Genomic DNA, 58,579 nt, shown 5'->3' with positions numbered 1-58,579 from the left:
ACTCTCCATTTGGATAACTGAGTGTAGGTCGGCCCTGCAACCGATGGGGGACTGCAGTTCGGGTAGGCCCACCAGGGCTAGATTTAATATAGTTGAGTGGCTAACGGTAGCAGCAAAGACCTGGCCAGCATGGAGCCTGGTGCAGGCCAGCAATGTGAGTACGTACCCAGGCATATCTTCGCAGCAGACACACAGGGAAGTTAGATAAAATACATAATTCCTCTCGCTGGAAGGTTGCAACTTAACACAACTTTCTTGCGTAGAATTCAGAACGAGAACACACACAACCCCCCAAAAACAGACGCAAACGCAGGCCTGAATTGACTGCGGCTAGACTCAGATTGCACATTTCCCGATGGAGTCCCGTAACCTGCCCATAGCAGCTGGAAAAACCTTGAAATCTCAAGTGACAGCCTACAATTTTTGACACAGTTTTAATACACTGTCCTAATACACTGTCTTTAGCTGCCGCTGCATCTTCGCTGCTATCTTTAGCCATGCTTGCAGGGATGAAAACTAGGTGGAGATGCCAACCCAGGCTGCAATCATACCTCCTATAACACCTTGGAACACTAAATCAAGGAGGGGCCCCATCCAAATCCCAGTGAAGTCCAAGGAAAAAAAAGGAGTTGGATTGGGCTCTAAAGGCCAAGCACAAATCCAGGGCAGAGTTAAGGTTATTTGGATGCTGATCACTGCAAAAAACGGTCTGTGTGCCAGAGCTGTTGATTAGAACACTAAATTGATGGATTTCCAGTTTTTAATGCTTTGGTGGGGAGGGGGAAGGATGTGTTTCATCCAGAGTGTCTTTTTGAACTGCACTTAATAACTGCATCTCAACCAAATCTTTGTTGTTGGGGGCGTTACAATCACAAGGCCAGGATATGGGAGCAGAGGAGTAAAGCCCCTGCAGTATGGGAACGTGCTCACTAGCAGACAAAGGGTTCCTCTCCCTGCTTGTAGCAGTGGCTCAGGGCAGAGGACGGCATTCAGCAGACCAGAAAGGTTGACTCCTGCTCTCTGAGTAAAGGTGCTTTCTGGCCTGATGCACACGCAGGGTCAGCAGTTCATGAAGCAGCTCTTCCCTTGGCAAGGCATGGAGGAAAGCAGGTGACTTGCAACAAGGAAGCAGCCTTGGCTATTAACAGACAAAAAAAACAGGCAGGGAGAAAGAGTCGAAAAGGGCTGCCTCCTGCAGCCCACCAGGGGATGCTGTGCTTGGCACGACTGATCAAAGGAGAAAGCAAGTGGCTTTTTACCCCAGGTCTGTCTCCTGTCTCTCCCCTTCCATGCCTGCAATCAGAGCCCAGTTCTTACACACCAGGTCATTGCAGGTTCTGCCTAACAAGCATCCCCATCAACCCTGTTCAGATTCGCTCCCTTCTTGTCCAGCACAATACAATGATCCAGGGACCGATTCTGCTGGTCCCTCAAAAGCCGGGGTGGGGTAGAGAATAACCACACAAATTTGGTTTCATTCTTATTTATTCCTAGTGCAGCTAGTGCTCAAAAGGCCTCAATTAACACACAGGGAGATCTGGGACCCTGCCCCAAAGGACTTATATTGTAAAAACAGAGCAGGGACATAGTTCCAGGTGACCGGGGCATGTTTTGGAGACAAGCCAACCAGAGCCCTGCATTAGCCATTCCCATTAACATAGGGCCTGCTGGGACTCTTCACAAGAACATGCTAGGAAGCAGGTATTTTGGTTTAAATCCCCACCGTCAGTTTTCATCTCCCTGCCCTGAGATACATAACTTCAGTCCCTCTCAACAGGAGGCATTGTTTAAAGGAACACAACCACGCACACAAGCAAACAAGCTTCCGCACAGCTTACGTTCCAACTTTATCTCTCTGGTTTGCCAGGGACCTACAACTTGCCTGGAGCTCTGTGACATCTAGTGGCTAAACAGCATATTACAAGTAAACATAATGCACAGCTCCCTCCATTGGATTCGCCTCTCTGCCCCGGACATTTCCCTACACCACTACCCTGCCGCATTTCCCCAACAACCTCTCCAGTTTTGTGAGCTAGTTAAATGCAGTGTTGCGAATTTAGCGATTGTTTGGACATTTGAATTGAAATTGAAACATTAATACACGCTTTAAAAGCATATAAAGTGTATGATAAAATATGTGTATCTGAAAAAGTATAATAGATTTGAGAAGTATGAACATAGACTAGCTTCCTTATACAGCTGTTTTTTATGACACAGTGTCAGTGCATTCATTTAGGTGATGTTGGCCAACCTAATAATTTCGAATTATGATTTGTAAGCAAAGTCTAAATGAGCTCTCCCTGACAGCTAGTGATGAGCTGCGGGGAAAGACTTCAGGACCAGATTGTATTTACATTCACACCTAATCTACCTAGGTATCCAGCAAACAGAGCTGTGTGCCCAAGTGATAGATTTTGGCTGGGGTTGGGTTACAAATCACTTGAACGGGGTGGGGGAGGGAATGAAATGTTGTTGTTCTTATTGTATGAGTAAAGGGCAGTAGAACTGTATTTAGCCTGTGCTGATTGAGGGCATCAGGAGAGAGGGTGGGGACAGGTGTTTTGCTTGATGGTCTGCCTGAGTCACAAGTACTATCTGACCTGCCGCTCTCCACTGTTTTTAAGGACAGAGCTGATTAGGTTCCATAGAGAGTCTTTTGTTTTGTTAAGTGACCACTACACTGAAATCACTGAGAATCAGGTCTAAGTGCTTAGACCTGCTGTGGGACAATGTTTCTGTGGAAGACACGGCCCAGTCTGCACTAGCACCGAGCTTCCAGCTGAAATCACTGAGAGCCGGGTAGAACCTCAAGAGTCCAACTCACAGAGGTCACAGTGGCAGGTGGCAGCAGAAGGTGACAGCACAGGGCCATTGGCAACAGAGCGATGGAGAGAATGGTGGCACAACAAACAAAAGTGGCCAGAGCAAACAGTGAGCAGCTGGAGGAAAGAGCAAGATGCCGTCTTGCCCCCCACCTGGGAGTTGAACTCATGTGAAAGCACCTCTGAACTCTGAGTCTCCACTGACCAAGGACAACATCACTGAGTGTTAATGAGGCTGTTCAGAATGCTGGAGACAATACAGTTCACGCTAACAATCACGGCTGTGGCATCACACTTTCTATTTAAGCAAGAGAGATACCACACACTACAATGTTAAGTGCATTGTCACTTGTTCATCCTGAATTTGAACACAGTTCTGAACGAGACCAGCAAATGCTCTGCAAGAAACTCAGGCTGGCTAGAAGCATGTGGTCCAACAGTGGAAGACTCAACAGTTGAAAAAGTGAAGAACTTTCTCACCATATTTGCATACATGGCTGATGAATGCACCGATGCAGATGGGGGCATCAAGTCATTGTGTACGTTATCTTGATGTCAGTGGTAGGCCAGTAGATGCATTTCTAGATGTTCAAGTTACAGAAGACACATCGGCTGCATCTGTGACAACCCACATCTTAGGAGAGTTAAATGCTTGTCAGCTGGACCCCAAACAGGTGGCTGCTTGTGCATTTGATGGAGCTGCAAACTTCTCTGGAAGACATGGTGGAGTACAAGCTTTGCTCAGAGAAAAGTGTAACCCTAATCTCTCCTATACACGCTGCAGAGGTCATCTACTCCAACTAGCACTAGTACAAGCTGCAGACTCTTCAAAAGACATTTGAAAAAGCTACAAATTTAATGTCTTCATTATATTTTTTTTTTCAGCAAGAGTCCAAAAAGGCTGAATATCTTGGAAAACATGGAAGATACACTGGGACTGAATTTCAAATTAGTCCAACCTGGGAAAACCCTCTGGCTTTCTCATGAGCGATCCTTGGCTGTTTTTAAAATTACTTCAGCTGTTTTTACTGGCTTTGGAAAGTATCTACCAAGATGGGACGGATCTAAGTAGTGAGGCTGGTAGACTACTTTTGCTTCTACATTCAGAGAAGACCATTCCCATTCTCTGTCTTGTCAATCTACCATTGAAACCACTTGGGTCATTAAACAATACCATCCAGGCATCTGTTACAACAGTAGCAGATCTCTGTCCAGCAATAGAAGCTACATTTGGATCAATCAGAGCACTATCCATTGAAAAAGTACTGGGAGAAGCAAAGACGTCAGTCAAAAGTTGACTAATAAATGCACCGCATTGCATTAGGTAATGCAGCCACACGGTCGCCCTCTAAAGCAAGCCCCATCCTCCCCACCTTAGAGGGAGAATCTGAGGCATGGAGAAGGGGCCCATCCAAGTCATTAGCCAAGTCTCCATTGACCACAATACCCATCGGTGTCTGAACGAGGCCTCCAGAGCTTCTGCTCCCAGCCCAGCCCAACTGAGGAAGCGACGGAGTCTTGTCTCACGACGCCTATCCTGGATTTGGCCAGCCCTCTAGCAATATTACTCAAATCAATAGTCGAACGCTGCTGGCTTTTTCTGGGAATTGCAGGCCAGGGCATCCAGAGATTTGTATGGGTGATCTAAAAGCCAAACACTTTCATAAGGCACAGTTACGTTATTCAGTATGTATTCAGGATCAAGTTAATAGTCAGACAATTCTGGCTTGCCAGCTGGGGAGCCTTCCTTGGAGTACTAAACAGGGTACCCAAATTTCTGAGCACCTGTCTTCTTTTTGGCACTTCTTTTGTGTACGTGTGTGGGGCAAAAGCTTTTCCACTCCAAGGGCAGTCCACATTTTACTATACCACAGTCCCACACAGTGGGGAAGGCACGTTTTCCCCAGTAACGCGCACGACAAAAAGTCCTGCTGCTACCACTGAACAGGAAAGGTGAACTTTGAAAGTAGCATTGAAATCAAAACAAATAAAGGTAAATGAAACCAACAGCCTGGCTCACAGCGGGAAACCTGTGTCCTGAGGTTGGGGCTCGGCGGGGCATGGCCTTGCCTGCTCCTTTCATCTCTAGGGCAGCCTTGGGGTGGGCCTCCGGATGCCTGGGTTCAATTCCCAGCTCTGACCCAGGCTCCCTCGCTTCCTAATATGGGCATTTTAGAAAGTGTAAAGAGAGAGTGGCCCTCATGCCCAAGGAGGGTAACGAACATCCCCCCCTGCTCGTTTAACTAGGGACAGCTGATTGTGCCACCCCCTCAGGGATACAAACCCGGGACAGACCTTAGTCTTGTTCCCCAGACTAAGTGGCTCTGGGATCACGTCTCGTCCCTCTCTCGCAAACTCATCTGGCCAGCGGTGCGGGGACATTCATCGGTGCAGGACAGAGCCCTTCTCCAGCAGACGGGCTTGCTTTGATATGGGGCCTGCGTAGAAAGACGTTAAAATGAAAATATATATATCTAGGAGGCGGGAGACAAGTGATGTCCCCTCTCTGGCTCTCAGAGCCCCATCAGAGTGATGGTTTCATCACACACAAATTAGCCGGCGCATTATAGGGGAAACGGGGGAGAATTCTCCAACTGGGATTATACAGGCGATCAGAGGAGGTGATCTAATAGCCCCCCCTCTGGCCTTGGTGACGATGTGTCTAAAATGGGGAGGCTAATCCAGTGTCCGCCTGGTCTTTTCACCCGGGGAGCTCCTTGGGGCAGGGCCTGTCTCTTGCTGCATCTGGGCAGCTCCCGGCCCTGAGCTCAGCTTTAGCTGTGTGTGTTATTAAGCCTGTGTGGGAAGGAGGAGGAGGAGGAGGATCACTTTCTCTGATCTCCAGCTAGTAGGTCACAGCTATTCCGTGGAGAGCAGAGACTCGTGATGGCAGATCCCGTGACCGGCTTTCCCCTCCTGTCGTCGCTGGATGGGGCTGTTTGCTTCTAGCTGCCAGGAGGAACATTCCTGGCGCTCGTGCACACTGGCTAGGAAGAGCTGCATGGAAGCAGCATGAATCAGCCAGAGCAGAGGAGCCACCACAAACGTGGAGTCATCTCTGCCAAGGGCTGCAGCCCCGACGCGCACGACTCCCCAGGGAGCCGTCGTGGGTGAGCAAGCAGCTTGTGACCAGTCATGGGGGCCTGACTCCTTCGGGAGCAGGAGCTGTTTATCCAGCTCCGGGACAGACCACAGACGGCCCGCTGAAGCCAAGAGCAGAACGGAGGGTGCTGCTGCCCCACCTATTATACCAACCCCCCAGGGTGGCACCGTGGCATGGCCTGAGCCCTGACACTCAGCACCATCTGGCCTTTGCCAGCAAAATGGGGCACGGCGTCAGCTTGCAGGATCTTTGACTGCCGGAGCAGGCGGGAAGATTTGGGGGGCTGTTTTAGGCTTTACTATGCTGGGGGCTCCTGTCGAGGGTGGAGATGCAGCAGGCAAACTGCAGGCAACGGGCCGATAAGCCACAATTCGCACCAACACCGCTTAAACCCGGTTTAAAACCAGGCTGGGTTGCACAGGTGCAAATAGCAGATCTGGGCCTCTGCAGTGCAGCTGATGGGCCAATGGCAGGGATTGGGGTCAAGCCCTTAGCCCCTTTGGAAATCCCAGCCTAAGGCAGCTGGACACTTAACTCCTGGAAGTTGGAGTCTTTACTTCTATAGGCCCTAGCTCTAGCCTCTTGTGACTGGACCCAGGGCCCTCAGAGGCTGCTCGCTCTGGTGCCCACCTTACAGATGGGGAAACTGAGGCATGGAAGGAACCTGAAGCCACCCAAGGAGCCAGGGTTGTTCCGGGAGCTCCTGCCCACCCTCCCTCCATAATGCGCCCCGACAGAGGCTCACTGCAGTGCAAGAGACGCAGCTGAATAGCTGCATTCCTGGGGCCAGGCATTTGAGCTGGCTCAGCGCCAGGCCAGCAGTCACGAGGCTCGGCTTCATTCACGCCTCTTCAGAGCCTAGCTTTTGGCTGCTGCTTCCCCTGCTGCCCCCCCCAAGGGGGTCCTCTCGTTCACCCCACAAGCCCCTTCCCCATCAGTAACATTGGATGGGCAAGAGGCCGGCAGATTCCCTCCTCTTGGCTCTGCCTCCCACTTTCCACAGTCTGGGCACAGGAGCCGGCTCCCACACCACACTGTGCCACAGCTTCTCCCTCCTACCAACGCCGGGCCTGATCCTGGGAGCTCTGCGCCCCTCCCTCCCCCACCTCTGGCACAGACACCTAGCTCGTGGCAAGCCAGTGCCCCCTTCAGTCTGCAGCAGGAACAGGAAACGGAGGGGAGCTGGCTGGGCCCCGGGGCCACGAGGGAGCGTGACCCATTCCATCAATGCATGTGGGGAGACAGCAGATGGGGAGGGCACAGCAGAGAGGCAGAGCTCTGAAAACCCCCCGGCCAGAGGCTTGGGACTGAAGGAATCAAAACAATCGTGATGAGCAAGGTGAGCTGCTTAGCAAGGGACCTGCTCCAAGCTGCAGGCTGATTTCCTCCACTACCCATTCCCCGTCTCTCCTCCTTCCTAAATAACCACTTCCTACTTCTCCAACTGAACTGAATCCCACACTGACACCACCAGCCACCTCTGACTCATTCCTCAAAGCCTTCCTCCCCCCCCCCCGGCCCCCGCAGCCTTGCTTGCTTCCATTTCCACCTCTGCAACCATCTTACAAGAGAAAAAAACAAAACACCAGGTGCCCTCCCCCCCCGACTCTTGCCTCCTTCTCCAGTCTTAGCTACAGAAGTTCTTCTCTGCTCACCTTCTCTAACCCGTGTTGCCCCAGTGACCCCATCCCACCTCCTGATCTCCCCTCACACCCCCTAGAGGTCATTTCCGAGCCACCTAGGATTGCAGGACGCACTGCAGCATCCTAGCGTGTGATACGGAACATGCCAAAAAACCACTGCTTCTCCGCCTGGGCCAGTCACACCATCGACCGTGCGCTCATCTTCTGGAAATCTCCCTTCCCTCGGCTTCGGCAACTCTGTTCTCTCCTGGCTTACTTCTTATTTCTCTAATCGCTCCTTTCTCACGTCCCGTGGAGCATCCTCTCCTGCCCTAGCTTTCTGCAGGGGTTCCCTGGGGCTCTGCCTTCTGGCATCTTCTCGTCTCTGCTGGGCACGCTCAGATCTCGCTCTCTGCCCCCCAAAAAGTGGGTCAGTCCCTCTGACGTCTCCTCGGGGATGTCTAACCTGAGCTCCAGTTCAACATGGCTAAAACGGAGATCTTAATCCCTTCCCCACCCCCCAACCCTGCCTGCTACCTCCTGTCTCCTTCACTGTGGAGAACACTGGCATTCTGCTGGCCAGTCAGGTCACCAACCTGGGGGACCTCTCTCTGGGTCGTCAGATCCTGGCTGCCTTTAAATCTTGCTGCTTCTCTCCAAGCTACAGCCATTCCTAGTCACCCTCGCAGCTAAAACTCTTATCCAGGCTGGCATGTTGCTTCTCGATTGCAGCAACATCTGTCGCTCTGGCCTGGACAGCTGCAGTCTGGCCCCGCACAGATCCTGTCCAAACGCTGCCACAAAGATGGTTTTTCCTAGCCCGTCGCTCTGACCGCATCGCATCCGACCGCTGGCTCCCCCTTCTCTAAACATCCACAAAACAGCCTCATGCTCCTCTTTCCAATGCCTCTTCAAAACAATCCTTGGCCATGCCCCAGACCAAAACGTCTCAACATGGGTTACGCGGCCCCTCAGGTTGAGCAATATTGCCTCAGTGGTTTTATCCATCCATATCCATCCATCATCTCTTGTTCTGTACTTCGGTCACAAGCTCTTTGGGGCAGGGACCGAGTTTTTATGCTGTTCGTACAGCACCTTGCACCGGGGGGGGGCGGGTTCTCGTCTGTGACTGAGGCTCTGAAGTTCTGTAGCATTACAAATAATTAACAAAGGCACAGATGCTGAAAATGACAAAGCTGCAGTATGTACTGGGGGTCACTAGAGGTCAGTTCAGAGCCAGGCAGGCTCGCAGGATGTGTCTACTCTGCAGCATTCATTCCAGAAGGTGCTAAAAACTCTGGGCATCTCTCCTTCGAAGCAGAGCCTCCAATGTGGTAAGGACAAGCCCCATGATGAACAAAGCAAAAGGTCCAGGCAGCGTCCTATCGGGAACAAGCTAGGCAGAGAGAAGCGCAGACACCGAAGATACGGGGCGAAGTGGAAATATGTCAAAATTAAGAATTCTCCAACCAGGGATCAGCCTCTGAGGTCATCCTACGTGCTCCTGAATTCAGGATCAGCAGCATTGCCAAGTCACAATTTTATCACAAGCCCTGCAATATTTGGCTTTTTTTTTTTTAAAGCCCCATTTCCTGGAGTCCTGGCATTCTGTGGGAATCTCAGAGTTTTTATTATTATTTTTAAAGCAGGTTTCCAGCCCGTGTGGTTGTGGCAGAAAGTGTGACCCCTAAAGGCAAAAGGGCAACTTAAAGAACTCAATTTTTATTATTTTTAACATCTTTACAAATCTTAAGCCAATTTCATGATATTTGAGGGGCCTGACTCCTGAATGATTGGGGGTGGGAACATTCCCTAACTCTTGTACAGCACTTGTCATCCCTAGATTTCAAAGCGCTTTCTAAAATATCATTATCCCCCCCCTTTTAGAGATGGGAAAACTGAGGCACAGAGTGGTGCCATGACTTGCCCAAGGTCACTCAGTAGGTCAGGGACAGAGCCAGGAATAGAACCCAGGTCTCCTGAGTGCCAGTCCAGTGCTCTATTCGCTACACGGTTTCACATTTTGACACACAGGTAAAATCCCATTTTCCTTTTCTCATGCTGAAACCAGGGGAGTATTTCATACCAAGGAGGGGAAATTTCCCCCTAACGTTTTTCATAGGAATGTGACTTAGTGGTTAGAGTAGAAAAAAAACCAGGAGCCAGGACTCCTGGGTTCCATTCCCAGCTCTGGGAGTGAGGACTGAGGTCTAGTGGACAGAGCAGGGGACCGGGAGTCAGGACTCCTGTATTTTATTGGCAGGGCTGTGACTGACGAACGCGCCCCCTGAAATGGCGATGGATTTTAAACCTAGATTCTCTGAAGCTGAGGACGGGTGTGTCTGCCTGCGTCACCCCTTCCCCTCCTTCCCCCTCCCCCCCCCCCCCCGCCTGTGGAGTTCTTACCACATCAGGGGGAGGACGTGATATTTTAGAAAGGACAAACAGAATCCAGAAATATCTCATGATCACAAGAGTTCCCAGCGTAATCACATCCAGACCCAGCTCTAAGGGTTCTGCAAACAATTAAAGGAGCAGGAGGGGAGGGAGCAGCCAGCCAGGGAGAAATCCTGACTTACGGGAATCCTGACAACGGGGCTGCAGAAAGACACTGCTGACAAACCCCCCCCCCCCCCCACACACACACACAGTGATGCTCAGTTCTGGAGCAAGGCATGGATGTCAGCCGACCACAGAGGATTCCTGCCAGCAGCTCTACCCCGAGAGAGGAAAAGGCTTGCGATCAGAGCTTTGGAGGTCTGGATTCAGTCCTGGCTCTGCTGGGTGACCCTGGTCACGTCACTTCATCTCTGAGCCTCTGTCTTATGGGGAGAACAATCCTTCCTTTCCCCAACTCTGTCTATTCAGCCTGGGAGCTCTTTGGGGCAGGGACTGTGTCGGGGCAGCACCTGGACGTGGCTGACACCGCCTGTCAATAAATAATATCCCAGTTCCAGCCGCCTGCACTGCTCTGTTTGCTCAGGTGCTGACGCAACCCCCTCAACACAGCAGGGCCTGGGGAGCATCAGGCTCTGATTGATGCACTGAGGAGAGGGGGTGAAATAACGTGCCAGGAACCAGCGGCTTAGGATGTGAGCTCACTCCTGTTACCAACGGGCTGCCCAGCGGTTAATGCTGCTGGTGAAACTATTTCTGCACCATTCTGGGCTGGGCTACACAGAGCTCCCTCTGCAGCTGTCACTCCTCTCCCACACAGGGACAGCGCTGGAAGCTGAGAGGCCAACTCTGTATCACTCCTGCAGGGGACGACACAGCTGACAGAGCGCGAGCTGGGGGGCGTTCTGGCTCACGCAGCAGGCAGAATCCAGCAGCTGGGTTCCAGGCATACGATTTTTAGCTGGGAGCAACGCGTACGCTGGAGGAGGAATTGCCTGGCTGGATCAGGCCCGAGGCCCATCTAGCCCAGCGCTGCGTCTCTGGAGGTGGCCAGCCCTAGATGCTGCAGAGGAAGGAGTTAGAGAACCCCACCGTGGACAGACGGGGGATAATCTGCTCCTGGCATTAGGTCTCTGCTAGCTAGAAATTGGCTTAAACCCTGAAGTAGGTGGTTTTGCATGAGATCACTTGGACACTGCCTGTCTGCTCACGCTGACGCCGCAGCAGAACAATGGTTATGCGGTGAATGAGCCAGGGTACTCGGAGCATCACCCTCTGGGGAGTGGAGCAGAATGAAGGAATTCGCTTTGATCAGTGGCCAAAGCTGGAAAGAGCTGAGAGTTGGTAGATTTGGTTTCTGAAGCTGGGTGGCAAGAGGGAGAGTTTGAGCCCTTTGAGGTCTGTTGGTTTATTCATCTCCTGCACCACTGAAGAGGAAGCATGGCCTAGTGGCTACAGGCATCAAGTCAGGACTCCTGGATTCTATTCTCAAGCTGGGGAGGGAATATGGTTGAGTGGGAGGCTGAGCTGCAGGAGGCCTGCACTGCGTCACAGGCACTGCTGCCTCACTGGATGACTGTAGCCAAGTCTTGGCCCCGTGTGACTCAGTTTCCCCAACTGCAAACAGCCCGAGAGGCCTGTGCCTTTACCAAGCCATCCAAGATCTGCAGCAGGAAAGAGCTCACCATTCTTCAAAGAATTTCACACTTTGCCTTCTCCCATCGTCCATGGGAAAGCTGGTCACTTCATACCCCCAGGGGGCTGGCTCAGGCAGCTCCTTAAAGAGTCAATTGTCGTAGCTTGTGACTTAACTCAGCAAACTGCTGCAACCGCGTGGTCCATTTCTTCCACCCATCGCAGCCGCTGGATCCTCAGGTGACAGGCCCTTTAAAAACGCTTGCGAAGATCGCAGGCTGGATGTTGGCTGCGTCGGTGGCTGGGAGAGGTGCCACCTACAATGGGTAACATCTGGCAGTGACATCAGGGCCTGGGAATTGTTTTGATTGGTTGGTGGATACACAACAGCTGACCCAGATGAAAGGACAGTGATCATTTGGTATTGCAGTAGGGTATCAGCGCCCTATTGCTGTAGGCCCTGGACAAAACAGTGAGAAACTCTCCCTGCCCCACAGTTTACAATCTGAGAGGGGAAACTGAGGCACAGAGGGGCAGTGACTTTCCCAAGGTCAGCCAGCAGCTCAGAGGAATAGAAACCAGGTTTCCTGAGTGCCAGCCTAGCACCACACCCACTGGGCCACAGCACCGCTCAAGAATTGAGCAGGGTTTAAACCTTGGAGACAGCGGAGCAGGCAGTTAAGGGGGAAGGATGATGCAGGAGACACATGATGGTGGTGTCTTCTCCAGGCTGCAGCAGAATGAAGCTGCCACCTCACATCAGAGCAAGAGGAGACTTCAAAGGGAAAGAATGAGCCCAGGCTCCAGATCCCTTCTGCTCCCCTTTTAATTCTGACTCTGGCTTTCAAACCACTTCAAACACTGCTAAGAACAGGAGATGAAAGGGGCTGGGGAACCATTAGCTCACCAGACACATGCTTGCCAGCTTTCCCTCTCTCCTCTTATGAAAGGCATCTTTCTTCAGGGCACTCCGCCTCCAGCCACGCTGGACGGGATTAATGGCATGGCCAGATGCATCTGCTTTGCTGCATCGATCAGGCCTGCTGCTTGCGAGAGCAAGAAGGGAAGGATGGGCTGGCCCCTACCCCCTTCTCTTTTATAAAACAGAGTCACAAGCACTGGCCAGAAATGGCACTTTGCAGCCCTCAATCCCCGAGCCCTTTACCGCAGATGGGGAAACGCAGACTGTGCCAGGTGGTACAGGAAGGTGGGGCTCATGATTAACGCTCTGCAGTGGGGTTTTATTCCCGGCTCTGCTACAGCTTCATGGTGTGACCTTGAGTGTGTCTCTGGGCTTCAGTTCCCCACCTGTGCAAGGGGGAGACCGACCCTTCCTTTGTCTATTGTAGACCCTGGGGTAGGAACCAACCATGGAGTACCATGTCTGTACAGGGCCTAGCGCAGTCCCTGAGCAACAAACATTCACAGATTTTTACCCTCACAACCAGCCCTGGAAGGTAGAGGAATACCAACCCCTTTTACAGCTAGGGAATGAAGGTACAGAACAGATTAAGTGATCCACCGCAGGTCCCATAAGGAAGCTGTGGCCAAGGTTAGGGGCTGAACATAACCACTCCTGCTGCTAATAGCCCACCTTAATTGATTAGCCTCATTAGAGTTGGTATGGCAACACCCGTCTTTTCATGTTCTCTGTAGATATCTATCTTCCTGCTGTAATTTCCACTGCATGCATCTGATGAAGTGGGCTTTGGCCCACGAAAGCTTATGTCCAAATAAATGCATTAGTCTCTAAGGTGCCACAAGGACTCCTCGTTTTTTTTGCTGATACAGACTAACAAAGCTACTCCTCTGTAACAGGTTTCTAAGGTTATTTCCTCAGGGTGCCCTGTGCTTACCCCAATTCGGAGCATTCAGGAAGCACCTCCTCAGTAGATTTCTGTTGAAGGGGCGTTTCAGGAAGATGCTCAGAGCAGTGCAGCAAGTTTCAAGATGAGATGGGTTCCAGAAATTGTGTACAAGGAGGCTTTGCAAGCGTCCCTCGCCCAAGGCATGCACCGGAAGGGCTCCCTGCACCCTCCACAGGTCAGCATGGAGTTCAGTCTCCATGGCTTCTCTGAGTAAGCTGTGGAGAGGAGGCACCATTTGTGATGGACAGCTGGCCACCAGAGCACAGGCCAAGAGCCGCAGACGGAGGCTAAACAGGTGTTGGATCCAGCTTGCCTGGAGGTGAAAGGCTCCTGTTTCATGCTCAGCAGCAAACCCCTGAGCTGTCCAGTCACCATAATTTCAGTTGCTAGGAACAGTGAAAAACTGGAGCAGCTCCTGAAAAGTTCTGTAAAACATGTTAATACAGCACAGCTGCGTGAGCTTCTGAAAGCAACATGCCCGCCCACTTCCCAAGCATAGTGAGAGCTATGCTGCAGGCTGAGCAGCTTTTCCCAGGCAGGTCTCTCCTGGCACCTGGGCCCTTTTTCCTGCACGTTGCAGAGGACGCAACTACTTCCATCCAATCCACACAAGGAATGGGGCGCAGCATAGATGGCGGGTTTGACTCCCGAGCAGCCATTTCCCTGTTCCTGCCCACGCTCGACTCCTCTTCCCAGGTCTAGGCGGGCCACATATGCTCATGGCTTTGACACTAGAACAACCTTCCCCCCTGCCACTCTTTGGCTGGCTGGAAAGGCAGGGCTCAGACCTTGGGCATGACCCCTTCTTCCTTACTATGCTGCTAGAATAGCCTAAAGGAACCTTCCAACTCCTACTCCAAGAAACTGAGATAATATTAGCAACACAGGGAGCGCAATCCAGCTGCTGAGCACAGGAGGGTCGTACTGGCTTGCAACTAACTACAATCAGATTTTTTTTTTTTTTAATAAAGGAAACCCTTCAACACCCCAAATCATCTTTCTTGATTGTACTGGATGGGGCCAAGTTGCTCAAGCAGAGCAACGTTACACCATCTGTTATGCAGAAAACTTCCTCTTGTGAAAGCTGGCTGACCCCCCTTAATAGATTACAAGCAGCCAGTAGGTGGGAAGGGTGAGTACTGCTCATGGACACAGTAGCCTGAACTTTTTCACTCTCTCTTTTCCTCTGCCTCAGAGCAGGAAGATCCTGCTCCAAAACAGTCAGTACTACTCAGATAAGGGGAACATGAGATTTTACACTTACCAATCAAGTATTAACATGCAAGGGTCTTTGTCTGAATGTGTATAAAAGGTTTGTGAAATTTGTGTAAGACAGAGTCTTTTGTACCAAGGTACAGGCTCTCCTTTTTCTGCAGAATAAAGCGTTTTTCCTTATCCCTGTCAGGCTGTTAATTGGCTCTCAGCTAGGCAGACCTAATATTTCGGTAACACTCTTCTACCCATGAAGTTGTTCTTCGCTTCCACGGCATTACCAGGGAGGTCAGGAGATGCTGGTGGGGTGGATCAAGATGGCAGGAGAGAGTTCAGCTCTGTGTTGGTTATGGCTCAACGATTGGTTACCTGCAACAGCCCTGCCGACGCTTGGAGTAATGGGTCCGCTCTGCTTCTTAATCAGCCCCAGCAGGAAGGACGGCGCTGGCTATGAGGGACCGGAGATTGGCATGAACTTGTTGGTCATTGATAAAAAGCCTGGCTTTGATTCAAGCGATGAGGGCGGGGAGAAGATGAGGGGGGGATGCACATTTGAAAAACAACTGAGATGGTCGGTGCTTGATTGAGGCCAGAGATTATGGAATATTAAGTTTCTGGGCAGTGGGGAACACAGCGCTACTACTTATCTCCTCAGACCACGCACACTGGTCAGAACATTTCTGAACATCTCCAGAACAGGGCACACCCCCAAGGTGCCCGATGAGTTGTCTAGAAACATACTCTGAGACTGGCACACGCAAAAGCAGCACTTATTGACATAGCCACAGTTTGGGTGGGGGGAAGCTACTCTGCTCCCCAAACCAATGCAGGACAGCAGACAGCTAGTCACCACTGGGATCTGCAGGGCTTTACCACATTGGGGAGTTGAATCTTCTGAGCAAGAACACAGCGGTAGGGATTTAGGGTGAATTTTTCAAGAGTATCTAAATGACTTAGGAGCCTGAAGTCCCTTTTTTCTAAATTGACTTAGGCACTCAGGAGCCTGAGGCACTTTTGAAAATTTTTCCCTTTAAGTCTCTCCAATGATTCCAACTTGGAGGAATCTGGCACCAGCTCCCGTTCACTTTCAACAGGAGCTGGGCATGAAACCGCCCCATTTGAGCCTTTCAAAATCTGTTAGGCGACTCAAGAGAACCGTGCTGCTAGTCGTGTGGGGAGATCTCCTGACACAGAGTTAGGGAGAAGGATTGGGAAGGAAAAAAAAAAAAGTCAGGTTGAAGCCTCGTCAGGGACTGCAGGGCACGTTTAGACCCAGGGCCGTTAGCACGCCCAATGGAGGCACTGCAAGCCAAATAGGTTTAGTCAGGCCAGTAGAACGCTTGTAAAAAGACACCTAGCAGAAAAGAGAGAGACTGCACTTTTAAAAAGGAAAAAAATATCTTCTTGTAAAATCTCTGCTACATATAATTATATGCAACCTCTGTCACAACACAAAGCCTTCAGTACAGAACATTTTAAAAAAGAACAAACATTTAGCATCTCCCGTCCCCCACCCCTCCCCAACCAAACTGTACAATAAAATACTCACATTTAAAAATATCTGATTATCAAAAACAGGACTCGAGTGAAAGTCAACCTTTTTTCATTTAGCCTATTGGATTTTTTGTTTGAATAAGACTTTGTACCTCCTTTGCATCCAGAACAGGGAAGGAAATTTCACACAAGCTCTTTTCACCTGCATGGCAAAAACAGAGCTATTTTTTGGTTTCTAAGCTGGGCTGCCAGGTGATAATTCAGTTAGGTCGCGGTGTAATCTGCACGCACACGGGGTATACTACATGTGTAGGGTCAGGGTGTCATTCCACAGGAGGGTGAGCACAACTGGCCACTCCCATCGGATGTCAGATTTCATAGGATCAGGCTCTTAAAGCCTCATCCCTGCACTGATTTAATTCCAAGGAATGCAAGGTCAAACCCCGTGAAGTCTGAGCTCTAAGAGGAGAGGGGCTTCCCACCAGTTATGACTGGCTGGCTGCCCGCCCCACCAGAGCTGCTGAATCCTCCCTATTGGGTGCTTAAAATCAGGTTTACAGACTATAAAGTAGTCATATGGACCCCAACAGTATTAGAACACCAAACTAAGCCCACCACCACCAGGGGTTCCCCAAGTGCGTTACACATACCCCTGGGAGTACGCAAGACGTCTCTGGGGGGTACGTGATAGAAATTGTGTAACAGTAGATTTTATTTATTGCATTTTCATACCAGGCTACTCAAATGAAGCTTTAAAACTCTGTGGGAATTTGTTATATAAAATACAGTAGTTAATTTAACTTCAAGATATACCAATGAGAACACAAGAGTTGCTGATGTACAGAGCCTTCACCTCCAATCACGGTACAGCGTGGGTTCAGTTGCTTAGTAACTGTCCAATCTAACTGAGCTCAGAACTTAGGGTGGGTTTTTTTGGTTATATATATCGCACTGTAACTGTACATAACAGTGAAATATGGACCGATGGCTCAAGACAGGTAGTGTTAAGAACAAAGTATCAGTGCTGAGAAGGGTAGGAGTTTATGGGCAGTTGGCAGATCTGGAAGAGGGTAGCTAATAAGAAAAGTTTGGAAACCTCTGGTCTTGTGGATGGCAAGGGAGCTGTCTGAATCCCACCGCATTAAGGTGTTGTGAGCTAGGAGCCTGATGTAGGCTCTGGGACTCTTGTCCCACACAATAGCGCTGAGTCAGTGACGTGCGTCCTTTTTTTCCCTGCGGACAACACACCGCACAAAAGGGCCCACGAGTGAGCAACACGAGTGGGGGCAACGCTACCTCCTGGGGAAAATGGTATCCCCAGGTCAAGCCATTATTGTGGCAAGTCTCCCTTGGCAAGGGCCATCATCTCAGCTTAAGAGCCAAGTTCTCCCCCTTGCTGGTAGCAGCCCAGCTAAGAAACAAACAAACCTAGTCACCCAGGAGTTATGAATGCGATGGTGGAGAAGGTCGTTACCCAGCTAGCAGGAGCTCATCTGGCCACGCATGTGCCCTGCTCTCTGCCCTAGAGATGGGAAATTCAGAGCACCACTGGAGAGAACTGACCCCAGAAAATGATGCAAACACAAAGCCAAGCAACTGACCTTATTAAGTGATCTCCCCACCCCCGGCAAGCCCCAGGAAAGATTCTAGTGGTAGAATGAAAAAAGGTTTGAGTTTCTCTTCAATATCGTGTTACAATAGCGTGCATACAGTACATGATTTCTGTAGAAACAGGTTCTTTTTCCTTATGGCCATATAGTTTCAGAGCATTTGTCAACAGATTCATTCTGATTTTCAAGGTCAGAGCTGCCTTTCACCTTTATGAGACTGGTAAAATGACTACAGCTTTACCATTCGGGAGATGTCACAGTCATTTTCACACGCATGCTTCTGCCATCCTGTTAATACAAGTTAACTCACAAGCCCCGCAAATTAACTCACAGGCAGACACTGCCCTACTGAGTAGAAATACCTGGGAGAGTTAACACATTACAACTTTACCAAACAGATCTGCTCTAAGCCTGAGAAAACCCCCAGGCTGCACAGCCAAAGAGGTTGTGATAAAGTTATTGGGAACATGGTGAACTGCCAGAGCTGAAGAGAAGAGCCAAATGCAGTTATTGCTGTTAGCTCAGCTCCACACCCTTATAATCCACCCAGCAGAGAGCAGATTAAGTATATGGGTAAAATTTTCAAAAGCTCATAAGTGATTTTTTAAAAGCGATTGTTTGAATCACTTTTGAAACGGGACTTCGGAATTTCTGAAGATTTGACCAAGGTCACTAGTGTCTGAACACTGTTTTACCAACGAAAGCGTGAGAATACAGTATAGGTTTAGTTCTTCTAATCCTAGTGTCAATATCATCTCTGGCAGGATACAGAAAATATTAAACGTCTCATCGCACTTTACAACAGTTATTCACACAAATTTGTTTTGCTCCAATACTTCCACAGAGAGAGGTTACCTGCCTTACAAGTCTCGGAAATCTGCTCTTCGGAGGGTACATGTGAGCTGGCAAAGATTCCCCCTCAACACTGCTCCACCCTCACCTGCCGCAAGATCTACTAGTCTGACAAAGACCACATCCTTCCTTTTGACAATCTTGCCACTAGAGCTTGGCAAAATTAGTAATAGTAATAATTGGAGATATACCAATCTCCTAGAACTGGAAGGCACCTTGAAAGGTCATTGAGTCCAGCCCCCTGTCTTCACTAGCAGGACCAAGTACTGATTTTTGCCCCAGATCCCTAAGTGGCCCCCTCAAGGATTGAGCTCACAGTCCTGGGTTTAGCAGGCCAATGCTCAAACCACTGAGCTATCCCTCCCTCTAATTATTTGCACAAAAAATTATTCTATGAAAAATGCAGATTCTGCATCCATGAAACACTTTGAATTTGCATTCAGTTCTCTGTTTTGTTTAAATAAAATGAAATAAGACACTGAATTTTTTTTATAAAGGTTGAAATATTAGTTCCAAAGAACTTAGTTTCAAAAGTTCCTTTGATTTTTTTTTTTTAAACTCAGAAGCTTGAAATTGCTCACAATCAAAATGAAATGGTAAATTTGACCCAGCCAAATTTCTTCTTTACTTTTGCAAAATTGCCAACCAGTGGAAATTCCATTATTTGTCTAGCTCTGACCTTACTGGCTGAAAGATAGTCACCCCAGGGCATTCCAGGAGGTCAGCATCCCTAATCTCATTTAACATGGAGCAGTGTGCATGCTTTAAAGGAACAAGACCAGCTTCCAACACATTTAATCCTGAAGAAAAAAAGATTTCGCTTTTCAGGAAAGATTCTGTTTTTTCCACTACAGCATTGGAGAGTTAGTTTCCAAGTGTTGAACCCAACAGCAGACAGATCTACTTACTGAATGCAAGCAGCAAATTCTTGCCATGGGTACGGTTTCACCATCACTTTTTAGAAAACAGGGCCAGGAGGGAGCGCTAAGTTTGCCACAAGTTTTTCCAGGGAAGGTGCCAGAAAATGTGAACACAAGGCTTGAATCTTCAAGTTAAACACCTGTCTCGCTCTCCTCCACTTTGTATTTTGGCAATAGATCAGCACCTGGCAGTAAGAAGTTCTTTAAGGGATCAGTGAACATCAGACTGGAGATTGCCACTCTGATAGCTGAGTGAAGAGCACAATTCTTGGCTATTTACCAGATCCCTTACCCAGAAGCGAGAGAGGCAGAAGAGTCTGTTTCCGACAGGAGCTGGGCCTACAACTCAGAAATGGAGATTGTGGGAAATGAGATAAAAATGGTAAAGCTGCACTAAAAGTGCCATGTTAGTCTTAACAGATACACTCACTGAAAACCCGTTTAACACTGGTTTATGGTAGCACTGAAGCCATCACTTGTGGACTGGTGCATCTAGAAAGCAAAGCTACATATGATAATTTAACACTTTATGGCTCATTATTTTCCCATCTTTAAGTGAATGAAAAATCCCCAAGTTTATAGGTCATGCTAACTAAAATACCAATATTAATTGCACTGTTTATGGAAGAGAGATGGGATTTCAAACAAACACGTTCTTCCTGAACATGGAAGCTCCTCAAACACACCCTGATCACAAGCCGGGGAGCCCATAATAACCCTACTCTTTCCTCTCCAGAGAGATGACACAAAAGCTTCCTTGCTGAGGTGACCTGGAGTCCCAGTGAGAAAGGCTGGGTAAGCCAAGAAGGATTTGTAATCCCCAGCGTGTGTTAACCCTTTATAACTCGATCCTAGGGTAACATTTGAGAAAAAGGTTCCAATATTTAAGCAGTTACAATAAGTCTTTAAAAAAGTCACGGTATCAAAGACTGAAACTTTTAAAAAAACACCTCGAACTTTGGGAGATGCTTTCTGAAGGAGCCAGGAGTCTCTCCTCCCAACCCAGTGCACAGAGTAAGCCTCTTGCATGCATCCTGCAGTCTGTGGGAGTCTCCCTCCTGCATTCACCAATGCTTCATGAGTCCTGACGCCGCCTGATGAACAATCCCATGCATCTTCCACGTAGGGCTGGCAGCTTTGCAGAGACCCCGCCTCCTCCTTCGGGACAAGCTGTCCATCCTGGATTCTTGGTTGGAAATTTCCACCTCCAGGAAGTAGGAAGTGTTTAGAAAGTTCAGGGGTCTGAGAAAAAAGACTTAGGTGCTTTTTCCTTTACACGTAGATATTTATATAAGGGTTTGGGTTTTTTGGTTTTTTTTTTTAAATTTTATTCTGAAAAGGCAGGGAATATATTTAAGTCAGGGAATTCTTCATTGCTGTAGTTGGTTCCCTGGTCTCCCAGCATTGACAGCATGTCCTGGAAGAACAAAATAAGTTTTGTATCTGTCCTGTAGTCGCATGTAGGAGCTGGAGCCCCCATCATGGACTAAGGCCCCTTTGTGCTAGGCGCTGTACAAAAACAGAACAGATACTCCCTTCCCCAAAGAGCTTACAGCCTAAAGAGTCCGCCAGACACATTCCAACTGCCTTTCGTAGTCTAGATACAAGCTATATTTCTCATAGGATCAGTGACTAACTGTAGCTACATGCCCCTGAGCATATGGGGGGCTGAAGCTGACAACCAGACCCTGTGGAGTGCACAACACAGAGGAATTCTGTGAACAGTCATTACGGCGCTGTACTTTGTTTTAAAAACCCAACTGTTCCCTGTCTCCACAGAACAGGCCCAGCTCAGGCAGCAACACGAGTTCTGCACAGGGCCTCACCCGGAGGCCTTAGCCCAGTTATGGACAAAACGCCTCAGAGGGGAAGTCTAGTCTGATCTCCTGCACAGTGCAGGCCACAGAATCTCACCCACCCACTCCTGTAACAAACCCCTAACCTATGTCTGAGTTACTGAAGTCCTCAAATTGTGGTTTGAAGACCTCAAGCTACAGAGAATCCTCCAGCAAGTGACCCGTGCCCCATGCTGCAGCGGAAGGCGAAAAGCCTCTGCGAATCTGCCCTGGAGGAAAACTCCTTCCTGACCCCAAATATGATGATCAGTTAAACCTTGAGCACGTGGGCAAGACTCAGACAGCACCCGGGCAAGACTCAGACAGCACCCAATACCTCCGAGACCGGTGAGTCAAGCCGATTCTGGCAGTGCTGAGTGAAGTGGACTCCTGTCCACTGGAACACATCAGGCCCTGCTGGGATCCCAAACTCAGCCAGATTCAAACCAGCTACCTAATAGAAGTGAACAGCTCCAGATCCCTTGACCAGTTCCTCCCCTGCGATCCAGCCCCACTTGGGATTATTACAGCTTTCACATCACACTGGCCAAGGAGCCTGCACTTCTGTAAACCAAGCCCATACGTTCAACCAGGATTTACAGCCCTCCCTCAACGGGTTACGAAAATGCCATCTTACTGGGAAGACCTCAGGCTGGCTCGGCTGCTGCTGGATGTGCTGTTCCCCAGAGCTCCGCCCGTGGTGTTGTCCTGGCCACTGAGGCCATATGCCAACTCCTTCCGCTGTCCGTGTCTGAAACTGGGCTGGGGTCTGCCCAGTTTCAGTGGCTGTTCAACAGAGTAATAAGGTCAGCAAGTTGAGTCCACAGAAGAGTCTCTACCCAAGAGCTTTTAAGGGTCAGTAAACACAAGCACTGGCTGGTCAATGGTATTGCTTCAGGTGGACAACTTAGTATGGCAATAACGCCTAGCCACTTAACAGCAAGGGAAATCTGATCCTGCAGTATGAAGGATTCATCCTTGGTATTGTCCAACCAGCTCTGGACTGAATTTCTGGCAAGGTCAGGACAATGGGATGCGAGTGGTTCCTTCCAACTCTAATCAACCTATGAATTTTTAGGAGTCCCCTCTCCTCCCCCCAAGCCCATGCTGCAGCTGTTTGGAGTCTCTTCGGTTTCAGTCACCCCTTGCTCAGAGAGGAGAGGCAGGAATTCAGGTTTAGAAGTAACACTAGTAGAGCATCCATGACATTTTTACAAAAACAGACGAAGGACATGGGGAGCTGCATCTGCCCGCACCTGGCCCAAATTTGGCCCTAGCCCTATCTTGAAGCACAAATCCAAACAAGCCTCTTTTTAAAGGAGATTTTTATCCTGGCCCCACCCCCCACCCCCCAGCAAGATCCGACGTATATTCCTTGTGCGACATGAACGACACTTACCGAAACCTGTGCCGCGGTTGGCGAGGGGTGGATAAGCAGCCCCGCCAGGGGAAGCTGTGGAACTAGGTGCTGACATTGGACTGAAAGAGGAAGGGGTGCCTTGGAAACACCCTATTCCAAATGAAGGGGATCGAGTCTTTGCAGTCTGCGAAGCCACTTGCTAGAACAGCAATGAGAGAGAAGTAAATGCTGTACTTATTCTGCTCTAATCTGAAAACGGCACCGGGTGCTGGACTGACGCAGCTCTGGTGAGCGATGCTCCCCAGCTGCAAAGAAGGTACAGCATGTGCATTGCAAGCTTCTCCCTGCCAATCTGCCCCAGCCCGGCATCTGGAGGAACTCTCTCAGGTACCTGAGTGCCTTCCAGCCGTGCATTAAGCAACACAACTACACATCTGTCACATATCTGTTCTCTTCGCAGACAGAGAAAGATGTACAGTGAAGTACCTTGATTTAATAGGGGATTTCTTTTGGTTCTTATAAATATACCTGTTGCTATGCATTTATCTAGGCCAGGTCAGAGAAATGAACCTTGCCCTTGGAGTGGAAGGTTAGGATGGGCCTTTGTTCCTGGGGGAGATCATTCTCGTCTGGGACTGGCCCCTGCGGAAGTTCTGTCTCCTGCCCAGACGAGCTCTACTCTTATTGCTGATTGTGCCGGGGGGGGGGGGGGTGCCTGTTCGGCTCAATGATAGAGCAATTGTTTTCAGGGTGGAGGTCGAACACCAGTCTCCTTAGAAATGATCTGGACCAATTCACACAAGCAGCTGCTGGGATTTCAGCTGCTAAGAGATGGTGATCGCTGTCAAACTGGAGTTCTTGAATGCATCCAACACAACGCATTCCACGTGCCAGAGGAATTTCTCCATCACTCTGCTATTCAGAAGTCAACCCCCTCAGAGCACTAATATTACAAGCTGCTAACGAAAGAGCAATTCTCATGACAGCAAGGTGTGTGTTTGTTGCAAACCGGTATCCCTTGGAAAAAGGCTCACTGGGCAATCTGAGAAATGTTACCTGTGCCGTGAACGACGGTCGTGTCGCCGACACCCAGTTAGTTGCAGTGACTGGAGTGGTATTCGAGTGGCGAGAAATCTGTGCTAAAATCTGGCCTGCTGAAGCAGGCTGGTGCTGGATGTTGATGACAGGGGGTACCATGCTACTGCTCCTACTGTAGGAGAGAAAATGGTTAAAAGAGTTAGCCTAGATTTAACAATTACCACTAGATGCACCATAGGAGGCATTACAAGCTTAGGCAGACAGGTACTATGCATCTGGAGGTAATCCACAATGCCCACACAACCTGTATACCTCAATTGCAAAACAAGAGCGCGTGCTGGGCTGCTAGCCCAACTTGGAGATGATGTGTCAGAGCATGCACGCCTGCCTATGCTGTCTGTCCACTTGTAGTAATATTTCCACCAGTGTCTAGCAGGCAATTAATATAAGCAAACATGCAAAACCAAGTGGCTTCAGTGAATGAAAAGACAATGGTGTCTGAGTACTAGAGACACCCTGCCACATGTTTCCTAGGGGTTTTAAACTTGCATTTTAAGAACTGCAGGCATATTCCACTGTGATATGATCCAGCACTTGCAAGAAACAGTCAATTCTGGTGTACTGGGAGTCCCCTTTAGCGCAACAGAGTCTGTTCATTCTGGATATTTATTACAGTCCAATTATCTTTTAGCAGCGGCCAGACACCACACAGCACTGTCACCTTCGTTTCTTCTGTTGCTCCTCCAGAAAACTAAGCCTGGACAAACCGAGCAGAAAGAGAAAGATAAAATTCACAGCAACCCGACCCCAGTCCAGCACGCCAACTTCACCTGAAACTTTCGGTGGGCCGCGCAGGAGTGAAAGTGTTTCCCTGGGGGAAGAGCGGCTGATTGGCCGGCACTGTGCTGGCAGGAAGGACTTTGCTCTGATCTGTGAAAGAAAGGCAAACAGGTTAGCGCCCATGACAAGGCAATGCCAAGGGTGGGAGGCCAAGACAAAGGCTGTTAGCAAGGAACCTAAACACCTGAGCTCTCCATGTCAAGTTTGATTCTTTGGCTTAAACAGCTTGGCTAGATAAGGGACAGTCTTGTTACAGACATTACCCAGACTCAGACCGCAGATGGTTCCTTAACAGCTTATGTAATTTGATTGCCTCTTAATTGTTTTTTAATAAGCTTGGCCTTAAGATCTTTTTGGGGCTTAGGACGTTCACTGTTGTCTGTTCTGAGTCACGGAAAACAAATTTGCTCTCTGGGGATAGGCAGAAGGGGTTATGAGGAGATCCCAGACCTGAGACACTTGGCCCAAGGCGTAGGGCAAAAGACTGCCCCTGTCCTCCCGAAGCGTTGCCAAGATGCTGACTGCAGTGAGGAAGGCACTGCTGGGAAGGCAGCAATCAGGGGGAAAAGGTTAGAGGCAGACTGGTGGGTGAGTGGGATGCTGGAGACATTCCTGTTCCGCAAAAGAAGGGACTGCTCTCTCCGCTGCCACTTCAGCACCTGTCCCTAGCACTAGATTCATTTAAACAGAACAAGTGATGATACCAAGCCAGGACTAAGATTGAGGAACACAGCCAACTGAACCTCTAGGCTAACTCCGCAATCTGCACACCACAATCCCTACCTGTATTGATGCCGGAGTAGATTTCACTGAACCGTGGGTCCCTCTCCTGACTAAACAGAGCCTCCGTTTTCTCCAGTGGTTTGCTGCGTTCTGGGCCAGCAGCAGTCACAGGCTGGACAGCAACCTGGATCATAGGAGGGAGATATAAGCACGAGCAACCAATAGGCAAAACAGAGGGCAAAGAAAGGTTACCTATGAGGTTACAGAGGAAGCCACTTAGGAAGCTGCTGCCTATGATAAAAAGCAGAGGGCATTTGTTGCCTGTCTTTTTACATACACCTTGGTCTGCAAGGTGCTTTAGCGCAGACTCAATGTCCACTTGGATGGGTCCAGACTGATGGTGCTGAATGTATTGACAGCTCAAGAATGGGGAGTGCACAGAGGCAGTTCTCAGGGGGACATGGGCACCCCAAGCAGAGGGACTGAGCACCAGGGCACTCAGAATTCTGGAGGCAGCTTTGCCCTGCCCTGCCGGAGAGGCTGTGCCAGCACCTGATGGAGAGATGAGGGCATTACTCATGCAGGGCAGGTGGCAGGCCCAACTCTGTTCTCTCAAAAAGTCACAGCATAGGCTCCAGTGTAACCCAGCAGCTCAGACTCCCATGCAGTGGCCTCAAGCTACTGCTCTATGGGCCAGTTTTCATCTATAGTCAGGAACAGATCACAACACACAGAACAAAGACCATCAAGATCCCTGCTGATTTACCTGCGAGTGGTCATAACTGGACAGACTCTCTCTTCCTGGGACCACTTCCAGCGCAGTCTGTTGTGGCTGCTGCTGCCTAAAATAGAACGTGAATGTAATAAGAACTGGGTCTTGCTAAAAACAACTGAGCCCTGATCCGCCAGCAGCCAGGAATTTGAGTGTCTCTACAAAAGCAAGCAGGACTGCTACAGTACTACTGGAGATTCTGCCTATGCTCAACCCCCATCAAAAAAAAAACCAAAAAAACCCACACATTTTCCAGCATGACCAGATTAAGACTCCACCCTGCAAAAGGAAGTTTCTGCGACAGAGGTTCACAGCATCAACCATTCAACTCTCTTGTAAGCAATCAATCTTCTGCATGGCCCATTGGACTCCAGCAGATCAGCTGCTATTCTTTTCCGCTCATTTAAAAATTAATTACCAGTTCAGCATTAGCCCTGCTACTTAACTAGGTCAGCTGATTGCTGTAATAAATATTTTGGCACTCTTTACTCAGACTTTTAACCCTAGAGTGTTCTGTTCCTTTGGCAAAGAGCAAAGTAGGGGCAAGATGAGAGAACTGACAGGCCTATAAACACAAGAAGGCCAGGTAGGGGAAGAGAGAGGAGATGACCAAAGTTAAAGGCATGGTAGACTCCTCTCACCTTGATGCCAGCTGAGCTGTGCCCACGTCCAGGGGGAGGCTGACATTCTGTCCTTGCTGTGGCCGCTGCATCGAGTTAGACACAGCAGGCCGAGACTCTTGGTTTGAGTTCCTTAATGTCGTTTAACAAAGGGAGAGAGAAAAGCAAAGGTGCAAGTGTCAGTTACCGTCCTTTAAAATTTGCCTCTTTTGGTTCAGACGTGGGTCCGAGAGCCTCATCTTTGCAAAAGCCCAATGAAGTCAATGGACCGATCGGCAAACTTCAACGACCTTTGAATGAGACATCTAATAGGATACACAGCTGGGATCCAAAGGGCACTAGCCCCCCCAAAAAACATACACAACAGGAAGAAGAGCTGCTATTAAATTTGTATATGCTGGAAGCCTCCCCAGTTAGATACAGTTGAAATAAGCAGCACTCCCCAAGGTTACCAGGCCTAAAACATACATGACTTACCATATGAGTCAGTAAATAAATCATGGATCGAGCAGGATGCCCGCAGTAAGGGGCAACTGTTAAGCCTAATATAAACCCTGACGGTATCCTCTGGGCTCTGTGTTAGTCTAGTCACCAAGCCTGTCTAGCGGAACGTAACTCAACTTTAACAAGCTTTCCCATGAGGTAGAAAAACCTGATACATCTCAACATGTGTTTTAAAAGCTGTTGCTTCTGCCCAGCAGAGAGTACTTGGGTCTGTGAAAAATAAAATTGAGCACAGCGCACAGAGTGAGTGAAGAGCCTGGCAGCTGGAGTGCACCATATGCTATCCGCTGCACAGCTGTGCTTTTCTGGTCTGAACTCGAGTGGTATATTTGGAAGCTGGAGTATGGAAATGGGAATGGATTTGTGTGGACTGAATAAGAGAAGGAGAGAATATGATCAAAGAGATGCCTCTAATGCCAGGAAAAGCTAGAGTGCACATCAGAAGCGTGGTTAGAATACAGATTCTTGGATCCTTACCCCCTGCTCAGATCATGGTGGTCTAGAACCAAAGGGAAGCCCCTAGAGGGACCGAATTAATATTGCTCTGAATCTTTTTAAGGGAGTCTGATTAGAACGGGTTTCTCCTACTGGTGGGTGGATAAGGTGCACTGCTGACTGTACAGCATGATAGAGAAAGGTCCACAAGGGACCCTGAACATCCAACTCAAAGGCTGCCCTCTTTGTCCACAAGCACAGATGACCTGCCTTGCCTCTTGTCCAGCTGGACAGATGGCCTGTAAGGCCAACATTAGCTGTGCAGGTACAAGAGACGTACCTGCCAGACTCGAGCGTTCCCTCTCAGGATCTCAAGTGCTAGGCCTGTACGAAGAGCCTTTTGTGCTCCCCCTAGGAAGAGGCAGCATCCCTCGACTACCCACGATGGACAGCCAACTATGGCACAGTATTGCCACGCCACCATGATGGCCAAGAAGGGAAAGGGTGGTGGGTCGTGAAGATAGTAACAGAGAGAGCACAATTTTTATTGCAGTGTCACAATTAGTGGAGATTCTTTCCTGACTCTAGGATGAGCTACTGAAGCAAGCAGACAATGCCAAAGTCAATATTTAATTTCTAGTGTCAGCTGAGGCTTTTTCAGCTCACATTCAAAGGGTGGCTTTTAAAATCCAGTCCTCAACCTATCCATGCCTCGTCCTGCTGCCATGGAAGCCAAGTGCTATGTTAAAATATATTCTCCTAGTAGTAACATTCCAAACGCAGATATACAGCCTGAAGAGTCAATGCACCACCAGCACGTTAAGAAGTTAAACAACTGAATTTTGACAGCGCCCTAAACTCCCAACTGAGCATCCAAATGAATATTAAAAACATTTCGTAGCTGGCACTGCACCACGGTCAGGATACTGCCCAATGTAGTTAGTGATTTTTCAGGAAAGCACAGAAGCTTGGGGAGGGAGGGAGAAAGAGGGGGTGATGGTGGGAGAACCCGAGCTCATAAAGCATCCGGTCTGTGTAGCTGGTCATACAGGGAGGCACTAGGTCAGGCAAAGTGCACATGCTATCGCTGAAAGTGCTCATGGATTGAAAGCCATTGCCATGTACATACTTAACGTTGGTGTTGGTACAGATGATGTACTCAATCTCATCTGAGTAGGGGTTCTGGAAGGAAAAGGAGCTGGTTCTCATCCAGAGCCATTCACGGTTTTTGGACCGGAATCGGAACATGACTGACAGAACCTGGCCTTTTAACTTCACCACCTAGAAAAATTTAACGCCATCAGTAATACCTGATAAAAAGAAGACGTTTGAGAACAGTGTTGTTTATAAGCAAACACCCACCCTGCTAGTAGCTGACTATGGCACTCTTTGTCGTAAGGCTACAATATTGTACCCTGCTTCCCAGCCACAATACAACTACTCTATTCTTTTAAACTCTTTTTATATTCCTCCAATGTCCTGACTTGCCAGAATGATGATATGGGAGTGGAATGTAGCATTTTTTATGCCTTCAATTAATGCTCTTTGCAGCAATGGAATATACAAAAACAACAAAAAGATTAATTTCTCCAGCAACTAAAGATTGTCCAGTTTATGATTCTCTTACTACTGGGTAAAACCAATGAGGAGCTGCTTTTCAGAATCATCAGTAGTGGAGTCTTTCCTGCCCTGTCAAGTCAAGCGCCCTCAGAGGAGAGAGTAACAGCACCAAGAGGGCCAGCAAGCCACATCCATTTAAAGTTCGGACACCTTACGCATGGCAAGGCAGATGAACTGGTGTCTGAACACAGCCACTGAAGCATGGCCTTGATATCAAGACTTTGTACTCACATCTCTGGTCTCTGACAACTAGCAGCAAAAGGAGGAATTCAAAAATAAATTAGACACGCAAACCCACCCAGTTTCATTTTGCATATTAGCAAGTTCTCTTGTGTTTAATAATCTATTCAAATGTATGCTACTCAGTAACTGAGAAATTTAAGGCCAGCGAGGTGTGATTTGCTGCCTTGATAAAAATCTAAACTAGTTTAGTTCCAGTGCACAGCAGACAGCCAATAGGAATATGGGTTTACGAGCTGTGATGCAGATCAACTTGTAAGCAGCCAAGGTGGCTAAATATATTACCTGCTGAAAGCTGTCCCGCAAAAGCTGCTGGTCTTCTGGGTGGCAGAAATCCACGATATCTTTCCCCAAGAGTTCCTAATTTTGAAGTGGAAAAGAAAAAAGTCTCCATTTAACAAGCAGACTCCCTGCTTTCGGCCTGCTCGAGTAGTTCCACTTTGGACTAATGCTTACAACTCCCACATACAACTCTCTGGGACAAAAACTTCAGGCCATCCACCTATTTTAGGAACTGATGCACTGTTACAAAACACAGCACCACAGCAGCTGACCCTGATGTTTAATCTGTAACTCAGAAGTGGAGTCAAAGACCTTGCTTCAATCAAATTTGCTCTAAATATATGCCAGATCCACCTCCCTCCACTGACCTATGTTACACAAGAACATCAGAATGGCCACACTGTGCCAGACCAATGCTCCATCTAGCCCAGGGTCCTGTCTTCTGATAATGGCCAATGCCAAATGCTTCCAAGGGAACGAACAGAATAATTATTGAGGGATCCATCCCCTGGCAGTCTCAGACTCTGGCAGTCAGAGGCTTGGGGACACCCAGAGCATGAGATTGCATCCTTGACCATTTTGGCTAATAACCATTGACGGACCTATCCTCCTAATTCTTTTTTTGAATTCAGTTATAGTTTTGGCCTTCACAACATCCCCTGGCAATGAGTTCCACAGGTTGACTGTGCGTTGTGTGAAGAAGTACTTCCTTTGTTTTAAACCTGGTACCTATTAATTTCATTGGGTGACCCCAGTTCCTGTGTTACATGAAGAGGTCAGTAACACTTCCTCATTCACGTTCTCCACACCAGTCATGATTTTACAGACCTCCGTCCTATCCCACTTTAGTCGCCTCTTTTCCATGATGAATAGTCCCAGTCTTTTTAATCTCTCCTCATATGGAAGCTGTTCCACGCCCTGGCATCATTTCTGTTGCCCTTCTCTGTGGCTTTTCCATTTCTAACATATTTTAGAGATGGGGTGACCAGAACTGCACCCAGCATTCAAGGTGTGGGCATACCATGGATTCATATAGCGGCATTATAATATTTACTGTCTTATTATCGATCCCTTTCCTAATCGCTCTTAACATTGTTAGCTTTCTTGACTGCCGCTGCATACAGAGCGGTTGTTTTCAGAGAACTCTCCAATGACTCCAAGATCTCGAGCGGTAACAGCTAATTTAGACTCCATTTTGAATGTACAGTTGGGATTATGTTTTCCAATGTGCATTATTTTGCATTTATCAACACAATTTCATCTGCCATTTTGTTGCCCTGTTACTCAGTTTTGTGAGAGCCTTTGTAACTCTTCGCAGTCTGCTCTGGACTTAACTATCTTGAGTAAATTTGTATCATCTGCAAACTTTGCCACCTCATTGTTTACCCCTTTTTCCAGATCATTTATGTACATGTTGAACAGCACTGGTAACAGTACAGATTCCTGGGGGACACCGCTATTTACTTCTCTCCATTATGAAAACTGACCATTCATTCCTCCTAACCATTGTTTCCCATCTTTTACCAGCTACTGATCCATGAGAAGACCTTCCCTCTTATCCCATGTCTGCTTAGTTTGCTTAAGAGCCTTTGGCGAGGGACCTTGTCACAGACTTTCTGAAAGTCTAAGTACATTATACCCACTGGATCACCCTTTTCCACGTCTTTGTTGACACACTCAAAGAATTCCAGTAGACTGATGAGGCACGATTTCCCTTTACAGGAGCTGTGTTGACTCTTCCCCAACAAATTGTGTTTATCTAGGTGTCTGATAATTCTGTTCTTTACTATAGTTTCAACCAATTTGCCTGGTATTGAAATTAATCTTACTGGCCTGTAATGGCAGGCTCACCCCTGGAGGCTTTTTTAAAAATTGGTGTCACATTTGTTATCCTCCAGTCATTTGGAAATAAAATTGATTTAAATGAGATACCACAGTTGTTAGTTCTGCATGTTCATATGTGAGCTCCTTCTTGGGTGAATACCACGTGGTCCTGGTGACTTGTTACTGTTTAATGTATTGATTTGTTCCAAAACTTCCTCTAATGACACCTCAAAACTGGGACAGTTCCTCAGATTTGTCACCTTTCATCTGTTTTCTAAGCAACTAGTGGAGCCGAAATTGATGGCTGGTTCAATACCTAACAACTAATTTGTTTTAGCTCAGTTCTATCAGACAACTGAAGCCATGACATGTGGAGCAGGGAGGAGGGAAAGCCAGTCTGATTTGCAGCAATCTACATAGGGAAGCTTCTACTGTTTCTCACCTGTGGTTGGTAGCCAACTGTAGCCACGCAGCGGTGATCTACGAAGGTGAAAATGCTTTCGGTGTTGTGTCGGGAGATGAACTCAGTTGGCTGACAAATGCTGTTCAGGTCTGTGCAGTTGGGTGAGCTAGTGACCTGAAAAGCAAGACAGATTTGGTTTCAGGTTTAAAGAAAGCCACTGAGACGTGTAAGCGTGCCCTCCCAGCCACATATACAATGGGTGCTTGGCCTGGTTGAACAGAATTTTCTCCCACTGAACCATGAAGCAGGCATCGCTGCTCGGAAAGGAACAGGAGGCAGATATTAAATAGGAATGTCTCTAAAGTATGTCAGAAAGGTGGAATAAAGCTGCATCTGAGCCCAGGTAAATCCATACCCAATTCAAAGGCTAATTAAATATTTACTAACAGTTATACAGCCCTTTGCACATTTCCGAAGGGCAGTGATGCTCACAACACCCCCATGAGTTGAGATGCCAGCATGAGATAGAGAGCAGGGATTGTGAAGCCAGATGGGGCATTCAGTGCACTTGCTGGCATATCAGTCCCCAGAATGCACCTGGCAGGTTTCAGAATGCTGGGCTGGGCTTGTGGGAAATCCACCGTTAAGTTTCTGTAGGCTTTGCAAGCCAGAGTTTTATTCTCCAGAAATTTATTGTGTTTGCTTTATCTAGACCCACAAATGACACGGCTGGGAGGAAAGGAACAGAGATGGGCTGCATGGAGAGAATATACTGCTCAAGGCCCTTGGAGAGAAAATAGGAAGGTGCTTTAATTCTCAGCAGCACCACATTCCTGCTGAATGGAAGTTTCTACTGACCTGTAGTCTGCCAATGGCTACAAGGCAAAATTTGCTCCCCTGGCCAGCATCCGGGTCATCGTCTGGCAATGAGACACCTGAGACAAAAGACGAGAGAAAGTTGAAGGAATTACAGCATGACAAGCGTACCAGAAACCCCTAATCCCACACAGGAAGCAGCAAGAGAAGCAGCTCTGATTTCAACATTTCACACCTTTCTGTTATTTTGTTGCCAGTCACTTTCTCCTAGTCAAAAGGGTTTGACAGGCTAAAAACAAGTTCAAGTTCAAAGCCTGTGCAGTTTTCAACTTACTCAAACTGTTATATGAAAGTCAAAGGAAAGAATAATGTGAGTCTAGTTTCAGCCCCGGGTTCTCTAGTGGACTGTGTTCTGAAAGCGCAACCCACTTTCCTGACCACCAGGAACATCCCATCCTTCGATAAACTCTCAGACCTATAGGAACTGATTCAGCAGAGTTCGGTACCCATTTTAGTTCTCTCTGAATTTTGAATTGTGTCTCCAAACACCCCGGCTTAGCAGCATGGCCAGTCTGAAAGCAAAAGCAAGAACAAGAACGTACCAACAACACAGACTGGCTTAAGAGCAGACTTGGTAACATAAATACTTCCAGAAGCTGGCATGATTCCTTACCTGCTGGGGGCCAGGCTTTTATATACCCTGTGCAGTGCACCACCACGTAATGGGGCTCCCCATCTTTCACTGCACTCAAGCCACTCCTAGAGAAGACAAAACAATTAAGATTATTATTTTTATGTTTAAGAGGCTCAGCTTATTTTGGATTCTTTCAATAACTGAAATGAAGGGCCTTCAGGGAGGGAGTAGTCCCTGAGCCTGCCCGCCCAATGACATCTAATTTAGATCCCTTCATGGCTGTTAGCCAAGATGGTCAGGGACGCAACCCCATACTCTGGGTGTCCCAAACAGCTCGGGCTGTCAGACCCGGGGCACGGAGGGTGGGGTTTTCCCAGGTGTAAGCCACACATGGGGCTGACTGCCAACAGGTGATGTACATAACGCAGTGTCTACACAGACACTGCACTGCCCTAACTACATCGCCTTAAGTGCTACCCCTCTTGTGGAGGTGGAGGTATTACATTGGCATAGTGGGTGACTTACATCGTTGGGAGGGACATCGTAGTACAGACACAGAGTTAGGACTACCTAAGCTGCCTTATATCGACCTAACTCTGTAGTACAGACCAAGCCTAAGACTCTGACTGCCAGAAGCTGGGACTGGATGCCAGGGGATAGATTACTGAAGATCTGCCGTCCTATTTATTCTCTCTGGAGCATCTGGCTCCAGCCACTGTCAGAAGACAAGACTCTGGGCTAGACAGACCACTGGTCTAACTCAGTATGGTCGGTCTTATGTTCTTAAGGTCAGACGCGTGCACAATGAGTTATTACAGGTGCTGTAATTTCCAGGCACTGAAGACATCTGAGCCTGCCTTAAAGTCCTTTAAAAGTAACACTGCCCTTGTTTTCAAAATATATTAAAGCTTACGGGGACAGAATCTCAACCTGTGCTCTACTGCTGGAACTTTAATTTATACACTGCATAGAATAATGGGGTCTGAAGTTTTAATCTGCACATTAACAGTGTCTTGTGGAAAGTGACATTGCTAAGGTCTCTCTCCATTGACAGCGTAAGTATTTAAGCACTCAAAGAGGCTGTGCTATAGCATCTCATATATGCTTTATGTACCATGCAACCCACACCGCTCTCAGGTCTTTTTTTTTTTTTACTCTGTTACTCAATGTGGTGCAAGACTCATATGCATCACCTTTAAATGTGATCACTGCAGATTACCTGCATCGGCTCCTCACGAAGCTGAGTCTATTCATGGAGGCTGGATCCACTGAGCTGTTGCCACACCTGGAGCAGTCAAGAGGGGGAAAAAAAGGTGTAAACCCCAATGGTAAAGACTGCAAATAAGACACTTTGCCCCTTTATTCAAGATTCCACAATGCTTCACAAACATGAATTGAGCCCTGGTCTACACTACAAACTTATGTCAGTATAACGATGTCATTCAGGAGTGAGACAAATCCACACTCCTGAGCAATACCATTACATCGCCTGAATTTTCGGTGTAGACAGTGCTATGTCGATGGGAGAAGCCAACATCGCTACCGCCTCTTGGGGGTAACTAGCCCTACTTTACTGAAGCAGAGGGCTAGGTGACTTGCCCAAGGTCAGAGCAAGTCAATGGCAGAGCTGGAACAGACTCGGAGTCCTTGAGCTGCCTGTGGTTACATTTCTGAGAGCTGTACCATCCCCTTAACGCAGAGTGGGAAAAGTAAGTCTGTCTTAGAGCTGAACCCCATTAGGAAATCAGGTTTTACAGAGCCACCTTCCACTTCATCGAACCTAAGAAGGCTGAAAGAGACAGAGAAAAGCTTAACTGCTCTGATATTGGTTAAGCAGCCAGTTCGCAGGTTTAGCCATGGGCTCATGCAACCAGATCATCTACCAGAGTCCCCGTATTACCTCATTCGACATATGAAGGATCTCCTTGAGCCCATGCACATTCTCATGGATTGTTGGCCTTCCTTCTTGACTGTCCCAGTCTTTAGATCAAGGATTCGGCCTGAGGGGGGAGGAAAAAGACAAGCAAAGTGACGCTGCTCTGCAGGACAACTTCTGGGATCATCACTCAGTATCACCAGGATACACCAGACAGAATACGGGTACCACTTAATTTTCTAAGCAGCAGCTACTACATAAGCAGCTTTAAAATAGGACACAGCAGTGCATAAATCCCACATGACACTGAAACTAAAGACTGGCTCTTGATCTGGGTCTTCCTACAGAAGCTGGTCCCCTGCTCCAGAGGCTGACAGCATTACGGTCAGCTCTGATGCTAGAGGGGTAAAAGGAAAGACTTCAAAGCTAAACGGCTTGAGCATATCCAGGCACATTGTTTAAGGGTTCCTTGGCAGCCCATCCACTTGTCAGATAGAAAGGTAGTGTCTGTCTCATGTCCATGCATATTTGAGGATGGAGTGAGAGATGCAATGCTTTAACAGGGATGTAGTAGCGTGCCCCTCCCAGTAACAGACTTAGCGCCGTGAACAAGAAGAACAATGGAAATTCAGCCTATATGCATCTTCTGATGCATCCTCAGGATCTTTGTTAGAGGCCCAGGGTGGTCTGTTCCTCTTATTAGGAATACGAACGATCCAGTTCTAGCCTCATAGGACCATCCACATGCCAGGCCAACAGGTGCACTACAAATTCTGGGAATCATCGGCAGGGCACAGTTTCCACAGCAGGCTGCTTTACCTGTCAGAGCATTCTCCGAGGTGGAGAGTTGCTCCCTCAGTTTGTCCACATCGTCAGGATGCACCTGGTCGTACAGGGTGCTGCTAAACCATTCGGACTGTGGCTGGTTCAGGACGGGAGTCACCGAGTCCGAGACATATACCACCCTTCCGGTCTCACAAGACACTATGAACAGAAAGCCATCGGCTGCTTCTAGAATCAAGTGTTTGAGTTCCTGCATACAGAATAGACATGATCTTAACCCAGTGACGAGACAGTCATCACCCACCAGCTACCTTCAAGCTCTTAGGTCCCCCCCACGTTAATCGCCCTCTGGCTGAGCTACACATTGAGCTCTTTCAGTCTTTCCTTAGAAGCAAAATCAGCAGAGACCTGATCAGTGAGAAATGAGGGTTTGTAGGTGCCATCAGTGGAAGTGTTGCCAGTGCCCCGCAAAGACTTCATGTGAGACACAGCCATACGCAAGATAGTCAGCTTGTCAGGCTTGCGAGCCAGGGCGCTGCAGGTGGGCACCATGTCTGACAGCTCCGTGATGTAGGCGGTCATCTTGTTCCTACGCCTCCGCTCTATCTCGCTGTGATTCTCCCTGGGAAAGCGGATGGGGAGAGGTTACAAGAGCCAAACGGCTCAGCTCTTTTGCCACGTCCACCCTTCCTGGGTTCCCGCCAGGCCGGCGCGCAAAACAAAAAGATGGGCCAGGGTCGTCAGAAGGGCTGCAAAAGCCTCCCATGCTGGGCATGCATGAAAGAACATGGGAAAAACAAGTGCAAGGGAGAGAAGCTAGAGCCAGGACATCTTTGCCAAACACAAGAGCATCTTGCGCTAAATTATATTTATTGAAGAAGTCTCGAAGGACACCAAGTTAGGGCTCAGCTACTTCAACACGGGAAGCCCTCTACAGCTGATCGAGACCACAGTTCTGCAGAAAACCACTAACCTACAACAGCAATAGAGGTTTCCTCACAGTTACTGTGGTGATGCTCCTTTGAAATAAGTAAACTCTACAGACCTGATTCTGTTACACTAAAGCACCTTTTACGCCATGCTGGGGACACAAGAAGGCTGTAGAGTGGTTGTAAATGTAATTTCTGTCCACTGCTGGAGTTTCTATATACAACCATTAGGGACTATGGCTTGCTAATTTCATCTCTAGTATAAAACAAAGTGAACTCTACAAGCAGCCCAATGTCCTTACCTGTGAGAGACATACCTGTACCTCGTGTCCCACCACATTACCACTGGTGCAGAGGTACAGATTCCTAGAGATACATTAGAACTAAGGTTCCTTGATTTGATCCCACTAGTGGGTTTAACATGCCTGTCTCAGCAATTCGTCTGCTCCTGGGGAACATTCCCTATTGGCACCCCCAGGATAGAGGCTAGCATGTGTTCACATGTTGCATTTATGGATCAAGTGCAATTTAGTTGGGTTATGAAGGTGTATTTTTCAAACCAGAAGATAATGCCAGGTTTCCTATAGGAAAGATTGATTAGAGGTGCAAACAGAGTGGATCAGATGCAAGGAATCACACGATGGGAGATGAAACTGGATGGATGACAGCAAGTGGAAGAAACGGTAAAAAAAATGAACTAAATACGATAGATGAAAAAGGGAAAACTTTAAAAAAAATGAAGTCTCATCTATTAGGCTTATGCAGTTTTTAATGGGGACTTCTTTATGCTGAAGGGAGAATGGCGTTTGGCACAGTGCTTTGAATATCCCATTCATCTTTAATTTAGCTTTCCATTGTTGCAACAAAAATTTACCTGCCCAGACATGTGTTACTCACCTACCCTGTCGGGATAATGGGGAAATCAATCAATGCTATTTTACTTGCCCCATTGCAAAAACCTCTTCCCAAAAGAAGGATTTTGCAAGGCAGCCGTAACGAGAGATCGTGGGGTCGCTGCTTAATTGAAGAAGAACGAGGACTCCTGGAAGTACTGCATTCTACTGTCTACACAAGCAGCTAAAAAGTCCCTCGTCCGCCAGACACACACTTAGGGGTCTTCCTTTAAGCCACTGACCATCTTTTTCTTATCTGGTCAGAAATATTTCAACTCTGAAATGCTGCATTTCCAGAAAGTGTCTCTGTTTCTTAGATAGAATGTAATAAGCCAACGAGAACCTTGTCAGATTCTAAACACACAAACCCACGTAATGATTCTGTGAATTACTTAAGGAGTGACTTTTCAATAACACATTAAAAAACAAACAAAAAACCTTCCTCTTTTACAGCACCGTGCCCATTCTGTTTGGCCATACACCAAACCAGTATTTGGCATAGTACTGCGTTAAGAAAAAGTCTGTCCAATACAAATGTGATATCTATTTATACCGTGGTAAAAGGCACCATCGCAATGGGGCAGGAGCTTACAAACTGGGTATTCCGGCACCTAGCCTCTCTCAGTCTAGCAGAAGAGAGGTTTTACTTGCCAAGGCTGAAGTTAGCAGAGCTACAGTAATCTGTGAAAGCGCTGGCCCAGCCACACTCTGCCCTGCAATCTTCCTGCTGTCTGGGTTTGGATGCAAACCAATTCTTTTGAGGGTATTCCTGCAAGATGTTCTCACAAGGAGAATACAGCTTGAAGTTTTACTATCACACAGATTTCCAGAAGTTTGTCCAGTTTCAAGTCCTTTATTGCAGCAGATAAGGGAAAAAAAAGGTGGAGATGCCTGCAGAAACATCAAGGAGAGGAAGTACTCTGCTTTGCCATGCTTGAAATCTCCATTCTCCTACCTACCTGGCAAGTCTTTCCTTATCCGCTGAACTCTGCTCATCATCAGACCTAAAAATAAAATTAGTGAACTAAGCTAAAATGGAAAAAAGTTTAAAGAAATGAAAAAATGGGAAGATGTATTAGGAAACCAAACCTGCAGATACATCTGTTCTGTAATAAGACAGATCACAAAACAAAGACGTCATTAAACGTATTCTGTTATACACTTATCTAGCATCTTCTATCAAAGTGTCTCAAAGCGCTCTGAAAACATCAAACAAGCCTATAAGGTAGGCAAGTGTCAGATTCATTTTTACAGATGGGTAAACCGAGGCACACAAATAATTTTGCAGAAGGTCAGTAGCAGTGCTGGAAAAAGCCCCCAGAAGTCCTGACTCTCAGTCACATTAAAATACACTTACCTCCCTAAATAACGAGAAGGAAGGTATTTTTAATCAATATAAACAGCCTGTTGATTCGTAGTGTTAACATACTAGTGAGTTAGACAAAAGACACTCAGACTTCGCATACAAGGACACCCACAAATGCCAAGAGAGTCAGAGACCAACACACAAGTGCCCTTTATAACACTGTAAAATACACAGACACCACGTGATGAGACGGAGTTGGCATACATTTGAGACAACCACATTATGCATGAGTGGTGAAACCACAAAGGTATTGTGCAAGCCATCTAAACAAGGAGCCTACAGAAACCTTATAATCACACCCCCACGTTTGCTCGTATAGCATTGTTACAGAAAAATATTGGGGGTAAGGGGGAGAGAGACTTTCAAAAGTTTGCTGGTATTTTTTCCAAACCTCCCTGTCCTTCAAATCAGGTTGCTTTAGGTACCACATCATGATTCAAAAGCTACATTTGTAAGTTTTCAGATACTAAATGTTCTCTATAAATCAGGGAGCTACAATTTTATGTTTAGTCTCCCACTGTTTGCCAGGCATAAAAAAAGCACGCTCTTCAAAATAGAGTTAGGATTCATGGAGTGGAGCATAAGTTTCTAGCACTGGCCAACTGTGATATACTGGCCCTTAAAACCGTTATTAGTCCTGTACTGAATAGCTGATGTTTGACTTTAGAGCCCTGGTTTACTCAATACATATTTTGAGGAAAAAGAGGGGGAGCAGGGGAAGAAAAAGAGACTCTCAGCTGGTAAATTGTGGCCATATGAAAGATGCTCAGAGGTCCCAGTAGAGATGGATTAATGGGCAAAATAGGTGCAATTTAATTCCATGGATACAAAGGACTTTTGTCCCTGGGTATCACAATCGAATGTGTTGTATAAATATATATTTTATCCAACCCCAATCTTTACTGCATTCATCATTCCACCAGCAGTGAAAGTTTCCAATTCTACACACTGATAAAGAGTAATCATACAGCAGCAACGTATGGAGGTTTTTAACGTCAGACTTGACAAAGCCCTGGCTGGGATGATTTAGTTGAGAATTGGTCCTGCTTTGAGCAGGCGGTTGGACTAGATGACCTCCTGAGGTCCCTTCCAACCCTGATACAGGTCTGTCTTATCTTACTGGGATTCCGTTCCGCAGTTAGCGCGTAAAGCGAAAATCGCGTATAGTCAAAATTACACTGAGTGTAATGGTGGCAGAATCGCCCACACTACAGAAACAGTGTTTAAATTGTTATTTTTCTTTTTTGTTGTTTTTGCCAACCGCGTAAAGCTGAAATCGCGCATGTTAAATGCGCCTAAGATACGACAGACCTGTATTCTACCAATTAATGCCCACATATTTGCAGTACTATTCTACACTTGAAGTAACTTGCTATCTTGCTGGCTGCCTTACAGTCAACACATACAGGAGAGAATGTATCCACTTACATCACTAAGGAACAGACACTAAGTGCTGAAGATATGCAGAATGATGTTGGACACGGTGGTCCTGCACATTAGCAGCTCAATGCCCCCGCTGTTTCATTTGTTTAATTTTTTAACCACAAGAGTGGAGGTTAAAGGCAGCAGCTGTTTGTTTTAACCTGGGTAATTATAAGGTCCATCGCTGCTAACATTTGTAGCTATGTATGCCAAGATAAGGAGAACCTGATCTCATACTTCAAGGCATAAGTTGATCACATGCAGAGGGTCAAGATGAATTTCCACACAACCTCACGTGCAACACTGCACCACTGGCTTGGAGTATTATAGAGTTAACTCAACTCCTCGGAAGGGTCAGGGACTGAAACAGTATATCCAAGTCGAGAGCTAACGGTCCGACCCTGTAGAGCAGTCCTAGGATATCACATCACATGATACCAAGAGAACCTATGCTACATAATGCATCGATAATGTTAAAAGAATCTGCCTTTTTTTATTATATTTAAGTTTCTTCAAAAGCCACCAAGGCCATACTTACACTAGGGAAAGAAGTCTTCTTCACACAGGTTAGCCAGTGCAGGTTGGTTAATGTGAACTGAAGAGAACTGGCAATTAACTCAAAGTACAAAAGCCTAGTGAAGTTGGGCCCATAGTGTTATCTTGTAGATGTATGTACTGCCCCTAACAGACCTGAAGAGGTTGGTTTTGAGAGTTCGCTCTCTGTGCTGCGATTTTTGTTGTTAAGAAGGTTACAGCTCCAGTGCAAACCCACAGAAACAAGGAGTTAGGAAAGAAACCTGGAAATGCAGAGCTGCTGTAACAATAGAACTCGAGCACAGGAACACTATAGCTTACCCAAGGAGCAACCCCACACACACCATTTTTAATCTTTTTCCCTTTCAGAGGCCCAACGCTGGCGCACACAGAGTCCTTCTGCCTGAGAAGGGCTCCCTACGGAAGGGTCAGTACCATTCCTGCCTCCTCTGCACCCCCAAACCTCAAGATCCACGACCCACTACGCTGCAAGGCCCTTTGCCCACAGCATTTTAGTGAATGGAAGTTCTTTATAAACACAAGTAACATCCTTTGCTTTCTCTCCTGAGGAATACTAGCAGTTCTGACATTGAGTAAGGGACATAATTTATACCCAGAGATGAGCCTCATGCTCTAAAGTCTGTATTTTAACTCCACCAAGCTCAGGAGCATATCGATCTAGAGCATTCATTGGTTCTAGCTGCATGATTTAGCTGCTTAATACAAGTCATTGCATGCACTGATGCTAATGCTTTAGAGCTGCTTATTTTGGCTAAGAGTTTAGCAAAATCAGAAGACAAAATGGACTCTCACAATGAAGATGTGGACTGGAGACAGCATTCAGAACATACATAACACAAACGTTTGGCAACATTACAAACTCACAGTAAAAAAACATATAAATTAAACATTTCAAATCAGCTTAAATTAGCTTCACTCTAGCTCTGCGGTGCCCCTTCAATGCACCCAAGGCAACCAGAGAAATACAACAGTGCCAGCGCCCAGTTCTGGATGGTACAGAGAGCTTCCTGCAAAGCGTTCAATGCCCTCAGCTCCCACTGACTTCAGCTGTGCTTGAGGAAAGTGCTACAGCACCAACATTATCAGGCACTTCCCTCAAACTTCAAGGTCAAAGAGTTCTAATAATGCTATTGTATTATCTGGTCTGTAAAAAAACCCAACTCATTTATCCACACCGCTTTGGCAGAATTCCTTTACAAAATACACAAGTAGGCAACACGCAGGAGGCATACTACAGGTAGAAAAGGAAACACTCTACAAGTACAGTTCATTACAAGCATGCGGCACACTTGTATTTTTATAAGATCTGGGGGCTCCTAATCGACAGCTGAACAAGGAGAAGCATCGCAAAAAAGTCACACTGAATTAGTTTGATACTTTACAATCAAGCTGCTCTAAAGCAATTTTGCAGGATTTTTAGCTTCCCTCGTGCAAGATGTAGGCTTTCCTCAGGAAAAAAAACACAAAAAATGAGAAGGGTGATGAACATGCACGACCAGGAAGGAGAGGTGCCCCAGATGTAAGCAGTAGGACTTTGTGGGTTTTATGGATTCTTACCTGGCAAATCTCTCTTTATCATTTGGGATCTGATCATCATCACATCTAGGAGGGGAAGAAAGGAAAAAAATGTTTTAAAATACTCACACGTCATTCCTTTTCATCAATAAAGTAACAAGCTGATTAAATTGTGTGGGAGAGCCACACACTGAACAAAATACACCAGTTATGTAGAATACAAGTTACAACCTGACATAGTGAAGTCATAGCTTTGTTTCCCATTCTCAAGTGCTTAGAGATTAATAAGCCTATTAGTTACATTTCTTCCATATGACACATAAGAGCGATCTCATACCAAGATCACCTCTCATTGCCTCAATGTCGTAAGTAAAATGGCTTAAATTACGCTCTGAAGATGCCATTTTTCCCATAGCCTCACCCATTCAATGACTTAGAATTCAGTAGATAAATCCTACATTCACTACAAAAATAAAGAAGCCGGAACCACTGTCATGCTCATTAGCCATTCCAAAGCTTGAATGGCATTAAATTGCATAGCAAAATGCCATGCAGCCTGGGAAAAACTGACAAATTGACATATGGATTGCGAGCTTCATTAGACTCAGACTCTAAGGCCAAAAGGGAACGTCATAATCATCTCGCCTGATCTCCTGCACATTGCAAGTCACAGAAACTCACCCACCCACTCCTGTGGTAGGCCCATAGCCTCAAGCTGAGTAAATCTAGATCCGAGGACTTCAGTAAAAGACTTAAAATGACAGAGAATCTACCTCTTACTCTAGTTCAAACCAGCAAGCAACCCGTGACCAGTGCAGCAAAGGAAGATGAAAAAATCCCCCTGAGTCGCTGCCAATCTGATCTCAGGAGAAAATTCCTTCCCGACCCCAAATATGGCAGTCAGTTAGACCCTGACCATGTGGGCAAGACCCACAGGACATACACTTGGGAAAGAATTCTCTGTAGTAACTTAGAGCCCTCACCTTCTAGTGTTCCATCTCTGGCCATTGAAGATACTTGCTAATAGCAGTCGCGGATGGGCCATCTACCATTGTAGGCACCCCTCATAAACGTTAGGGTTTTTTACCCCTATGTCTCCCCTTCGAAGGCAGCTCCAGAACTTCACTCCTCTGATGGTTAGAAACCTTGAGCTAATGTCAAGCCTAAAGTTAGCCAGTTTATAGCCATTTGTTCTTGTGCCAACATTGGCCCTTAACTTAAATAACTCCTCTCCCTCCCTGGTGTTTACCCCTCAGATGTATTTAAAGAGAGCAATCATATCTCCCCCAAACCCTTCACCTTGTTAGGCTAAACAAGAAAAGTTGCTTAAGTCTCCTCTCTTCAGGTAGGTTCTCCATTCCTCTGATCATGCAGAGAAGGGCTACAGGTTCCAGTTCGAATTCATGTTCCTTAAACATGGAAGACCAGAATAGCACGGTGTTCCAGAAGAGGTCTCACCACTGCCTTGTATGATGGCAATAACGCTTCCCCATATCTACTGGAAATACCTCGTCTAATGCATCCTACGACTGCATTAGAGTTGTCTAAATCAAAAAAACGATCCATGTAACTACAGATTAATTACATGAGCTCTTCATGACTTCCCAATCTTCCATATGCATTATGATAAATAGGGACGTTTGCAGCCACTGGGAGTTCTCAGCTGTAGGGGGCTGCTGTAAGCTAACCTAGAGCCTCCGTACAATAGATGGAATGGCAAATTGCTAGGACAGTAATGGAAACTCAGCTCATTAGCAAAAGGGTTTGACCTTGTTATAGGAGAAACATGCTGTTAGGCTGGACTTGTATTCTCAAAGGACACATTGAACAGCTGCTTAACTCGCCTTTGAAAGATCTAAAAGGAGTTAAATCACATTTGCTTTCCTCCATTAGCCACTTTGTTACACTAGCAGGGATGTTTCTGCGGCACCATACTTAATCTTAACAACTGAAATAACCGAGTGATGTATTACTCTATAGCGAGCACCTGTCTTGTCTTGGCTCATCAAGACACCACTAGCAGACATTTTTGGTTTAGGCATTCTAACAGGAATTCTCCAACACAGAGGGCAGCAACAGAACACATGACAGGACGCTATCTGGTCTGCCCTGTCGGAAAGCTACCCGAATACCACTGCATGGTGTGAATGAACACACCAGTCTAGTTTCCAGACAGTTAACGCTGTCTCTTTGGCTCACTCCAGTGGGTTTAGATATGACAGCATACTGGGATGCAGGATGACACATACTGTTCTGAGATTTCTCTCTAGCGCTTTAGCACATCAGGGATATGTGAATAGAAAAATTTTTATCTGAGTCTCCTTGCTTTGATTAGCTGACCCTAAATGCTGAGCATCTGTGTTCTCCCCACCCCTATCCAACAGACCTTGTGTTACTGCAGATCATCCCCCTGCCTAAGGAGGGCTGCTGTGTGTTCCTCTAGAGAGGGCAAACCCTACTCCCACTAGTGCTGGGAGGGAAGCCCTCCCCGTGCGGAGGTTGTTTTCACCCCATGTTTTACCATAAGTTTTGTATATTTTAGCAAGCATATGAATGGAAAGAGCCACCTCACCTGAGGAATTTGCTCCCTTCTTCTTCATCATCATCATCATCATCAAAATCGAGACTGAAAAACAGAAGCGGGAGAAGCAACCATTACCAGAGAGCTTCTCCTTTCAAGCTGGTTATCTACTGTCAGCCCTGCAACTTGCACCTTGGAAAGATGCAGAATTTGTTTGAAGCTAATATTAAAAACAACCCCACACATGACAGTAATACTGAGAAGAGCCAGGAAATTCTAATAGGGGGCTTCCCATATGCACTTGTCAGAAATGGAGTGTGCAACAGTGCGGAAGGCCATTTGGCATGAGATCACCTTCGCCATGCGTTAACCTCGGTTACTAAGTATTGTGGGTGATTCAGAACAGCGAGTGATCTGATATAGCAGATTCACCTCTACCCCAATAGAACGCCCTCCTCGGGAGCCAAAAAATCTTATCGCATTATAGGTGAACCGCATTATATCGAACTTGCTTTGATCCGCCAAGGCACGCAGCCCTGCCCCCTCGGAGCGCTGCTTTACCGTGTTATATCCAAATTTGTGTTATATTTGGTCGCGTTATATCAGGGTAGAGGTGTAGCTCCCTGCACTCCCCACACCCTGATCTGATCCAAGTGGCAGTTTCCAACTGGAGAATTTGGTTTTCGCAACTTTAAAAGAGTCACCTTTCCTTTAGTTTAAAAAAAGAAAACAAAATAAAAAAGTTAGTGACGTCTGAACTGCCCAGTGACATTTTCAGCGACATTAGATGGAATCACTGCAGTAGACAAGGGCCACCATTTTTATTGTGACCACCTTCTGTATGCATGGGAGGGGGGAAAAAAAAGAGTTATCACTTTGCTTCGTTTCAATTTGGAACCTGGCATACAGAACCAGCTCAGCTGCATACGAGTCTGTAAGTAAAATGCAAGGAACAAGTACGATGCAGAGTGGGAGGGACATATGCTGGAGCAGCGAGCAAAGCTGGTGGAGGAATGTTTTAGTCAGCTTGAAAATAAGAGGATTTTACCAGCAATGGGCATTTTAAGAGAAACTATTCAAGTGTGCTTTCCCTGTCACTTCAACTTGCAAAGGTATTTTAGCAAAATAAAACTGCAGTGCAAGCACTACTGCTATCATAAAGCTCTCCCTACAGAGTCTCAGCAGAAAGGCGTTGCAGGAGCATTACTGATCCACTGGCATTCTCCATCCCTTCCCACAGTCACAGCTTCTGCACCAGCAGAAGTGTTTTCTCCTTTGCAGCTACCATATTTTGGAGCAGACTCCTTATATCTGTGCTTCAGTGACCCCCCCCGCCGTCACTGCCAGCCTTGGATGAAGACATCTTCTCTCTTTTGTCCTGAAACTCAACTTCTTGTGACTGCACCCTTTAACTCTAATCGTGTTAACTTGGAGGCATTTGGGGATATGGTTTGCATAAAAGACAAGACTGAGCGTCTGTCTACACAACTGACGTTTAAGCGCAACGTGGCTGTGTAGTCACGGCTCCTCTCCCAGCACTGAAAAAAAACCCACCCACCCCTGCGAGGGGAATAGCTCCCAGCACTGTCTACACTGCCATTTTACAGCGCTGAAACTTTCTTTGCTCAGGGGGGTAACCCCACCGCTCCCAGCGATGCAAGTTCCAGTGCTGTAAAATGGCAGTGTAGACAAGGCCTAAACAGAAGTCAAAGGGTAGCTGAAGCGACAGAGGAATAGTTAAATCCTTTCAAAGGGAAGGACGTTTCCTCATTACAAGGCTGATCACTCCTTGCTAGCTTACACAAATTGCTCTGCAAGGAAGCAGACACTGTCTCAAGGAGCTTACTGTGTTTTTAGTGATTACAACTTACCCTGGTCGTCTCTTGTTTGTCCTCTGGACAATGGCTACTCCAGCCTGTGTACCGGGTCCAGGGTTCCCAGAAGCAACTGCTGCACTCAAAGAGGGAACATCCGATGCCATTTCTGAGCAGGAAAGAAAAAGCAATTATGCCAAGTCCCACTAGGTTTCAGATTTTGAAGCACGTTATCCATCAGAAACGATTAAATCTGAGCCCCAATGCAGTTAAGTCCATAATGTATTTAAATGGGTAGACTTTATACAATGTGCAAGTCGGATTCTCATCGAGCTCTCCTCTTCAGAGCCTGTATTAAGGATCTAAGCACATGCTGTTTTCATAAGATCAAAAGACCAGATCATCAAACTCAAAGATGTTCTCCTTTTAAGGAGGAGGAGGAGCTTGGTGTGGTCATGGATGGAAGCGGAGACTGTCTCAAATACTAGTTGGCCCCACTCTGGTATGCAGAAGGGAGAGGGAAGGAAAGCTGTGAGCTACTAAAATGATTAATACAATTGGGAAAGAATCAAACTCATGTTGGAGCTGGCACTAGGAAGTACATTTTCATGCATTTTTCTTATGGACGCTACTTAATAAGGGTGTTGGGCAGCCAACTAATGTTTGTAGAACCCTTTTGAAAACTACAGATGAAACATGGTAGAAGAGTGGAGTTTTATTATGTAAGTAACTGTGCTGAACTGGACCAGGGAGACATCCTGAAACCATACAATCTCAGAGAGGCTGAGGATTGAAACACCGGTCACCACTCTTGTTCATTACCTATCCTCAACAACATGGAACAGCAGCAGCTATGGTCACTACCAATCTGGGCTGGATTCAGACTGGTGATCGAGTCAGAAAGATCTGTCTGTCCTTTACAAAGTGATCTAATCCCTGCTTCCTTCTACACTTCCAGAACAACTTCACACTGAGGAATTACGCTGAAACTCAAAGCTAAACAGCACTGACTCCATCTGACCACAAATATATTAACCATGTGCCTCCATCAAATGGCAGAACAATTGAGGAGAAAGCATACTTGACATAGCAGCATTGTCCCCGTTTTTGGTGCCACAACAATTAACCCAAGATATTTCCTTTTATAGAAAGTGCATAGTATAAGTAAGTTCTTATTAAGGAAAGACTAAGGTTTTTGCTGCAAACCCTCTAAGCCGAAGTAAAGATTCTAACCCGGAGCAACTTGGGAGCACAAGAAAAGAGCCAGATTTTAAAAATGCACGTTAGAATTCAAAGCCAGTTGAATTATTCACATTTTGTATTGAGCTGAGTTAATTAAATTTAATGAGATGTTTCCTGCCCCTTTCTAACATATTCATAGTTCATTCTCCAAGTAAGAATTGTGTCTAACCATATAAATCTCTAAATGAATATGTTAATCACATTACTTGCTTTAAAAAGTCAGTAACTGCAGTGCCTGCATGGTACAATGTTTCAATAAAATAGACCAGAGGGAAAAAACGAGATTTGGGAATACCAAATCTCTGATAAGTTTGTGGTTTTGAGAGAGAAGGACATTCACAATAATAGCATAATGGAAAAAGCATCTACTCATTGTAACAAAGGATCCAACCTGCCTACTGCCCACCATTTGAAGGATTATTGAATCAAATGTCAGCATGGGATGAGTTCGTGGTTTGTGTTTTTGTTTTTAGACTGAAAGCTTTATGGTAAGATGCAAATCACACAAACCTCACCCAGAAACAGTTCTTTGGCTAAACAAGGCATAAGTTACTCCTCCTATTTAGGACCATCTTTGGAACAAAAAAATCGTTTGCATGTTATTTAATTGGGATAAGCTACATTAGGTTAGAACACAGAAGGGAACCAGAAGAGAGAGAAGAACCGTGTGAGGAAATGATCATGATCTTCAGAGATTGTGGAACTTGATACTGAAATAAAACTTCTATAAAAGGTTCCACACCTGAAATACAAGATGCTCAAAATGGTAACGTGAAAGATTTAAGACATGAATACAACAATTCTTACCTGAAAACAACCTGAAACCTATCGGCAAAGAGCTTTCAAGTTCTTCATTCACAGTTCAAACTATGGGGCCAAGCCTATTAAATGTCAACAGCTTTCAACTCTCATACGAGTGGAGGGTTCTCAGTTACTTGCAAGCTCAGGCACTGAGTTTGAAAGCAGTCTGTGCACTGGCACTAAGCAGGATTTCCCTGGCCCTCAAAGAGGATGGCTCTGTGCCCTAAGCTATTTTATAGATGGGCTCAGAAGGATTAGATTTTTAAATCAGTAAATGTCAATTTCACTATACACATGCAAACCAACAAAAAAATATTTCCATTAAAATTTACAGATAGGCAGAATGAGAAAATTGCTGCTTGAGAAATAGAATACCATTTATTTAAATATTTTGGATGTTTTCTACATTTTCAAATATATCGATTTCAATTACAACACAGAATACAAAGTGTACAGTGCTCACTCTATATTTTTATTACAAATATATGCACTGTAAAAAATAGCATTTTTCAGTTCCCCCATTAGAAGTACTGTAGTGCAATCTCTCTATCATGAAAGTTGAACTTACAAATGGAGGATTCTCTGCACCTTGAGGTCTTTAAACCACGATTTGATGACTTTAATAATTCAGACATAGGTTAGTGATTTGTTACTGGGTGGGTTAGATTCTGTGGCCTGCGTTGTGCAGGAGGTCAGACTAGATGATCAGAATGACCCCTTCTGACCTTAAAGTCTATGAGAACTTTAGCATTTGATTTCAGCTGTTTACTTCGTATATTTTGACATATGATGTTGACAATTTATAATGCAATGGCTCTAAAACTAACGTTTTGAATCTAAGTCTACTGTCACTAAATAGTTATTTTACAACTCCCCTGACAATCTCCTGCAACAGTGAAAACTTAAATTGGAAAAAAACAAAAACAAAAAAGCTTAAAAAACCCATTGATATCCACTGAAATTATAAAAAAAAACAAACAAACAATCAATCATCACCTCTAATTCTGCCAAGCTTATTTATGGAGCACATAGTATGCTTTGTCAAACGGCTAACACCACTGTTCAGACTGGCCTGCTCTACACAGAAATTATGCAAGTGCATTGCTAGCAAGAAAAGTGTTGGCGTACCGTTCTAGTTAGCATGGTTTGAATTGCAGTGTACGAAGGGCACTAGACAGGTATTTATCTTTCACATTTCTATAATGTGTCACCAACCTCTAGGTTCACTTATAACCAAGCTCACGCAACTGTTAACCCCGTGTTAGACAAAGCAACCAAAGTTGGTAGCTGTTCGCTCCAACTAAAAATCCCACTGAACTCGCCAACTACAGCCTGGGCAAACTGAGCCTTGCAGCATGTCCTGAGGGTGAAAAAACACTTCAGCCTCATCAGGCCGGCTGGGATAGGAGAGACAGAGGCTGTGTAGTCCAGTGGATAGAACACTGGACTGGAACTCACAAGAGACCCAGCTGAAATTAATGGGAGTTTTGTCACTGAAGCCAATGGGGCCAGGATTTCATTCCGGGAACTATTCCTGGCTCTGTCACACCTCCTCTCTGTTTCTCCATTTTCCTTCCCACTTTCTCTTGCCTATTTAGACTGTAGGCTCTCTGGGGCAGGGGACTGTCTTACTAGGAACTTGTACAGTGCCTAGCACAGTGGGACCCAGATCTCAATTAGAGCCTCTATGTGCTACTGCAATACAAATAAAGTAGTGAGTCTCTGGCAGCTTACAGTACTACAAATACTGCAGTCAGCATCATTTTTTGTTCTCTTGCTGCAATTATACTACACAGCATAACACACACTATACTGTACAAATTTTCATATCACTATAGATCATTACAATAATTGCATTAGCTAGCCAAGAGTACTGTAATCAAGACATCTTGTCATGAACCATAAAATCCATCCATTCGGAGTAAAATGAACAGCACTCAGCCACATATCAATCAAGAAACATATACTAGATCTATTGGGCGTGAAATATGAATTATCTATTCCACGACTAGACTACTTTTGGGGGATTTTTAAAGCCATTTTGTGAGAAAAATCACTCCTCACACAACAAAAAGAAATAGGCTAACTATTGTCATTGTTAATAGTCGGAAACATTTTTTGTTATGCATCTGTGCAATAATTCAAGTGATCTGATTTCAAAGAGATTAAAGCCTAATACTCCAAAGCATTTTTAAACAGTACCTGAAGTTCTCCCCAAACATTTCACCAAAATACACTGCCAGCCTGCATTAGTCTCTTTTGCATCCCCAACTTGAGTTTGGTTCATACCGCTGCATAATATCACAGCAAGGCTATGCCAGTTTGCAGAATTTACCAGCAGTGACGGCTCTGTAGAATAACTATTGAGCTTGGCAATTAGCAGAGCCATTATTCTCAGCCTTATCAACAGCATGGGAATTCTGATATAAATAAATACTTTACTATAGCAACAGAAGAGGATATTTCATTTTTTTTTAACTGACGGCTTACTAAAAGCCCCAAAACTTTGTCAGCATGAAAACCCCATTCTGCAGATCAATTCAATATGGCAAAGGAGATTAAGGGCAAAGGGCAGTTAGGTTCTTACCTACGTTCCCTGTCAAACTTGTATGGATATTTTAAAAATAAAACCCATTCAAAGAATTTTCCCACAAAGTGGTGAGTTCCCGGTGCGTCTGGAAAGACCTGGAGCTTCCAAGCCCTAAAAAACATCCTTCCCCTACCTCCTTTCTGGTGACTAGACCACCTATTGCTGCATAAGGCTCTTAAATGTTTTAATTGCCTAAATGTGTGGGGAACACAACAGTTCTGAAACTGATTTAGGTTGTTTGTTTTTTTAAATACATAGCCTCTCCTGTCTCTAGAGATCTAAAGCCTATGGCACTCAGAGATATTGTTTTGAAGTTGCTTCATTTGTTTAGTAAACCTAATCCTCGGTTTAAGGGTAATTTAATCTGTTTAGAAGAAATCTCGAAGGAGGAGTTTGCCTTTTGTCTAGACTTGTGTATATGTGGCTGCTCAAGGAGTTGTTGGTTTATGGTGCATGTAATTTTTTCCTGTTTAAACTGTGATATTTGCATTTCTGGAGTTCCTGAAACTGACTATGTCACTGTTCTATTAAGACGGGATGAACTTCCAGTTAAAGACAGAGGAAGGAAATGACCGTATATTTTTAAGACTGATTTACGAGCAAAATAGCAATTTTTAATTAATTTATTTTAAACAGACATCAGAAAAGAGCTTTCTTAATGTTCACTGCATTTCCAAGGGCCACTGCCAGAACTGCTCTTTTAGCTCTCAGGGCTTCAGGGTTTTTTGTTTGTTTGTTTTTAAAAAACAGATGCACCATGTGAATTTGCGCAAGTCACTTTATCCCTTGCCTTTCCCTATCTGTAAAAACTGGAACTGCATTGCACACTTGCCTACCTCAGGGGACAGAAAACTCAGTCTGTAGAGTGCCTTGAGATCAGAGGGTAGAAAGTGCTACAGAAGGACAAGGCCCATATTTAAGCGTTAAAGGGATAAAAAGGAGAGGGCTGTGGAAAATCCATTTGTGTTCCCTTCACTCGGGAGGGGGGAACCATCTTTCAAAATTGTGTTAAAAATATGAGAACTTTTGTCATCTGGAAATATTTATATGATCATAAATCCCTTTCAAATGTTAAACAAACATCAGGCGCCAGTCTTTTTTCCAATCTTAATCTGAATACAAATTTTATACTGAAATTAGAAGGGAAGTGATGAGACCAAGGCTTGTGGTGCCTTAGGGAACATTAAAGTTATAAAACTATCCAAGAGCCTAGAGGTGAAGGGAAATGGCTGGAGAGACTGAAAAGAAGGACATGACCATTGATCCCACCCACTAGCCAAGAGAAAAATGGTGGAGTTATGAACTGTTCAGGATGTTGCTAACCTAGAAATGACTGAAATGAAAGTTGGGCATCCCACTGGATTCTTCATCTTTTTCAGTCTTCAGCATTGACTTCATTAAGTAGTTTCTTATTCTCACTGTATTAAATGTGGAAGCTGCTAACCAATACAGCAAACTAAAAATTAGTGCTTACCAAATGGCGGTGTATGAAGTTTTGACTAAAGCTGCCTACAGATGAAGTAGTAGAAAACAAGCATTTGAATGGTCTGAAGTAACAGATCAACTGACGCAACAATAGCATTATTCTACTGAAGTAAACTGTAAACACTGTCAGGAGTTAAGCAGGAAGACAGGAAAGAGTCATGTTCTTAAGTGTGAAGAAACCAACTTTCTGCAAGATCAAATGCGTCATTGAGAGAAACTTGTCTGTTGAAGTGAAAAAGACAAATCTTCCATGACCCTGCAAACAGGATCTGTTTTACATTATCGTCATCACAGAAACATAGCCAGAATGATAAGATGTAAGTCTTTGTTCCAAGCCTTTCCAGCAGCTCCATACAGAAGCAATACGTGTTTGCCTTCAACACCCATTATATCAAATGAACACCACCAAACCAGGACCACAAAAGAACAAAACAAAAATCAAACGATTCAGAGAAGCTATCAATCTTTTGCATTTCTAACCAATACGACTGACTGCAAATATAAAACACCATAACTTCCATCCAGAACAGGAAGAGGCTGAAACATAACTGATGGAACGTGACCTTCAGTTCCTTCCTTCTCTTCTAGCATTTAAAATTGAATATCCAGATTTGCACATCAATTCTGTTTGTGAAGGAGGATGCCTCAACTGGTGGCATCAAAATGGTGGAATACCACAGAAGTAAAAACTTGAAAGACAGAATGCCTGAATTCAGAGTTGTGTACTTTAAGAGATCTGCTCTTGTCAGTTTAGCCAGCTTAGTATCAGTTTTGCATATTTTAGCACAAGACTTATTTGACTGAAACTTGACAATAGGCTAGGTATGGAAACAGCAAGGAAGTTTACAAAAAAGCTGATCAGTATCAGCTACAACAGAGCAGCTACAACAGAGTAGTATGTTTAGCTAGTTATAAGACTTGATTATTGCATTCTTCTATTTCACTCACAGAACTGCAAGCTTTACTGTTTGAACAGTGTGCCTGACTTTACTGGTTTGCATAACTAAGTTTAAGAAGGAAATTGCATACTGGTGTTGTTTCATTTAAATAAAGCCAAAGTTAATAGGTTCCCCCTGTTTAGGAAAGGTAGGAAAGAAATCACAGCAAACCTGAACCTAAGTAATTGGCAAAAAAAACTGATTACCCTTAAAAGTTACAAGTTTTCCAAATGTTTTGGTCACCTTTAGTATCTCAGGTATATTAAAAAACAGAGCATATTTTTAATAAATAAAAAAGCTGTGCATTTATTATGAGTCAGGATACAGTTTACACTTTAGGAGGCTCCTAGGAAAAGAAAGTGACATTAACAAGAATCCAACAACAAATAAACCTTGTACCTTTCACTTCACTGCCAATATTTAAAAAGCAGATATGCACAACAGGGAATGGAGGTTCATAACAAAACTAGAAAGTCAAATATTTGTCCTATCGACCTTAACAGTGTTCCCATAATCCAAATAGATATTACACTTGTAGACTGATTTGAGTAAAGCAGGCCTCATTGCACACTTCCATCTGAAAGGCATTTTTTCCTTTCACTATTCCCTTTTATTCTCCGGATGTTATTCCGCCATTCCAATTAAAAATCTTACCAACAAGCAAAATCTGCCATTAAAAATTATCCTTAAAATACTATGTAATTCTCTTCAGCCGTTTAAATCCTTCTTCCATTAAGCAATGAAACTTTAAGCTATGGGGGAGCCATAGATTAACTGCTGGAGGACTGAGGGGTGGAAAGATATGGTGCTTTAAGGAGAAATTTAAAATGTGAGAAGTACTTTTTTTAAAATGAAAAGGGGTGCTTCATCTGTAGTCCACTCAGCAATATGTTATTGCTTGCTGCTTAGATTGAAACATAAGCACTTATGAACAGCAAGGCTAATGTGAAAATAGAGTTAAGCCCAGAAACCTGCAGTGAATGTTTCCACTAAACAGGCTTGGGACTCGACACTGCAAGCTGTTTGGCACAAACATATCCAGCACCTGCAGAAAGTGAAGCCAGTGAGCGTCCACAAGGGCACAGTGGTCTTCCTGTGCAGAACTTAAGGATCTGGGCCTAACGCTGAAGTTTCTATGCTTTTAACAAGTTGTAAATTGCAACATATTTTGTGACCAGTTTTACCCATCACCACACTCACAGCCTCCTTAATAGGAGGACATTGAGTTAAGCCCAGAAATATGCAGTGATTCACTTGAACTTTGCAGTCCATTTTTTAAGACCAAAGGGAGGAAAAAAAGGGGGGGGGGTCAATGCTTGCAAGGACAGCGGCTGACAAATAAATTATCTTACAATCATTATCCTTGTGTATATAATGAATGCTTACCTAGAGAGCAAATAATTTTTCCTGTTTAGAGAACCAAGCTATTATTGCTCTGCTTGTCAAACTGCAGCCATGCAGTTATAAACATTAACCACGGATGGAAAACTTGTTCCTGACATGTGAATTTAGCAATGTTTAAAGAGTGCCTCTATAATGCTAAATATCATGCAACTCAGCAGGATGAAGTTGCATAAACATTTTGTCATGTGTGAACAATACAAAACACTCATTTGAGTATTTCCTTTGTAGTTCAAAGAAACGTAATTGTGTTACAAAGTCTGGTTTACAAAATGTTTTTTCTCTAGCTTTACCGCACCAAGCAATAATTGCTGAGGATTTAACTACATCTCTTTTGCTCATGAAATTGCAAGAGAAAACAATATTCAATACTAAAATACAACAACACTCTAAGCAGACAAGAAAGGAGCAGACAAGAAAGGTCTTAATAAGGCCCCAATCCTGCAAATATGTACATGCTTAACTTTTTACTACTTTGAGGAGTCTCACTGATGAGTTAAGCACATGGGTAAGTATTTGCAGGATCGGGGTCTAAGTTTCAATCTCAGTTGCCATATTCTGACAGAATGGCAACACAAGCCTCAATGACTCAATAATGGGGAACTCTAGCTTTAGGTGGTTGTAAAATTTCATTTCTTTGTATGCGAAACCACAACCACGTATTTCTAGACGTCAGCGCTGCACCCTCACCTCAAGATCACCACAAGCTAAAGACCAAAGACGATTTCTTAATCTTGAAAGCCACAAAAGGTTACTATACCCAAGTAGTGTTTAGTTGGGATGAAAATGTCATCCTTCAAAATTTTATTGAACAGTACTAGATGAACCTGAACTCTGGCAGCCCGAGATCCCTAATCAGCCTCAAGCCACAAATGAGAATACACAAAAACACCACAATTCAAAGGAACACAAGCAGAAGCCCAAAATTCAAATCTGAGTTACAGCATTGTAAATCAACAATAACTTCACTGACATCAAGGAACTTATACCAGATACACCAATACAAATGAGATAAGAATTTAGCCAGAAATCTACAAGGTATGAAAGATTCAGTTTTAAATCAGAAAGTATCAGAAGTACCAGATTTCTCCCTACACCCAGACAAAAAGAGCTCCTGTTGTAAATCAGAGTTTACAAAGAGAGAAAGTTAGAAGCTGACTACACACTCCAAACTCATGCCCTTGTGTGCTGTCAGGTTTGCCTGTCAATCAGTTTAGAAATGATGAAATGGGATGTTGTTTTTATTGATATGAATTACAATGTGCAAAGTCCATACATTTTGAGCAATTAGCAATAGTAAAGTTTGTTTCTTGCTAAGGCAAAAACAAGTCAACGTACAACATAAAAGATCTGGAAATAACACCCCAATATTAGCCATTTAAAAAAAATCACAAAAATAAGAATTCTCTGGAGTGCCCCGACAGCATGACAACCAGTCATGATTTTACAGAGGCTGGGAAAGAGACATAGGTGCCAAGCATACTGTCTGCACTGTATACAGATGTGGACCTTGAAAGGAAGCAGGGTATAACTGAGGCACATGCTAGCCAGCAACACAACCCAACTAGGTGCACAAAACTGAAGTGCAGAAGGAAAAAAATATGGGAGGATTCATTGGGGTGAGGGGAGTTCAGCCCCACCTCATGTATTCCCCATTAAAGGCCCCAGCTAAGCCTTTCCCCCCCAGCTTAAATATGAGGGGGACCCACACCAATCCCAACTTTGAGGCCTAGAGTTTCTAACCTCCACCCCCTTGAGTTCAGACCATACATCCCTGGCACCCCCCCTCCAGTCCAGGTCACCCCTCCCCAGCTTTCCTTCCCCCAGCGCCCCCTTCCAGGTCACCCCTCCCCCAGCCTCGCTTCCCCTCCCCTCCAAGGCACCCCACCCCTAGCCTCCCCTCCCCTTCCAGGTCACCCCTCCCCCAGCCTCGCTTCCCCTCCCCTACAAGGCACCCCCACCAGCCTCCCCTACCCTTCCAGGTCACCCCTCCCCCAGCCTCCCCTCCCCTTCCAGGTCACCTCTCCCCCAGCCTCCCCTCCCCTTCCAGGTCACCTCTCCCCCAGCCTCGCTTCCCCTCCCCTCCAAGGCACCCCACCCCCAGCCTCCCCTCCCCAGCTTTCCCTCCCCAGACCCCCCCCCTTCCAGGTCACCCCTCCCCCAGCCTCCCCTCCCCTTCCAGGTCACCTCTCCCCCAGCCTCCCCTCCCCTTCCAGGTCACCTCTCCCCCAGCCTCGCTTCCCCTCCCCTCCAAGGCACCCCACCCCCAGCCTCCCCTCCCCAGCTTTCCCTCCCCAGACCCCCCCCTTCCAGGTCACCCCTCCCCCAGCCTCGCCTCCCCTCCCCCAGGCCCCCTCTCCAAGGCACCCCACCCCCAGCCTCCCCTCCCTCCAAGGCACCCCTCCCCTCTCCCCAGACCCCCCCTCAAGTCACCCCTCCCCCAAGCCTTGCCCACTAGGTCCCCCATCAGTCCCCCCGCCAGGCCCATCTCACATCCATTCCCCTCCCCCTCAACGCCACCCCAGCCCCTGAGGGTCCCCGGCGCCCTTGCCACGCGCGGGCGGGCGGGCCCTGCACTCACCCGGGTTGGCGGCGGCTGCCATGGCCCCGGGACCGCCCCCCCAGCTCGCTCGCTCAGTCCCACTGCCACTTCCAAGATGGCGGCGCAGCAAAACCCTCCCCGTTGCGGCGCAACCGAACCTGTCCGCTCAGCATCAGGGGCTGCGGGGGCGGGAGCCGCGCCCTGGCCCTTCCCCATTGGGCAGGGAGGGGAAAGGGGCGGGGCCAACTGGTGCATCGGGTAGGCTGTCTCCGCCCGCTCCGCCCCCACCCCCTCCCGCATACGGGGGCGTGGTCAGAAGGGGGCGTGGCCAAAGAGAGGGTCGTTCTGCTGGGAAAGATTTAAAGGGCGAGTTTGTTGTGAGGGTGTATAGTTGGGTGACGTCACTGGGATGGCGTAAAGCAGGG

At 46.2% G+C, this 58,579-nt stretch overlaps 1 protein-coding gene across 5 annotated transcripts; it reads right to left on the bottom strand.

Annotated features, from left to right (window-relative positions):
* Positions 1-16,038: 16,038 nt before the first annotated feature.
* Positions 16,039-58,282, bottom strand: ARNT (aryl hydrocarbon receptor nuclear translocator). 5 transcript variants are annotated; one of them, XM_050931063.1, is made up of 22 exons: positions 58,194-58,282; positions 47,213-47,324; positions 45,393-45,446; positions 42,863-42,907; positions 38,922-38,966; positions 36,549-36,762; positions 36,177-36,390; positions 35,382-35,481; positions 34,701-34,766; positions 33,521-33,606; positions 32,890-32,966; positions 32,071-32,205; positions 29,808-29,882; positions 28,792-28,943; positions 26,745-26,855; positions 26,098-26,173; positions 25,392-25,515; positions 24,599-24,698; positions 23,787-23,937; positions 22,770-22,929; positions 22,008-22,156; positions 16,039-20,952 (listed from the first exon to the last, which is right to left on the bottom strand). In XM_050931063.1, exons 1-22 carry the CDS (start codon positions 58,213-58,215, stop codon positions 20,863-20,865), a joined length of 2,358 nt encoding a protein of 785 aa, XP_050787020.1. In that variant the 5' UTR covers positions 58,216-58,282; the 3' UTR covers positions 16,039-20,862. The 5 variants fall into 5 exon arrangements, with proteins under 5 accessions (XP_050787020.1, XP_050787025.1, XP_050787022.1 ...); XM_050931068.1 differs by lacking the exon at positions 22,770-22,929; XM_050931065.1 differs by lacking the exon at positions 38,922-38,966.
* Between the last annotated feature and the right edge of the window lie 297 nt (positions 58,283-58,579).

The sequence above is a fragment of the Gopherus flavomarginatus genome, chromosome 20 (assembly GCF_025201925.1).
Source record: "Gopherus flavomarginatus isolate rGopFla2 chromosome 20, rGopFla2.mat.asm, whole genome shotgun sequence".
Lineage (NCBI taxonomy): Eukaryota > Metazoa > Chordata > Testudines > Testudinidae > Gopherus > Gopherus flavomarginatus.
This window is presented reverse-complemented; position numbering and strand designations above follow the sequence as displayed.

Bases quoted from the DNA above. Each gene is read 5' to 3' on its own strand.
- ARNT (XM_050931063.1), bottom strand. From the start codon at position 58,215: ATGGCAGCCGCCGCCAACCCGG. The intron at 26,856-28,791 runs GTATGTACATGG...AACGACATTAAG, and splicing joins TGTACCAACACCAACGTTAA to GAACTCAAACCAAGAGTCTC. The intron at 26,174-26,744 runs GTGAGAGGAGTC...GTTCTATTTTAG, and splicing joins ACAGCTCAGCTGGCATCAAG to GCAGCAGCAGCCACAACAGA.